The sequence below is a fragment of the Chelon labrosus genome (genome assembly GCF_963514085.1).
Source record: "Chelon labrosus genome assembly, chromosome: 24".
NCBI lineage: Eukaryota > Metazoa > Chordata > Actinopteri > Mugiliformes > Mugilidae > Chelon > Chelon labrosus.
The window spans coordinates 13740814-13791879 of NC_140357.1; the positions used below are offsets into that span (position 1 = coordinate 13740814).

The 51066-nt window shown below is 50.7% G+C and overlaps 1 protein-coding gene across 1 annotated transcript; it reads right to left on the minus strand.

Moving 5' to 3' along the window:
- Positions 1–308: 308 nt before the first annotated feature.
- LOC311509355 (zinc finger protein GLI2-like) lies at positions 309–24632 on the minus strand (the record flags this gene model as incomplete). Its single annotated transcript, XM_084574528.1, has 13 exons — positions 309–2412; positions 2494–2842; positions 3612–3890; positions 3975–4139; positions 4467–4616; positions 5180–5320; positions 6245–6355; positions 6432–6624; positions 6706–6907; positions 8690–8872; positions 9276–9478; positions 12107–12212; positions 24530–24632. 13 exons carry the CDS (start codon positions 24630–24632, stop codon positions 590–592), a joined length of 4008 nt encoding a protein of 1335 aa, XP_084430654.1. The 3' UTR covers positions 309–589.
- Between the last annotated feature and the right edge of the window lie 26434 nt (positions 24633–51066).

Below are 51066 nucleotides of genomic sequence, written 5' to 3' on the forward strand. Positions count from 1 at the left end.
TGAGTTAACATTTCATTTACACCGAGACGTGGGATCAGACCACGACCTCCGTCCTTTCATTGACAGGACGGTGTCAGGACGTCCACACCGTCGTCTGAGGGACGGACTGAGGTCGGCTAAGAACAGACACGAAGAAAGGACACCACAAACAACACGGGTTTATAAAAATCAAAGTCAATACTGTATTTGTTAAAAATGTACAAATGTTCATTTACATCCAACCAGAACAACAATGTGGTCCTGTCAGAGACGTCACAGTTAATGTCAGCAGCAGTGGTTGACAGGAGACAGGTGGACGATTCTCCTTCAGCACAAACAAGCACAAAGATAGAAACTAGCTCAAGTACGTTCCAACGTTTCACTGCAGTCATATGCACATGATCATGCACATGTCTGGTCTGAGGCAGGCACTTAGTAAACCGACGTATCTGCAGACCTGCACAACAATTTACTAGCTAAGGCAAAAAATAAAATAAAATAAACTCAGATATGGCTTCATCAGAAAGACAAAACAGTTTTAAATAAACCTGTACACGGAAACTAGAGGCGGGACGCTGCAGAGGCTTCTCACTTAAATGTTTCTTATCAGCTAAGACATCAAGTTGAGGAACTTGCTCTCCTCGGCCAGAGCGCTCAGCAGCGAGCTCATGTCCCCGACGGCCATGTTGCCCGTCCCTGCCGGCACAGAGGGCAACGTGACCGAGTTCCTGGGCGTCGTCAGGCGGGAGGAGCTCCGGGACAAACCCTGGAGCAGACCCGGGCTCAGGGTCCCCGACATGAGGCTGGAGTGGTCCCCGTCGTCCAGCATGCTATCAAAGTCTATCTGGGCGTGCTCCAGAGCGGGCGCCTGGTTGCCGTTGGGCTCAAACAGTTGAATGCGTCCTGTGTAGTACATGGCGTTGTCATCAGAGTTCTCACGGCAAGGAAGTCCTAAACCTCCACCAGAGGGTAATCTGGAGGCCACGTCTGAGTGTCTTCCTCGCTGCGTCTCCTTTGGGCGTCTGTCCAGAGACTCTGTCGGTGTCCTCGGCTGGAGGCGGCGCTCTGAGATCATCAGTGATCCGTCACAGTCCTCAGTTTTTACCTGCACCAGCTGAAATCCAGCATCAGCAAAGTGCAGGTGCAGCGTCTCCTGTCTGCAGCCGGGGCTGGTCCTGCCCCCCCTGACGGGATAAGTGGTGTTACCGTTCTTATCGTAGTGACAGATCATCTCCTCGTTGAGGTTTGACGACGGCTGGAGTCTGTGGAGGCGGTCTGCTCCTGATTCAGGATTCAGCTGGACGCGTCTCTGCTGCAGCGAGTCACAGAGGGACTGGATCACCTGCTGGTCTGGACCAACAGATCCAAAGTTCTGGTTCTGCTGGAGGACAGCAAGGTTCCCTCGCACCTGTACTTTGGAACCATGCTGGCTGGCGTCCACGAGTCCTGAAGAGCTCCAGTGAACATGTCCGCCGGCCTCGCCGTCCCTCGGTGAAGACGGACGAGCGTTCAGGTTCATTCCTCTCTGACAGCAGAGCTGCTGCTGGACGGAGACAGGTCCTGGGAAGTCTTGTAGGTTGGTTGCGTCTCTGTCGTCAGCGCTGAGGCTGGACAGAGTCAGGTCTTTGTCTGGGACGTCACCTGTCTCCATGTTCTCTGAAATGCTGGGCGGTCTCAGGCTGTGGTGGCGCCAGTGGAGACCGCCGTCTGAGCAGCTCTGCTGAGGTGGACGTCTGCGGTCCACGGCAGGAGGTGGACGTGGCTGCAGGGTCAGCGTGTCCATGCTGTTGTAGCGTAGCATCTGTAGCTGGCTGAGAGACTCCACCTGTCTCACAGGGTCGCTGGCCCGGCGGGGGACGGTGGACGGGGCCTCGTGGGGCATCAAGCTCCTCGTGGCGTAGTGGTTGTACTCCCTGGGGGGCAGGACTCTGGAGGTGGTGCAGGGGTCCAGGGAGTCCTCAAACAGACCTGCGTGGGTCCTTAGAAACATTTGGTCCATGTACGGTAGAGGTGTCGGAGGTGCCCCCCCGGTGGCAGCAGCATATTTAGCCTTGAGGCGGTAGTGCTGGGCCGGGGTCAGGCTGAGCGGGCTGAGGAAGCCTCCTCCACACCTCCCTGCCCCCCCGCTGCTCCCCCCACACTGGCTGGTCTGACTGGACCGGCGGGACATGTCGGCGGAGATGGGGTCGTAGGAGCCCGCTGAGCTGACGTTGCTGGGACGGCTGGCACCAGACTGCGAGGCCTGGCTGGAGCGCCGGCTGGAGAAGCAAGGGGAGATGCCTGAGGAGCGACGGCTGAGGGTGTAAACTGAGCTCAGGGTGCTGGAGGTGCTGTCCCGTCGCAGAGTCGATTTACCAGAGCTCAGTTCACCCCAGCCAGAACCAGGGAAGGACACCGGACCGCCACCCATACGTGGACTCTCCAGGAGGGACCCTGTGAAGGAACACATGAAAATGTTGGACGTCTGTCACCAGCTGTGTAGCATCTATGATCTCTAGTGTTTCTAGTATTTACCGTCGGCTGGTATGGGTGGGAGCTTTGTCCCGAGGACCGGGTGAGTTGGGTTGTTGGCCCAGCGACAAGAGTCCCTCACTGTCTTCAGCTTCTCCTTCTTGAGACGCTCCAGGCGCTGGCTGGTGCCGAGCTGCTTCCTGAGGTGGAGGCCCACCGCCGCGACGCCGCCGGTGGAATCGTCAAAGCCTAAGGACTCCACGAACGGCAGGTCGTCCAGGGCGCTGAGGTCCCCCGCGCTCCCCCCGCTGAGCGCCGCCATGTCTACTCCACTGTCATTGTTGGTGGCGCTGCCAAGTGGCGATGGTTCGCTGCTGCATGATGAGTGACCGCCAGGGCTGGACTGATACATCTGAGACCAGAGGGACGGACACAAACAGTTTACCCTGAAGTTTAGAGTCAAGTTTCCTCTGCCAGAATAAAAGCAGAGCAGTGGTTAACGTGGTAGCAGGACGCTTTTATCCTCCCACAGCTTCATTGTAAATAATGAGTGTTTTTTGGACTGGGGGGGGGGTGTACCACAGATTACAGAGCGTCTTAGTCTGTCTGTGAATTAGAAATGTGCAGGATGAAAGAGATGTGATCACGTTCCTTCCTCCAGACGCTCAGTGTGACAGCAGGAGGACTTCAGAGCCTTTAGGTGAGACTTTGGTTTTTACAGAAAACAAATGAATAAACAAATGAGATCCTTTAAGTAGTTCAACATTCAGAAGAAGACCAGTAATGATTTGTCTCCCTCTGAAGAGCTCTCTAACATATTCACTTGATCACAGCCTGATCCCCAGAGTCTGATATTAATCTTTCATCATGTTCAGGCTCTGCAGCTGTAACTGTGACGACCACAGCAAATATACATTTATACATTTATACATTTATACACACAGTGTGATGACATGATGAGGCTTTAAAGGAGCGTGCATGGACAACTTCCTGTCTTAAGAGATGGCGTAAAGAAAAGCTGAAGGATGGAGGCATGAGAAGCCAGAGGTGAGCTCACCTGAGCAACGTCTGTCCGTGAGAGAGTCAGAGAAGGAGAGAAATAAAACGAGTCAAGCAGCAGCAGGAAGGAGGAAGGAGGATCAGACTGGACCAGACCACATCAGCTTCTTTCAGACTCTTACCACTGAGTTTTCCGTCTTGATGGACTTGACGTGCAGATAGTCCTCCACGCCTCTGGGGGAGCTGTCCTCAGATATCTTGCCCTCGCTCTGGATTCGCTCCCGGTGGCCCGCCTCGTTCTCGCCGTTCTCCCGGGGCGCCGGCGGCCTCGGCGGCAGGTCGCCGCGCTGCTTCTTGGTGACGTGGGCCTCGGGGCCGTGGACCGTCTTGACGTGCTTCCTGAGAGAGCTGGGGTCGGTGTAGCGCTTGGTGCAGCCGGGGATCTTACAGACGTAGGGTTTCTGAGAGAGGACGGAGAGCGTGTTATCTTCCAGAGCTGCTGTCTGGCGTCACTCACCTCCGCAGGAAGGAGCCTGTAACGGTACCTCGTTGGAGTGCGTCCGGTTCTGGTGCTTGGCTCGGTCCGAGGCGTTGGAGAAGGCCTTGTTGCAGCCCTCGTGCTCGCAGACGTACGGTTTCTCTCCGGTGTGGGAGCGCAGGTGAGTCTTGAGATTCTCCAGACGGGAGTAGGCCTTGGAGCAGCCCTCGAACTGCAGAGGAAGAGGTTCAGTCTCAGCTCCTGTCACATTCACTTGGTCTTTAAACCAATCAAACCACGTCTACAGAGTCTTATATGATGGATCTTATTCTACACTGAATGAGTTCTGTGGCTGATCTCTGTCCTGATAAACAGACTGCTGTGTTCCTATCACCTGAGAGGAGGCGTCCCAGGAGTGTCAGTGAACTTGACCTCTGAAACCTTTATTTAAAAACACCGTGTACATGTGAGCGGTCGTCAGTGTTTAGAGTGTGCGAGCTGCTGCCCTCCAGGGGCCCGTCGGGGGCCCATGGGGGCGCCCAGGCCATCTATTACCCACCGTGCACTTGTGTGGTTTCTCCCCCGTGTGACGGCGCATGTGAACCACCAGCATGTACTGAGCTTTGAAGGGCTTCTGCTCCCGCGAACACTCGTCCCAGCGGCACACGAACTCCTTCTTCTCTCCGTGGATGTGGTCGTTATTGATGTGCTGTGGGACACACACTGAGACGTGAGTGGGGCTGTCCACTAAGAGGCTCTCATGTTGTCCTCAGCTCTAGAAATCCATCTTATGAGAGGAAGTCTCAGAGGACGGCTGCAGCGGAGCTAATTAGGAAGGAAAGCCAAACACACTGTTCCTCTGATTAAAGAGGAGGGTCTACAGCAGGACAGGATCTTCTTTAGGGTCTACGTCCTGTCCTGCAGAAAGACTGGCTGCAGAGACAAGATGCTCCCCAACAGTGTGCTGGAGACATGTGGTCGTAATGATGTGGAGCAGGCTGTGATGTGTTTACAGCAGCACAGCGTCACAGTGATGTGGACGATGAAAGCTTTAGAAGAGTGTAAACGCTCACAGCGCCGCTTCATGTGAAGCTGTCTGACTTTAATGAATGACGGACAGCTCCGCCTCTAATCCTCCCCCCGCCCTGTCTCTGCTTCACTGCCACTGAGGAATGCTTGAGAGACATGTTCCACCAACACGAGGACAAATGAAAAGCTCCAGACCGAGGAAGGAGTCCTGGTCTGGAGCTTGGTCTGCAGAGCCGGACTCACGTGGACCAGCTGGTCCTGGGTGTCGTACTCCTTGCTGCAGCCCTCCCAGTGGCAGTTGGTCTCGTACACGGCCTCGGGCTCCTGCTTGCACTCGTCCCGGTCCATGTCCTCCTTCAGGTCCAGCAGGCTGCCGTGATGCTTCTGCACAGAGTCCACATCCATCCATCCATCCCACCAACCAACCAACACGCCCTCTCGTTAGACACAGAGACAAAACATGTGGAAGAGTTTACGGCGTCTGTCCTCAGACGCTAAATTACAGCTGAGCTTGATGCGTTTGTTTAGAGCCTGATGTTTACGGCTCCAAGTTAACCTTTAATTTAGCACAAACAAACATCTGCTTCACAAAGAGTCCTCTCACAAACTTTAAAAACTAAAACTATTCACAATTTTTCTTTCTAAAAATGTCTGAAATTCAAATCAGACGTATGAGAGTGTGTACCCCCCCCACACACACACACACACACACACCACCGCCCCCTCCCAGCTTCTTGTACCCCTCCACACACACACACACACACACACAGAAGGTGCTGACTGCAGCATGTTTGTCTCTGCCCCACACACACACTCTCTTCATCAATTGTGGAGGCCCCAGGACGACTGCGCTGCACCGTCCCCATGCATCAAGACCAAACCTGCCTCGCTATCGGAGAGGAGCTGCAAATTTGTCAAAAGGAAGAGAAAAAGGCTCCTCAGATGACAATAAAGCCCGGCCAATATTTCATGAAAATGAAGTGCTCTGGCACAGTTTACAGCGGCCAGGGAGGGGGGAGGCACAGGGGGAGGAAGAGGGGGAGGAGGGGGAGGGAGGGAGGAGAAGGGATGCAAAGCTCTTATCATGTGGAGTTTTTCTTTATCCGAGTCGCGTTTTACAAGGAGGTCACCAGAGGCTGCATCTCTCTCTCTCTCTCTCTCTCTCCGGGGCCACGAGTCGGGACGCCCGGAGCAGGACGGGACGGGAAAGACAAACGTCCTCACTTTCCAAAGCATTTCAGACCTGTCCCGACTCCCTCTCCCTCCACGCTCTCTAGGAAATAAAAACATAAAAACATAAAAACCCACCGGTGAACACGGAGACAGCGACCTCAGGCCGTCCACCTCCGCCTTGACCTTTGACCTCTTGGTGATGATGGGGTCGACGGAGCTGCTGACGGCCGAGTCTCCTCCGTGGCGCTGAGGACAGGGACTACGTTAGAGTCTGGTCGTATTTACAGGAGGACACGTGATTGGTGACGTGTGGCGTGTCTACCTTGGACAGGTCGCTGTTGATGTGGGCGGAGCTGTGCAGCGAGGACAGACCGAGGCCTGACTGGCGGCCGGAGAAGACGGCCGGAGGCTGGATGAGGGGCGGGGTGTGGCCGAAGGCGCTGAGCCCCCGCTGCTGGGACAGGAGCTGCTGGTAAGCCATGGGGTTGATGTGGTGAGGGAAGGGGAAGGACGGGCTGCAGCGGGACAAGGGGACACGTCACGTCTCACATTCACGTCACAGCCCTAACGTCTTATCCCCTCCTCAGAGGACGTACCTGAGGCCTCCCACCGACAGGTGACCGTAGGAGCTGCCGGCGGCCGAGCTGGACCGGGAGTTGTTGATGTAGGCCACCAGGGAGTTGGGCGAGGTGCGGATCATCGTCTGCAGGTCGATGCTGGCGTCGGACAGCGGCGAGATGGACAGCGCCCTCTTCCTGCTCAGCCTGGGCGTCAGTCTGGGGCTGGAGAACCTGGACACTGAGGACACAGCAGGTGGGTCAACAACGAGGACCTTTACAGAGAGGCAACGAGGACGTTCTGCTCCGGGACCGGGACGTGATCGCTGTAAACCCAGACTGACTCAGAGGAGATCAGAGAGGAACACGTCCTACGTCTGACGTCTGTCCCACTGACACAAATCTCAGCTTCACACCAACTCATCCATCTTATTAGCTTAGCACAAACCACTCTCTATGCTAAGCTAAGCTAATCAGAGGGAACTGTTACGGCTGGTGATGAAGGGAAACCTCCCCAAAACAAACTAAATCCAGACCCACAGCAGCCGTGGCCACATGTGAGGAGCTCATTAACATTCAGACAGAACCAATCAATCCTCCCACAGTAACTCCCCCTAATCACTCCAGATAAACATCACACACTCCTGGTCTGCTTGGACTTGACGAAGCTAAATGAGGCCAATTTACTGAGGATTGATCTGAGGAGGTGTATGCAGAGCAGCACCCCCCCCCCCCACCAACCCCCCCACATCGATCCCAGGGACTCATATGGAAATTCAGACTTTAAGGACGTGTTTGTCCTCCTCTAGTAAACAGCTGGTGGCTCTGATCAGTCCAGAGGAGCTCCTTAATGAATCCCCCCCCCCCCCACTACAAATCCCCAGCATGTGTTTAGAAATGGCTGCTCTGAGTCCTGGGACGTGAGGAATTTGAAAGATGGTTCAACAAGTCAGCGGCTCCTCCTGGGACGTCTCTGCTCCGGAGGTTTATTACCGGGAGACGGGAGACGTGGGACGCTAATTTAGACATTTAAGCAGCTAAAGCTGAGCTGAGGCTGCGGCTGGGGGGGGGGGGGTGGAGAGTGGGGGGGTGTATGAGCGGGGAGGGGGGGCAGGTGTAGAGGATCAGGTGTGTTTTTTTTTGTTGTTAGCGGAGACGCCGCCGTTCAGGACTGGCAGCCGAATTCATCTCTGTTACTTCCTCTCACCTCTGGGGAGATGTGTTTATTAATGTGCCACTTCCTCTGATAAATGGACCAATGGAAAACCCCGACTGGACTCGCTCGCCGCCACTCCTCCCCCTCCTCCCCCTCCTCTCCTCCCTCCCTCCTCCTCCTCCTCCATTGTGATTTATATCACCTCCTCCTGCACCGACTTTAAAACTAGTTCCAAATCCGTTTCCTGAATCATGTCCTCATGTCTTTCGTCTCAGAGCGGGACGCTGTCAGCTGACCTCTGCCCCCTCCCCAGCTCTGAATAACTCAGCTGTGACTTGTTGGCCAGACGGAGACAAACGTTTGTTTTGGCCTCAGCGTGTGCAGACCGGGTTACGACAGCTGTGGAGAGGCCGTCCCGGCTGCTCTCCGCTGGCACCCTGCCCCGACACGGGCGATTCATTCACAGCCCTGCGCTCCCGGCCTGGCCCGGGACGGGACGGCGCTCTGCCCCGACTCACCGCCAGGCTGAGGCTGTCTGGAGTTCATCATCACCTCTCAGACGCTCCGGCCCTTTTAAGGCGCCGCTGGTTTCAGTAGCAACAATAAGTCCTGGATGTTTATGGAAGAGGAGAACTCTGTGAAGACATCTGACATGAAAAATGGAGACGGGCCTTTTTTATTCATGCGCCCCTCTCCTCTGATCTTTGATTCATCCTCCTCCTGGACCCCGCGGCCCGACAGGAAGTTCTTCTCCTGGATCAGAGTCGGGACGGCCCGGCGGCTGTGGGAGTCCTCTCCGCCAATCACCAGGAATAAACCCAACGCTCATGTTTGTGTCTGTGTGGGACGGAACAGGACGGGGCTTACCGTCAAGGGGGGTGATGTAGTCGGACAGGTGGGCCCCCGCCGTGGCCCCGGCCCCCTGCATGAGCAGCTCGCTGTAGGGGCTCCGGTGGCTGGCCATCAGGTGGTAATACTCGGCCGGACTGGCCCCCGGAGGAGGAGGAGGGAGTCCGAACAGGCCGCGCTCTTTCAAATGCTCGTGGGCCACTGGGGGGGAGGGGAGGGGGGAGACGAGGGAGGGGAGGGGAGGGGGGGAGGTTAAACACAGTAAAGGACAAGAGGGGGAGAAGGGGGAGGGTGGAGGGGTGAATGCATGGTGTGCTCATGTGTGAATGGACTGAGGGGCTGGGGGGGCGGAGTCACTGATGTGCAACGGCCCGTGGTGGGGCCGCCACCCCCTACCTCACCCCCTACCTCACCCCTAAACAGTCAGTAGCTGTGTTTGTCCCCCCCCCACAGAACATTTCTCTGTAATAATAAAAGTAAAACATGTAAACCCTGACAGCGACTACAGACGCCACAAAGCGTCAGAGAACTGCAGTAAAGCGTCGCACATGGATGCAAATGTGACGGGACGGGACGGGACGGGACGGGGGGACGGGGGGCTTACGGTCTGCAGGGCTGAGTCCTCGGGCCGCTGAGATCATGGACAGGGTGGGGCTGCCGTGCACAGAGCGCAGGTAGTGCTCCATGTGGGGGCTGACGTACGGGTGAGGCGGGCTGAAGGGGGAGTCTCCGGTCGCCACGGCAGCAGGCGAGAGGCGAATCAGGGAGATGTCTGAGATGACGGGGCCGCCGGCCAAACCTGCGGGACTGGACCGGGACAAAGAGGCGTTAAAGGTAGTCTGACCTGGAGGAGGAACGTTTGAGTCCAGTGAGGTCTGAGCAGACGTTTCATATTTACTCTGTTCTCCTTTCAGCCTACGTCAGCGCGCGCTGCATTACCACCGAGGCGAGAAGCTACAGATAACAACATAATCAGCCTCTCAGTGTGTCTGCACTATTAATGCTCTCGTCATGTCAGAGCCTGCAGGTGAGCGCTGGCTCTTTGAACCCAGGCCCAGGGTTTGTTTACCGTGATAACGAGCTCCTCCAACAATCACGCTATAAATATTTCTCTGGCTTTAGCCGCTAACCGTCCGTCCACTGACAGTCAGAGAGCTGGAGGTCCCAGCGTCCAGGGGGGAGCTGCAGCTTCATGCTCTTATCCAGGAGAATAGATGTAGACGGGCGTTTTTCTGCCCCCTAGTGGTCAGAACATGAGCTGCTGCAGCTTTAATCTAAAACACGCTGCTTTGTTTTCTGGTAAATCTACGACTTTAATCTTTAAAATCTTTGTTTATTCCAGTATTATATTTGCAAAACCTCCAGCCTGCAGTCAACTTCACTTTCTCCTTTTTAGACTTTTTGTTTTTACATTTGTCTTTTTAAATCCAGCCCTCACACAACACCAGAAAAAACACAAGTTAATTTAGTAAACATTAACTTATCTCCAGAATTAACTAACACGTCAATGTGTTTTTCTGCCCCCTAGTGGTCAGAACATGAGCTGCTGCAGCTTTAATCTCAAACACGCTGCTTTTTCTCTGGTAAATTTACGACTTTAATCTCTATAACGTTGTAATATCACCACGCTTTGTCTCCGTACGCCGTCGTGAGCTGCAGCTGGAGAGCGTTTCTTGACATCAGACTCCTGCAGCGTCTTCCAGCAGCCGATCCAGGAAGTGTTGCGGTCACATCGAATCTTTTAAAACTCTGCGTTTCCTGTGATTACAGCTGAGCTGAGATGACTGATGGCTCGGTGGTAGTTGTGTGTTTGTTTGTTTGTGGGCGCCTCCTCCTCCCTCACCCCTCCTCCCCCTCCTCCACCCTCCTCCCTCCTCCTCTCCGACACCAGAGATGAATTACAGTGTGACAGTGACTCTCGTCTCTGGTGTCGGGCTCGGGGAGCGCTCTGATTTAGATAAATCACGCCGTCCAGCGCCGCTGAATAAACTCCCACTGTAGGTTTATGAGGACCTCTCAAACTTTAACGGGCAACAAACACAAACCCCCCAACGCCCCCCCCCCCCCATCTCTCTCTCTCATGCAGAGGAAGACATGACCTAGATATGGCTGCAAATCACGGCCTCCTTAAAAACTCATCCCATCACTACGTCCTGTAGTTTGTTTCTTCCATCTCTTCTCATGAACACATTTAAGATCATTTATTAATTATCTGACCTTAAAGTGAAGTCGGCAGCTCGACGCCCCCCCCACCTTCAACAGGTTGATGGTAAACCTTGAATAATTAACCGTAGGTGTAAACTCTTTCCAGCCTGGTTCCTCCGGGCTTCCCCTTGGCTGCTTTTTCCTCTTCCTTTCTTTTTTTTTTATTTGACAGCTCTGACAAAATAAGCAGCCCTCTCATTACGCTATATGCAAACAATGATAAAGAGGACGGCGCCGGGGTGTCATGTTAGACAATCACGGAGGGGACCTCTGACACGCTGCCACCGCCGGATAACAAAGTGCCGCGCCAGGCGACAAATGACAGCGCACTTAATTTGCTGCGCAATGTTCCTGTAATTAGGTGAATTTGGCGCAGGCAGGGGGCAGCGACAGCCCGATCAAGGTCCTGATGAATTAGGGGTCCACTGTCAAGATCAAATCACATTAATCAAGGTGGCCGAGTCCGCGGACAGCCCCCCCCGCGCCCCCCCCTCCTAGCACTCTCCCCGCCGCCGTGATGAATAGCCCTGCTTCCACCAGGCGCGCCGTATGCATCACCATCAAATCTGTGAATTTAAATGTAAGAGCACTATTTGGACGACTCCTTTTTGTCTGAACTTTTTAAACTCCTCGTCGTCGTCTGCAGCCACAGCTCCTCAGTTAAACCAGCTGAACCAAAGACCGTCTGCTTTACAGTGTTGTGGTTTCTCTCAGGATAATAGATGAGGTTTGGTGGAGGTGGGACTCACCACCGGCCAACCCGTGACCTCTCTGCTCTGGGAGTTTAATTATGGCACTATTAGCTCGGGGGCAAGCCGGCCTGCACCGCACAGATTAGCTCCACCAGCACCTCCTTAATGAACATGAGGAGGTGGAGACCGTGGTCAGTGATGGATCCAGAGACCTTCCAGTCTTTTAAAACATATCTAGAACCCTGCCTAGCTCAGTGGCAGCCACTGACTTCCTGAAGCATCTCTCCCGCAGACGGGAAACTTGCAGCGAGCATCGATTATTCACTTTGGACGTCATCTGCTTTTGATACGGAGCCCGGCTCTGAACGCTCAGCTCTCATCAGAGCCTGCTAACACACACTCAGAGGCAAGTTGGAAAAACAAGCTCAGCGCTGTGCAGCAGTAAGTGGATCTGAGACGTAGATTAGCATCAAACTGATCTGACGAAGAGGAAGAGGAGGGAGGGAGGGGAGGGAAAGAGGGAGGGAGGGAGACTCACCTGTGCATGGCGTGCAGAGCGTGGGGCTCGTAGTGGTAGCGTCCCTCATGGTGGCGCATGTCAATGGGGATCGGTGTGTGGAAGGTGGGGAAGATGTGGTGGGGGGCTGCAAGAACAGAGAAGCAAAGAAGAAGAAGAAGAAGAGTCAGCCGAGAGAGGGAGGGAGAGAGGGGTGAGGGAGGGAGAGCAGACTTCAAATAAAGACAGAGATTTCAAAGCTACAATAAAGCAACATGAATTTCAGAGCAAGCTGAGCACTTTCGTGTAAAATATTGGCACTATCACACAAGAGAAGTGGAAGGATGAATAAATAATCAAAGTCGTCCTGAGGAATCCTGCATGTCCAACATAAAAGATCTGCAACCGGCTTCTGACAAAGACCTGCAGCTACACGCGCTTTGAACTAGACGCCATGACGGACGATGTGGAGGGAAGCTGTAGGCCGGGGAACACGGAGCTGAACACGGAGCTGAACACGGAGCTGAACACGCTGCTGAACACGCTGCTGAACACGCTGCTGAACCTCTCAACACGCCAGAAAACCTGCCCTTGAACGCACCACAGAGACAGCCACCGACCAGCTGCTCCATGTGTGAACTAACTCCTCATTTACCAGACAATAAGTCAACATTTCCCACAATGCAGTTCAGGACTTCATTGTAACGTTAGCTCCTTTTTCTGTTTCAGGCGTGTGCTGCTCTCCATGCTAAGCTAAGCTAAGCTAACAGGCGTAAAGCAGACCACCGCTAAGCCGGGGTTCTGCTTGTAATCTGTTTTTACGAGCGCTGCGTTTCATTCCTGGTCCCGGCTCTGTTGTTCCTCTCACGGGTTCCTCTCACGGGTTCCTCTCAGATCTGGGACGTTTACCCAGGACATCAGGACTAATTAGCGGCTACGATAACACGAAACCACAGAAGATGTTTTTATTCTCACATGAACGGAGCCTGTGACTTTATGGAGTTTGGTTTCTCGTTAACATTTTTCTCAGGTTTTAAATCTGGACCGACTCTCTCTCTCTCTCTCTCTCTCTCTCTCTCTCTCTGTCATCATCGGTGCAGTGTTCACATCCTGTTAATTGTATCCTGGTGTAGAAGACGAAGAGGAGGAGGAGGAGGAGGAGGAGGAGGTGAAGCAGCTGATCTCTGGACTGCATTAAAATTCTTCTGGTGTCACACTCGCTCTTTCGGGAATCTCGCTGGGTGACGTGGGATTTGGGGATCGGAGGGGTCAGGGCCACGGATCATTATCTGCTCCCGCCGAGCGGCAGGGGGGGATAGCGGGGGCCTCCCGGGGCTCCCAGGGGCCTCCGACCTGAGTGAGTCAGCAGTCCAGGTCCATTCCTCTCACTCTGCACCGTGACAGTCTGACGGACCGACCCGGTCCCTAAACGCCACAGAAATAGCCCTCTTTACTTCAATGCTGGAACCTGCAGAGCGGGAGCCACGGGAGGCCTGCTGGGACGGGGGCCGCATCAGTCTGGGACGGGTTTAGTTCAGAGTCAGAGGGACACGTAAGGTCTGGTTCAGGTGTTTTTCTCTGGAGATCTAGTTCTTCAGACAGGGTGACGTCTTTAGTCCTAAACTCTGCAGCATGAAAAGGTTAAAGGGGACATTTAAAGGTCCCGTCCTCGTCCTCAGTCACAGAGTAAAGACAAAAACTCAGGAAATGAGAAAGAACTAAATCTGATCTCGGGTTTCTCCTGTGACGGGACGCCTCCAGTGTGGACATGTTGGACCAGGACAAGGAAGCAGCTCAAGCTCAGGCCTCAGTTTCCTCAGCGGGCCGGCGTCCTGGCCGGGGAGTGACCAGGCAGCCTTATTCCATCACCGGGACAGCTCCATTGTTCTGCCGCCACGGGAAGAACAAAAGGCGAGCGCTCGTGAGAGTCCAAGAGGCGCATTTACCTGATTCACGGGGCCCCGGTCCCCCCAGGGCGTACGCAGCAGCGTCACAGAGCGCCGCCGTGGCCCCGCTCACACTCCAGCCATCTATTAGTCTCTGCTTCATAACATTTGTTTTAGCGCTGCTCCGCGGGCCGGCTACACTTCTTCATCGTCAGCCCCCCCCCCCCCAGCAGGAACAATGTCACAGCTTACAGATCAAACTTTTGCGTGGCGTCCTGCCTCCTCCTCGCTGCTGTTTCACATTGTTCTGACCTCTGCAGTGAAATCTGAAGCTCTCTGCAGACAGATCCACTTTTTGTCTCTTCTATGAGTAAAGTTTTCTTCCTGCTGCCGATCGATTGGCCCGGGCCACCGCTGATCCCTCCCCCCCCCTGCATCCATCCATCCCAGCTGCTGAACCCCGGTGGCAAACGGCCACGAGGTAGAGTTACTTATCAGCGTCGGACAGCTGCGCTCAGGCCGCGTGCTAATAACCTCCATGCATCACCGGGCTGAAGGTGAGGCGGCGGCGCTGACGGGCCTCCTCCGCTCGCCGTCCTCCCAGCGAGCGGCCTGTTGTTAGCACGCTGTTTGTGTAATTTAGCTGCTTAAAGGACTGCGAAGGGTTCAAAGACTGATTGCACCGTCGAGTAATCACCCACCTCCAAAGCACGCCTGATTTATCGCCCCCTCGCTTAATAGCACTGCTTAACACACAGGTTTGTCCAGATTAAGTAATTACCTTAAAGCAAAAGTTTATTATCTGGTGAGACGGGACGGTGATAAAGAGGAGCAGGAGGAAGGGGCTCCGAGCCGCTGAACGAGAGCGATAATTAAAATACAATGAATTAAATCGTGGCTTCTGGGGCTGTCACCGTGCTCCCCAGCTAACATCCATATTACCCCGCTGGCACCCTCGCTAGGAGGGCGCCTGGGATTACGCCTGGGCCCCGGACCGGCCCGGCAGCTGAGCGCCAAATTACTCCAACGGGCCGGGGGTAAATTAAACACAGACCTAGATGTGGAGGATGAGGAAGGAGGGTGAAGAGAGGGGAGAAACCTGAGCTAAGAATAAAACACCTGCTAACACCTCAGTCAGCCTGCTGATGTCTTAATGAGGAGGAGGAGGAGGAGCAGGAGGAGGTGGAGGAGGTGGAGGAGGAGGAGGAGGAGCAGGAGGAGCAGGAGGAGGAGCAGGAGGAGGTGGAGGAGGAGGAGGAGGAGGATGAGGAGCAGGAGGAGCAGGAGGAAGAGGAAGAGGAGGAGGAGCAGGAGGAGCAGGAGGAAGAGGAAGAGGAAGAGGAGGAGGAGCAGGAGGAGCAGGAGGAAGAGGAGGAGGAGGAGGATGAGGAGCAGGAGGAGCAGGAGGAAGAGGAAGAGGAGGAGGAGCAGGAGGAGCAGGAGGAAGAGGAAGAGGAAGAGGAGGAGGAGCAGGAGGAGCAGGAGGAAGAGGAAGAGCAGGAGGAGGAGGAGCAGGAGGAGGAGGAGGAGGAGGAGGAGGATGAGGAGGAGCAGGAGGAGGAGCAGGAGGAGGAGGAGGAAGAGCAGGAGGAGGCCTCTGCAGGTACCAACACACAGGGTGCTTCTTCTTCTTCTTCTTCTTTTTCCTGGTTGCCGTGGTGATGAAAGTGTTTCAGGACTTTTCCCGCTTCAATCTCCTGTCGGTGTATTTCAGAATAGATGGAGGTCCCATCCTGTCCCGTCCCATCTTGTCCCGTCCCGTCAGCACTCCATAAACGCTCCGCTGCACGCCCGACTCAAGCCGCTGAAGCAGGACGGGCTGTTTTCTGACCCCGCTGCTCCTGCAGGACGACTCCCTGCTACACAGACACAGAGGAGCAGCTCCAGAGGAGGAAGAGGAGGAGGAAGATGAAATGAGGGGGAGTCTGGAGCTGAAATGAAAAGCTGGGCTCTGGTGTGTTTGGACGTGGTCGATGACACGTTCCACAAAGCGTCCCGTAAACAGGGGGTCAGTTCAGAGGAGCTGCTCAGCTTCTAATCCAGACTGAACCTGAAGCTTCTCATCAACACAAACACAGAGAGACGAGATTATACCCTGACCAGACATGATGGGACGGCTGCCTCCATCACCCTGACACACCACCACCAGACATGATGGGACGGCTGCCTCCATCACCCTCCACCCTGACCAGACATGATGGGACGGCTGCCTCCATCACCCTCCACCCTGACACACCACCACCAGACATGATGGGACGGCTGCCTCCATCACCCTAAACCCTGACACACCACCACCAGACATGATGGGACGGCTGCCTCCATCACCCTCCACCCTGACACACCACCACCAGACATGATGGGACGGCTGCCTCCATCACCCTAAACCCTGACACACCACCACCAGACATGATGGGACGGCTGCCTCCATCACCCTCCACCCTGACACACCACCACCAGACATGATGGGACGGCTGCCTCCATCACCCTACACCCTGACACACCACCACCAGACATGATGGGACGGCTGCCTCCATCACCCTACACCCTGACACACCACCACCAGACATGATGGGACGGCTGCCTCCATCACCCTCCACCCTGACACACCACCACCAGACATGATGGGACGGCTGCCTCCATCACCCTCCACCCTGACACACCACCACCAGACATGATGGGACGGCTGCCTCCATCACCCTACACCCTGACACACCACCACCAGACATGATGGGACGGCTGCCTCCATCACCCTCCACCCTGACACACCACCACCAGACATGATGGGACGGCTGCCTCCATCACCCTCCACCCTGACACACCACCACCAGACATGATGGGACGGCTGCCTCCATCACCCTCCACCCTGACACACCACAACCAGACATGATGGGACGGCTGCCTCCATCACCCTACACCCTGACACACCACCACCAGACATGATGGGACGGCTGCCTCCATCACCCTACACCCTGACACACCACCACCAGACATGATGGGACGGCTGCCTCCATCACCCTCCACCCTGACACACCACCACCAGACATGATGGGACGGCTGCCTCCATCACCCTCCACCCTGACACACCACCACCAGACATGATGGGACGGCTGCCTCCATCACCCTACACCCTGACACACCACCACCAGACATGATGGGACGGCTGCCTCCATCACCCTCCACCCTGACACACCACCACCAGACATGATGGGACGGCTGCCTCCATCACCCTCCACCCTGACACACCACCACCAGACATGATGGGACGGCTGCCTCCATCACCCTCCACCCTGACACACCACAACCAGACATGATGGCTGCCTCCATCACCCTCCACCCCACACCCTCCATGGACAGGTTCTGATCCAGACCTGCTCTCAACGCTCTCACATCTGTTCTAGTTAGAACTCACACAGCTGTGTTCTGGAAGGATGGGGGGAGGAAGAAGGAGGGGAGGGAGGAGGGAAGGAAGGAGGAAGGAAGGAGGGGAGGAAGGAGGGAGGTACGGAGGAAGGATTGAAGGATTGAAGGGAGGAAGGAGGGGAGGAAGTAAGGGAGGGAGGGAGGCGGAAGAAGGAAGGAAGGGAGGGAGGGAGGGAGGGGGAAGGATTGAGGATGGAAGGAAGGAGGGAGGGAGGGGGAAGGAAGGAGGGAGGGAGGGGGAAGGAAGGAGGGAGGAAGGGAGGATGGAAGGGAGGAGGGAGGCAGGGAGGAAGTAAGGGAGGGAGGCAGGGGGAAGGAGGAAGGAAGGAAGGAAGGGAGGATGGAAGGAAGGAGGAAGACTGGGAAGAAGCAGGGGAAGGAGGAAGGATGGAAGTAAGGAAGGAGGGGAGGGAGGTGGAAAGAAAAGAGGGAAGGTCAGGGTGCAGGAGGAGGTTGGGGTGGATGGAGGCTCCTGGATCTCACCCCCAGCAGGGTCACCTCTGACCCGGGACAATTCAGCCTCTGAATAGAGACGATGAGGACCATGAAGCCTGACCAGCTCTCTGTGTCATGATGAAGTGCTCCTCTAAGAGAAGAAGAGGAGGAGGAGGAGGAGGAGGAGGCCGCCTCCATTAAACGCTGACTCTCTCCTCACCTCGTCCCGTCTCAGCAAATCGTAGCGGGACAAAAGAGACACGAAGACAAGACGTGTTTTAAATCTAAAGGAGGAGAACTAGACGTAAAGATTAAACATGAGCTTTAACTGGTTCTCAACGTAACGCTGAGCAGAAAGAAAGAAAGAAAGAGTGAGGCATCCTCCCTCCATTCATCTTGTAATGAGTTTCTGCTGAAAGGACTCATTAAGACACCGTCCTGACCTGGTTCCTGTCCTGGCTCGGCCTGGTTCTGGTTAATTAGCTCCTACTAACAAACCAGCAAAGCTCCAAGACAAAGCACATCAGGACAACAATTAGTCTAACTCAGCTATTAGCTGCTCACCTGCTCCTCATGACTCCTCACTGCAATTACACAGACCCAGGGAGGCCCCTTGATTAGGAAACCAGAGCTGGGGCCTCCTTCCTGGGACGGGGGCAGGAGTCGGCTCGTGTTACCCCCGGAGCTGGGCGTCAGCTGTGATGGAGCTTCCCCCCGCCGCTGAGAAATGTGTGATTACGCCCACGCCGGGACGGTTTACAAGCGTTAACCTGCTGCTCCGCCACGCTGGAGGTGGAGGCGGCCTGACTGCAGCGACTCTGACGGAGCCGGCGGACGCCATTTTGGGTCCTGGATTCCACCAGAATCAGCTCAGACCCTTCAGGGGACACTTTCCCAGAATCCTCTCCCTTCTTTTCTTTCGGGGGGGGGGGGGGGGGGCGAACAGACTGAGAGAACATTAAGAGGAAGATGCAGTGAGACGCTCACACCCCCTTTTGTCCCGGGACAAAGACGGAGTCGTTCAGTCAGGCCGAGAGGGAGGAGGAGGCGTCCTGGAGTGGACACAAAGAATGAAGTGATGCGTCCAGAGGTGGCGTCCCGTTGGAGCTGATTCAGCTTCAGGACGTTTGACTTTGACCCCTTCCTCAGCTGATCTGGGTCTTAACGTGTCGGGACGCCGACAAAAGAGCTCCTAATGAGGCTCTAATCACCGTCATGGTCTGAGGGAACCACTTACTCCGCCGTGTTTATGAGCGTTGGTGAGTCAAGAAAGGCGGCGGCGGCGTTTTAACGGTCGCTACGGGCCGGCCCAGACCAGACCGGAGCTCTTAAAAGCCACCAATGTGACAAAGCGGCGCTTCATAAAGATTTCCAGTCAGCAGACAAACACCAGACTGTGTTTACCCTCATGTGTGAGCTTTGATTTCCAGCGTAGCCGTGCTAATTAGCTCTTATTGCTAATCTCCAGCTGCTTTCCGTGATACTTACAAGGCAATTAGCGTGCCTCTTCTCATTTCACTGTGAGTTTGTGAGGAGCGCTGCAGCTGCAGGACGTCACTCCCTCGGCCTGCGGGACACGTTTGGCCTCCACTAATACAGGAGGCGTCCTGAGCTGCATCAGCCAGGGGATAGCTGCAGAACGTCCTGAAGCCATGAGCAGATACAAACACACACCCCTAACGTGTCCTGGTCTGAAATAATGTCACACACGCCTCCAGGTACACGCATTTAAAGCTCTGACAGGACGTCCTCAAACCTTCAAGTCACCACATGAGGCGGCAGAGGCGCCCTCAGAGGTCAGGCTGCTTCTCTGCACTGGGACTGAGGTGTAGTTTAGGGATGTAATGGAGGACTTGAGTCACATCCTTGTCCCGTCTGCAGAGACCTCGTCCCGTCTACAGCGGCCTCGTCCCGTCTGCAGAGACCTCATCCTGCATGTAGAGGCCTCGTCCCGTCTGCAGCGGCCTCGTCCTGCACGTAGAGGCCTTGTCCTGCATGTAGAGGCCTTTTCCTGCATGTAGAGGCCTTGACACGTCTGCAGTGCCGTTGTCCCGTCTGCAGAGACCTCGTCCTGCATATAGAGACCTCGTCGCATCTGTAGAGGCCTTGTCCTGCATGTAGAGGCTTCGTCCTGCATATACAGGCCTCGTCCCGTCTGCAGCGGCCTCGTCCTGCATGTAGAGGCCTCGTCCCGTCTGCAGAGACCTCATCCCGTCTGCAGCGGCCTCGTCCTGCATGTAGAGGCCTCGTCCCGTCCGCAACGGGCTCGTCTTGCATGGAGAGGCCTCGTCCCGTCTGCAACGGGCTCGTCCTGCATGTAGAGGCCTTGTCCTGCATGTAGAGGCCTTGTCCCATCTGCAGAGACCTCATCCCGTCTGCAGCGGCCTCGTCCTGCATGGAGAGGCCTCGTCCCGTCTGCAACGGGCTCGTCCTGCATGTAGAGGCCTTGTCCTGCATGTAGAGGCCTTGTCCTGCACGTAGAGGCCTCGTCCCGTCTGCAGCGGCCTCGTCCCGTCTGCCTGCAGCGGCCTCGGCCACTCACACACACTGATCCCTGTGTTTGCTCAGCGGGTCAGATGTGTCTGGGCCGGGCCGTCTTCTCTTCACATGGGGGACACAGATTAAAGACACGATGCGTCCTGGTCCCGTGTTCAGTCTTCATGATGAACCCAGACAAACCTGGGACCTGGCCCTGAAACCTCAGAGGGGGACGAAGAGGAAGGAGGAGGAGGAGGAGGAGGAGGAGGAGGGGGGAGTTCTGGTTTAATCCTCTAAAACATCCATACATTGCTCCCTAGCCCCCCCCCCCCCCCCCCCCAGCTGTAAATCTCCAGGAATGTGGTCTGTTGTTTTTGGAATCAGTGCCAGTGAACCTTAATGGCTCACAGAGATTCATGTCTCCAGACGTCGCCTCAAGCTCACGCTCACATATTTCAGCGCTGGGACGGCCTGAGTGGACCAGCAGAGAGACCACGGTTAGGGCCCGGTGAGAACCAGGAGTCACTACGGTCCCCGACCCAAACCCTCCGTCCTCCGTCCCCTGTCCTCCGTCCTCCGTCCTCCGTCCCCTGTCCTCCGTCCTCCGTCCTGATCTCACAGAGCTCCACCAGCCCCTGTGAGGTGTTTATTTCCTCCTGAAATATCTAGGCCATATTTTTACAAGTTCCCTTAATGACTCTGAGAACAGTCATCTAGCAGCCGCCTATAAATAGAGAGCCCCCCCACCCCCCCACCGTCACACCCCCACAAATAAAAGAGTCAAACTGGAGATGAAACGCACCGAGGGAGAGAAAGTCATCAAGCTAAATGTTTACAAAGAGCCACAGAAATGAGTTGGATGTGATCACTGCTGGGGGCGCCACGACTGTAGGGCCACGACTGTAGGGGCCACGGCTGCAGGGGCCAGGCCTCATTTAAACAGAGCGCCACGGCCCCCACCTCTCTTCTTCTTAGTGTCTCCTCTCAGAGTGGGAGGTGGGCACCGAGGCCTTTTTTCTGTCTCATTTTTCTTTTGCCAGCGACCCGCCCCCCCCCCCCCCGTCCCGAGCACTCCCCGTGGCGGGGTCCTGCGCATCCAGCCACCATCGATTACTCACCGTCCCAATAAAGACATCTCTCCTTATCACATATCCATCCATCCATCCAGCCCCCCCCATCCTAAGAGCTGAGACACTCCTCCTCTGATCAACCTCCTCATCTACATGTGATTCACTCTGGACTAAAACATGATTCATCCTTTGACTCCAGCAGCTTGTTTAGGTCTGCCACCCCGTCTGCCCCCCACCCACAGTGTCCTGGGGCAGCCTAGGAGGTGCTAAGTACTGACGCTCCTTCCCTGCAGACCGGCCAGACTCAGCAGAAAGGACCTGGGAGGGAGGAGGGGAGGGAGGGACATCAATCTCCCTCTGGAATGACAAACTCACTTCTCAGTGAGATGAATGTCATGAGCCACTGAAGCCAGTTAATCAAATCATTAGCGCCCCCCCCCCCCCCCAGACGCTCTAACATCCCACCTTCTATCATCCTGCTCCACAGAGGAAGGAGAGCTCACAGCTCAGCTGATCACAGCTGCTTCTGTGACGGGACGGGACGGGACGGGATGGGACGGGAGGTTGATTCAGAGTCTGGATCAGTTCACAGCAGCCAATCAGGATCAAGTTTACCACTAATGTATTTCCTGGTCGGCCTGAAGAAAGAGGCAATAAGTCTGAATTTATCAGAAATCACATTTCATGAAACACACACACAACGTATATATATATATTATATATTATATTTATTATATATTATATATACGTGTGTGTGTGTGTAAAGGCGATCTTCTTTAATCCTCCAACACATTCATCAACTCCATAGCTGTGGGACTCTTTGTCGTTCCTCAATAATAATATTTTCCCTCTAAATATTTTCAGTTATTACGATCGGGGGGTGGAGGGGGAGGCGGGGCGGGGGGGGCAGAGCGGCGAGGCCCGGCCCCCGTCAGCAGACAGATGCAATGCTGTCAGAGGAAATACAAGCGCTCATTTGAATCTATTAACCGGGCAGCAGAGCCGGGGGCTCAGCCAGGGAGGGGGTGGTGGTGGGGGGGGGGGATCCAGAAGTCACCGTGCCAGAGTTTTATTCCACGTTTCCTTCACTCTCCAAAATAAATAAAGGTCCTGTAGGGGGGGGTGGGCCGCTGGGCCGGTCAGGAAGCAGCAGATAGGAGTGTCTGGAGCACCTGGGTTCATCCTAATTGACTGGGGGGGTGGGGTGGGGGGGGCAGCATCCGCTCCTTAAACAAACTGACTCTTCACACTTGAGCTTCATTATATGCACACCCCATTTCCATAGGCCTCTGGGAACGGGACCTGGGCCGCTCGCACAGAATAAATGACCGCTCCATGATAAATGGTTCTATTAGCAATCCAGATTGTTAAAGTGTGATATAACAGATCGGAGAGGGGCGCCGGGGCCCATTCATTTCCCTCCCTTCTGCTGTAAATAGCTTGTTTTTATGTGTAAATAACATATTAAAAGTCGGCATTAGCCCTGTCCTTTGATAGAGAGGAAATTGTTCTAAATAAATAACGCGGGACGGGAATATAAAACAGGGGGGCTGGCGTACATATGCTCAGAGGTGGGCATGACTTAGGTGACAGGAATTCTGCAGCCGACAGTAAAGCATGGCTGACACTATAAGAGGCCTGAGCAGCAGCAGCAGTATATTACGGAGACGTCCCACAGACCTGCTCCTCTCTCTGCTGCACACTGACTTATCAGGAGCCCACAACAGGAATAATAATGCATATTACCGCCGTAAGTAATTGCTGTGTCTGGACGCGTCGGCACGCCGTATCTGATTGGTGGAGAGGGCGGCGAGCGGCGGCCCTGAACGGAAGCCTCTCGTTTGTTCCAGATTAAAATACGGCGAGGAGCTGTGATAGGAGGAAGAGTTATGGAGAGAGTTTGTGTTTCACAGATTAAAAGCTGATAGAGAGAACGGCCACGCGTTAACATTAACACGCTCTGGTCCTGCACAGCAGCTGCAACACACATCACGACTCTAAGGGCTGCTGGTGCCTTGCTCTAGAACATATGGAAGCCAGAGGAGGGAATCTTTGCAGCTTTGTTCAAATATTGAAGAGGCCGTGTCGAGAAGTGGAGCGGCGGCGACGGCGGCAGAGCGAGCCCGCCGTCCCACAGCCAACAGTTCATTCTGGCTCCTCTCTTCATCGGGGCAGGCCACCACCAAGTGTCACTACATCACCAGCTCTATTTACATTTCAAAAGTGGCATCCATCCATCCATCCATCCATCCATCCATCCATCCATCCATCCATCCAGGCCTGATTCATCCCTTTATCCTCTGGAGGTCTTTTAACCTCATTATAGGCAGCTTTCATCACTCGCTCTCTGACATCTTTAAAAAATACCTCAGCGGCTCCTACTGTAAATGTGGGTCAGGGAGTATTCTGCATGTGTACATATTTCATGACGTGGCTCCCGTTAGTCTGCGCTCAAGCTGAAAACGATGCAAAATCACAATCCGACAGTCGGGAGCTCTAGAAAATGCTGATAAATAAGAAAGGAAGGCGCTGATAGATGATCTGGAGGAATCGTTCCTGAGCCTCGGACACGTGTTAAAGTCCCACGACAGAACCTACCAACCCACCGCGCTGGACTCCGTGAGCCGCCGAGTCCTTCATCAGCCAGTGAAGCTGTCACTAAATCACACGTTTAATTTGCATTTCAGAGGCGACCCATCAGCTTCCATCTCTGTCGCCCTGTGAAGCTGCAGCAGCCCCGGCCCTTTTTATTCTTATTTTATTCTAATACTCTGGAGGTAAGAAGCAGGTCTTTGAGCCTCATTAAAGGCAGCTTTCATCACACGCTCCCTGGCATCTTTTAGAACATGTCTCCTCTCTCTTTCTCCGCGGGACAGGACAGGACAGGACAGGACAGGACCGCTGCTACTCTTCATTTAGTTCAACAACACAAACACTGGCTCACGTCTTGTCATAGAGTTTAGGATTCCTCTCAGACATCTACTGTAAGTCTCCTCTGGCTCCTACATCTTTTAAATGTATATTTCATGGCGTTCGCTCCCCCTCCTTTGCCCCCGGGACGACACCTTGAAGACCTCCACTCGTTCCCAGCATGCACCGACACACACCGGACGGACACCCAGCACAGGTCCACAAAAAAAAAAAAATAATTAAAAGAATAAAAACTTTTAAAGTACCTCTCGTCTCTGAGGAGGGGGACGGTTTCCTCGGGAGGTCGGCGAAGCTGCTGCCGTCCATTTTGTCTTTTTTATCTGCGGCTCTCGGCGGTGAAGTCTCCATGACCGACGGCGGGCTCTGAGGAAGAGGAAGGACACAAAAGAAATTAAGAGAGAGATTAAACACCTGAGGAGACGAGCAGGCCGTGCTGCAGGTGCAGGAACACACACCTCTCTGAGCCGTGCATGGGTGTGTTCATCCAAAAACAAAATGTTCAGGGCTGAGTCCCTTCCTCTCTGCATGGACTCATAATACCTGCTGTCTGATTGGCTTGGTTATTGTCTTCACACCGCTCTGAGCAGAATGGGGGGGATTTAGGGGTTAAAGGGGACTGGGGATAAGGAGGTGGGGGTCTTAGCTAGCATGTCATCAAAGTTTATCTGACTATTGACCTGTCCTCCAGCAGCATTCAGTCAGAACAATAGCACTTTATCTTCAAACACTCTTCATAGTCCTGCATCTGGAAACCTCAGCCCCTCAGTCTGTTCTTTTATACTCAGACCATTGAAGACATTTATGAAGCAAACATTTGATATTCAGACGCTCAGATGTAGGAACCACGGAGGGCTGGGTGGACTTTTTACATTTCCAGGCAAAGCCGAAGGAACTCCGACCCGTGACCTTTTGGTTACGGGACGGCTCCGGGTGTAGGTCACACACTCTGACGGTTCATTGAGTTTGTTAAAAAACCCTAAAACAACAGAGTTTACTGGCTCTGACTGACAGTTGTGTCTGGTGTCTTTATTGCTGTGGATGAATCAGAGTAACAGGTGTGAGAGGACAGGAGTGAAGCCTCCTGGGAACCTCCTCCACCTCCTCCACCTCCACACACAGAAGCCCCTTTAGTGGAGGTGATATATGAGGCACATAATGGCCGTCTTTCACGCTCGCGGTCCTCTGATCTGTCCTCGCAAATCATCATTAGTCAGGCTTAACATTTGCTGTTCGCACATTTAGCAGAACAGTGAGAGGTGGTGCACTGCAGCCTGAAATAACACTGGAGCTACGGCATGATGTGTCAGTGGGGGATCTGTTTTCTTTTAAAACAAATACAAACCTTTTTAAATAATATATATAGAAATGTCAGACATTAGCCCTAATTACATAGAATGAAGTCTGCTGTTAGTTTTTCCTTCTTTAATTAACCTTCTCTTAATTAAATTAATTAACTGAACTGGTTGCAGGCTTTGTAATCTGACTGAGCTGAAGCTGCAAACATTTAGCTTCTCATTTTACAAATACTGCAGTATTATAATAAGGTATTCCTACCACATTTAATAAGAAAATATCTTTTTTGAAGCTAACAAGAGTCTAGAAACGCGTAGTGTACTGTAAAGCCTTGCTAGCTTGGTGCTAGCTTATTTGGGCTGAACGTTAGCATTGACTGGAGTTAACTTGCTAGCCTAGCAAACGACAGTGTACTATCGGTTGTTGCTAGCTTGGTGCTAGGCCGTTAGCAAGCTAGTCTCTCGCCTAGTGGTTTTATTACAAAAAAAAAATACAAACAGCACTTAAATAAATACATACTTGAGTCTACTGGTCATATTTTCACCGAAAACATCAAAATTAAACCATAGCGGTTATGCTAGGTTTACTTGCTAGCCTAGCAATCGATAGTGTATTGTAAGCTGTTGCTAGCTGATTGCTCGGCACTTAGCAAGCTAGCTTATTTGGGTTGAACGTTAGCATTTACTCGAGTTAAATCAGTTAACACGCTTACTTGCTAGCCTAGCAAACGACAGCGTAGCGTAGCTTGGTGCTAGCTTGGTGCTAGGACGTTAGCTAGCTAGCCTCTCGCCTGATGGTTTCATTACAAAGAAATGTAAGTTTGACAGTTAGCCTGCTAGCTTTGTGATGTTTTGATAAATCAGGTGTAAAAAGCATAAACAGGTATCAGCGTCAGCGCTCAAAGCTGCCTTTAATTTTATGCAAACTGTCACATTTAACAGTGTGAAAATTAAATCTGTTTTAATATGTTTTATTTTTTATTTTAGCATAAAATTAAACCAAAGGGAAATTAATTTCACACCAGAGGAGCCCGTGGCCGTGGTGTAACAGAGAGCGCCTGTTTAAACAGCCGTGAGTTTACTCTAGGAGTCTCTAACAGGCAGGTTAGCCGGTCAGTAGCTCGGTAATTAACCGCGGCCTCCCACCGCCGACTGTCGGCTCCTTTTAAAAGGCACACAATGATTCATTTGAGCATAATGGCCGACAAAGAGAGCTTCACAGTGAGGGTTATTTAAGGGGACAACAAGTCGAGAGCAACCCTCCCCCCTTTACTGCGGACTCATTGTGCTCAGATCAATGACTGTTTGTTCTGTCAATTCATCCTCAAGTCAACACTTTCAGGACTTTAAATCCTTCACCTGACTGATTCCACTCTGAATATTTGAGTTTTAATCTGAATGAATCATTAAACGATGCTCATCCTAAATCATTTTCTGTTTGCAGACGCTGCAGGGAGGACGCTGATGAACCGCGCACCCCAAAAATATCAAAGTAAGTCACCCCTAAATAACACACGGGATACGTGGAGGATGTGCCACGACTTCCAGAAATCAGAGGAAGAGGGTATCCCCTGCCTGGAGGAAACAAATGCCTCTGCTTTCTAGGTGTACAGCAGAACAGTTTGGTCGGTCGCGTCCCCCTGAATTATTAGAGCAGCTCTTGTCAAGCAAACAAACGACTCTGTCTCGACTCAAAAGGTCACGGCAGAGTAGCAGAGTAAAATCACGGAGCACGCAGTCAATTCCTCGCTGCACTGCTCCTTTCCAGCAGCGGCCACTTGCTGGAATTTATGGTCGGGCCCTGCACCTATTCTCCTTTGAATAATAGCTATCCCGTAAAAGAGGCCCAGGTCGGTGGCGAGTCTAAAATAGACTCCCGAACCGGAGAGGGGGGTTGTTTATTGCGTGAGCCGCGAAGGCACAAATAGAGGCTAACGGTGACATTTTGAATTTATACCGACGTCTAAACTTCAAGAGAAGTGAAGGAGGACGCGTCCCCCTGAGGACAAACAAGCCTCTTTAGTCCATGATGAAGTGGTTGAGGAGGGGTCCAGGAATATTTCTGCGGGACATTCTCAGCCTGGATGTTCAATATCCTGTGGCTGATCTCCCTCCTCCGCCCTCACCAACAGCAAACAGATGTGGCGGCTGAGTTCAGAGGACGGTTCAGCTCGGCTCCAGGACCGGCCTGGATGAATGAACGCCTCCCACCTGGGCGCCGCCGCTCACCCCGACCTCCCTCTTCCTTCCTTTCTTTCCTCTTTCTTTTAAGGTGGCTTAAAGCTCCCCGAGAGGTGTGCATCAATGCAGGGAGGAATGCCATGAATTCAAACGTTAGAGTTATTATTTTAGTTTTTCTGGCTGCAGCTGAATTTGTTCTGAACATATTTATATTTATATTTATTCTAATTAACCACATTTGGGTCATTTCTTACAAGAACACACACATTAATGACGGTAAATAAGAACATGAAATATTTAAAACATTAAAATAAAAATGTGTGTATGCATTTTTAATTATTTTTTCTGCTTTTAGACAGATTTAATTTAATTTAATTTAAAGCGTCCCAGGTTAGATTCCCTGCCGTCCCTCGGGGCCCTAGGAGCTGACCGTGTCCGTGTCTCTTTCAGACCGCTGCAGCTTTGATCCCTGACCCTCGGCCAAATGCTCCTCGCTGTTTTACAGCCTCGCTCCGGACCGCGGCTTCCTGTCGGCTGCCGGCGTGGACCCTTTCATTAACGACACCTACCGTGAGTCTCAAAACGCTCCTCCAACAATTTAAACTGATTGTAGATTTTTAGCAGATCTAAAATATAAAATAATGTCGGCCGGGTTTTTAAAATCAATTCCCACTATAATATAATTTAAGACGCTCAGTGTTTAATTACTGTAAAAACATCAAGACTCTTAGATAATAAAACAATGAACCTATAAATTATAGGAACATAATTTAATTCAAACATGCTCAAATAATATAAATAAACCTTGAGACTACAAACATAATTAAATGAAGCTATTATTTAGTATTATTAGTAGTATTTTATCTCAGGATATTTAATCAGATATTTCTAAAACTAATTCAGCTGAAAGCGTCCGAGGCCCCGGCACTGACAGTGTGTCACACACCGTCCACGGGCCCCTGAAAAGAAGAGTCAGGGGCCGTCGGGGGGGCCGGGCAGATTCCTCCAGACCCCAGGGTGTGATAGAGGCGGAGGAGGAGGGGGGGGTTTGATTGCTTAAAGAATCCCACATGGCCCCGTGGGGACGCCGCTGCCTCCTCCGCCGCCGTGACCACATGTTAGAGGACGGGAGTCGCTCAACGCTGGGTTTCACTTTCTCTGGAAATGTTTTCATATCTGGCCTGGGACCAGCAGAGAGCTAATTAACAGACCCATCAAAGCTGGTCCCAAAACAGGAGGAACTACAGGCCCCTGGAGGCCCCGGGCCGGCCCCCGGCGGGACCCAGACCTTTGATTCCTGAGCATGTTTCTGTGTTTTCATCATGTGTAATAACTCACTAAATAAATAAAGCGATCTGGACGCCTCTGCTCCTGCTTATTGGTGCACCACGTCCTCCTCCTCTGTCCTCCTCTGTCCTCCTCTGTCCTCCTGTGTCTCAACGTGTCCTCCAGTGCTTAGCCGAGTGGCAGAGTAAAGCAGACTCTCTAATCCACACCGGTCCAGAGCCTCCTGTTCTTTAATTCCTAATAAAGGGGAACTAGAAGCTGAGCTAAATGTGTGGTTTTATTTCTTTTCTCTACTAAAACCCACAAGGAACAACGGGGCCCGGGGCCACGCGGGGCCACTCGGGGCCACACGGGGTAATTGCCTGTGGACTTGTTGTTTTGTGGGATAAGAGACTTTTGAGTCGGCACAGCGGGACGCTTTCCATTGACCCCCGTCCTGAGACCGCCTGCGTGCCAGACTCCTTTCTTTGCCTCGACTCTCCTCCCGTCACTAAAGTCTCCCCAGAACCAGAACCAGGACCAGGACCAGGGCCAGGAGGAGCCGGGGCCGGGGACGGAGCCGGGGCCGTGGGCGTAGGAGATGTGTGAAAATGACAGCAGCGCGGGATAACAGTGACATCCCCATCACAGGTTTGGGACGCCCCCCTCCCTCCTTTCAGCCCTCATGTCATCCTGAATAATGTGAAGGGCCCCATTATTTCCTCCTCACATCTCTGCAGCCCCCCCTGCCCCCTGACTGCTGGAACTCTTCATCCTGCACAATAGCAAATGCACTAAAACTTTTCTTCTGATGCAAATGAATGCGAGCAGCGGCCTCTCAGTGTTGAGGAGGAGCTGAGGGACGGAGCCGTCTCTGCCTCCTCACACGTTAAAAATCATTCCTAGACAAATGAAAGCTTCTCTGGAGCTCTGCTCTGCTCCGCTCTGCTCTGCTCTGCATCTTAAAGATCAGGTTGCAGATTCCTGAGATTCCACAACCTGAAATAATTCACTCCACTGCGCGTAAAAGGCCCAAAACGTGACCGCGTGGACGAGAGGGATAAAAAGCAGAGGAGATGTGTTTAGAAGAGGAGGGAGGTCATTCAGAAATAATCCTCCTGATGTGAAGTGAAATGAATCCCGAGCACATGGCCACTCACCGTCTCTGCGCGTCCTCTGCTCCCGGACTCCTCTCCTCTCCAGACTCGCCGTTTTCCTCCCCCTTCCTCTCCCTCTCTTTCTCTTTTCCTCTCCTTCTCTCCTGTTCAAGTCAAACTTTTTCTCTCAGCGAAGAGAAGACAACCAAACAAGTCAGAGCAGAGCAGAGCGGTGGGATCCCATCAGCTCCAGGACGCACGGAGCTCAACTTATTCCCAAACTGAGGAAAAGTTCCTCGGCGCGTCACGGCTCCATCCAGCAGCAGCAGCAGGAACTCAGCTCCCAGATGAAGAACTTTTTCTTTTACTTTGCTCTTCTTTTACTGGACTTCTTCTTTCTTTGCCCGGATGTTTGACCGGGATGCTGCGGAGCTTTGGAGACTCCGGGATGCGCCGTTTTTCACCGCCCCTCTCCACACTCCCCCTCCTCTCTCTCTCTCTCTCTCTCTCTCTCTCCCTCCCACTTTCTCTCCCATTTTTTCTCTCATTTCTCCTCCTCTCTCTCTCTCTCTCTCTCTCTCTCTCTCTCTCTCATGTCGTCCACAGATTGTCAGTAAAGTTTAAAAATCCAATCCGTTTCTAGGTGTGTGTTCTTTTATCTTTTATTTCTCATTGAATAATAATAATAATAATAATAATCACCAGATAATTATTATCTTATTTTCCCTCCTCATCTAATTCATTTCCTCCAACCTTTTTAATTAATACTAGTTTATTTATTTGAGGATTCTCTCAGATGAGGTCGTTTCTGGTGTTCTGCTCCGTTTGGTGACATTTTAACGTAAATAACAAATAACCAGGATATTAACTAAAAATATAAAATAAGACGTCCACGCCTGTTAAACTGATTTATCTTTAATTAAAGCGTTAAAATCTATTTTCTTTACAGTTTATCTTCAGCTGAGCGGCGTGTGGCGTCATGTAGTGTGACACTGACACCTGGCGGCGGCTCGGTGGTACTGCACCCACGGCTCACATTAATTAAAAAATACATCAAAGTCAATAAAATGAGATTATTTCCTCCTGAGAAGTAGAAACCAGGGTTTTACTCCTGCTTCTTCTCTTTATCTTCCACAATAAAACCATAAACAGATGAACTCATAAAGCTCTGAGGCGTTCACATGATCCACGTCAACCACATCCACTCTGCAGCTCAACTGAGAAAGAAGAGGTTTATGTGCAGGTTGTGAAGGAGCTAGTGTTCCTAATGTTCTGGCCAAGTGTGTGTGTGTATTTATCTATTGCTTCCAGATTACAGCAGCTGATTCACCAGTCTGTAAATATAAGATATAATCACTAAAAGCTCCAGATAAATATTAGAACACGTGCCCCTAGTGTACCTAATAAACTGGCCAATGTAGCCTCTCAATCGTGTTTTAAAATAAATGATAAATAAATGAAACATAATAAAACATAAATACTACACGTTAATGGTTTTTAGTTCCAGCTTCAATTTCTGTTTTCAGGTGAAACGGCGCCATCTAGTGGACAAACAGCAGAACAACATCAAACTGTCTGTCTCCATATCAGCCAACAAATATTATATTTATATGTATTTATATGTATTTATATATATTTATATGTATTTATTTATATGTTTTTATATGTTTTTATATATATTTATATGTATTTATATATATGTATATGTATTTATATGTATTTATATGTATTTATATGTTTTTATATATATTTATATGTATTTATATATATGTATATGTATTTATATGTATTTATATGTATTTATATGTATTTATATATATTTATATGTATTTATATATATTTATATATATTTATTTATGTATCAGAATGACTGCTCTGTGTTCCAGCTGTGAATGTTTGACTCTTCCATTATCTCCTGACATGCTAAGCTTGTAGTCCTGGCGCTGCGGAGGCGTTTCAGGCCTCATATTATTACTAATATTATTTTATGAAGGTGTAAGCCCTCGTCCGGCTCTGGGACGTCCCGATAAACCGTCTTATCATCAGTAGAAAGCTCCAGACTAATCTCAAAGAGCTGCGTCCAGCTGGAAAAACACTTCTCTTCACGGCGAGCGCTCTGCTGAACTCAAAGGAGAAGAGTCTGTGTTCTAGATGAATTAAAGCTCACAGCGTAGAACCACAGCTTTATTCTGGAGGCTGCACCTTCAGCGCCACCTGCTGGTCCACTAGGAGAATCTAAAGTTCTGCTGCTGATCATTTATGCCGTGAGGGAAACGTAACGCTGAGACGTGACCGTGACATTAACATGAAGCATCTCCTAACACTGATGACTTCCACAGAGCTCAGCGTCCTGCAGCCTCTGAGCAAGGCAGCACGTCTGCTTTCGTCTTCAGCAGCAAACACATGTGAGACGACCTCTGACCTTTAATATCCGCTCACTTTATTTGCCGGCAGCCCCCCTCCTCCCTCCTCTGCCCCCCCACTCCAATGCGTATTAAATCAGATATGCTGAATAGAGGTGTAGCCCCCCCCCCCCCGTCCCCCCCCGCCCCGTCCCCCCCCGTCCCGTCCCGTCCCCCTCCACCTCCTACTTGACCCAGTGACCTCAGCTCTTTCCCAGTAAGTTGATTCAGGCTCCTCTGTGTTTGCTCTGACGGACCGGGCGGCTCTATTGACCCTAATAGAGGGCAGCAGATTAACACACGGGGTCGTTTCACCCGGGTGGGGTCTTATTCTGACTGTAGCGCCACCAGGTTTCAGGATGTATCCTCTGGGGACCAGTGATTTCCACCAATCTACAAACAAGATGTGAAAACGCTGAGCTCCAGGCCTGGCTGTATAAACAGTAAAGGGATCCTCCAGAGTTATTTAAGGTCTTCTTGGGACCTTAAAAGGTTGCACCACAGTTTATAGTAATCTGTCTTCTGGGGACCATGAACGTCTGGACTGCGATCTACAAACAAGATGTTTCTCTGGAGAAGTGAGAGCTCAGAAAGTCAGAAATCCACCGACGTTATCATAGTGTATCCTCTGGGAACCTTAAATGGCTTCACTAAAGTTCACAGCAGCCTGTCCTCTGGGGACCACGAATGTCTGGACAAGGATTTTTAATAATCTAGGAACAACATATTTCTCTGGAGAAGTAAAAAAGATCCGAACGGCTGTAATCAAGACATCGACCTGCTGGAGGAGAAGCCATTGGAAGCCATCAGGACGTATCCTCTGGGGACCATGAACCTATGGACAAGATGTGAAGATTTTTGACCTGCAGGTTTTATGAAATGAAAAATCAGATATCCACCAAAGGTTTTACGGCATTTCCTCTTGGGACATTAAATGGCTGCACTTAAGTTCATAGCAATCTGTCCTCTGGGGACCACGAATGTCTGGACTATGATTTTTAATAATCAAGGAATAAAAAAACACCTGAACTGCTGTAATCAAGACATCAACCTGCTGGTGGCGCTGGAGGAAAAGCCAATGGATGTGTCCTCTGGGGACTATGAACCTATGGATGAGATGTTTTTCTGGAGAAGTAAAGGTTTGACCTGCAGGTTTTACTAGATGGAAAAGTGAGATATCCACCAAATTTATCTCAGTGTATCCTCTCAGGACCTTAAATGGTTGCACCAAAGGTTTTAGAAAGCTGTCTTCCAGGGACCATGAACCATGACGCCAATCTACAAACAAGATGTTTCTCTGGAGGTTCTGTTACATGAAAAGTCTGATTCCAACCAAATTTATCGAGGTGTATCCTCTGGGAACCTTAAATGCTTGCACCAAAGTTCATAGTGATCTTCTGGGGACCATGAATGTTTGGACAATGATGTTTTGTTGCCAATCTACAAACAAGATGTGCAGAAGTTGTCAGAGGGTCCACCAAAGTTTTAAGGTTTCATCCTCTGGGGACTCTAAATATTTCACCAGATTTCACGCCAATCTGTCCAACAGTGCGACTAATCCTGCTGCTTCAGATGTGTCCGGTCTCGTAGTCGTCCTGACGAGGAGCGCCTGAACGCACCATTAGTCTCGTGTGTTCAGATCCTCCAGAGGACACGCCATCACTCTTTTTCAATTAAAAATAAATGATTGCAGTGTTTGTTTCTCCATTAACTGGCGGGAGACCAGATCCTGACACTAATAGTTTGACGGTCTGTCCTCCGCCTCCGTCGTCCATTCATCCCGACCGGCAGCCCCTGAGCGTTCCCATGCTGTGTCGGGTTTGTCTGCTGGCTCCGGGCCAACAGAAATCTGTCAGCCTTTTGGAGACCCGTGAGCCTCTGTCCAACGGGACAATGAAGCCGACCCTGCCGTCTCCGCCCGTCTCCATGTCTAACTGATGACTCGTTCTCACCCAGCAGGTCCCGGGTCGTTTATCACCCTCCGCAGGACGCTGAAGCTCCTCCCTGCTGCACATCAGGACCTTTGTTCTTTAAATCAGAGAAACTCAGGGACAGGTTGCTGCTTCTCAGAAAACTTTATTAACAACAACAGACATTCATTCAGAGTCATCACGATGTAACCTCTGGGGAGCACGAGGCAACGATTTACCGTCAATGTACAAGCAAGAAACTTTTCAGGTATCCATGAAGAAAGATCACTAATGAGGATACACCATGATACATTTGGTATCATGGTGTATCCTCATTAGTGAACTTTCTTCTGGGGACCATGAATCTCTTGACAAGATAGTCAAGAAACAAAAACTGTGACATGTTTTTTGCACTAAATGAAAACAAACACCACATTTATCAGGGTGTGTGCTCTCAGGACCTTAAATGGTTCAAAGTTCATAGTGATGTGTCTTCTGGGGAACACGAATGTCTGGACTATGATTTGTGCCAACCTACAAACAAGATGTGAAGATATTTTTCTGGAGAGCTGAAACTTTGACCTGCAGGTTTTACTAAATGAAAAGTCAGATTCCCACCAAATTTATCAAGGTTTATCCTCTCAGGACCTTAAGTGATTGCACCAAATCTCATAGCAGTATGTCCTCTGGGGATCATGAATATCAGGACAATGATGTGCACCAAGATGTTTCTCTGGAAAAGCAAAAACTGTTTTTTGCACTAAATGAAAAGTCTCATGGTGATCCACCACAGTTATTAGGGTGTATCCTCTTGGGACCGTAAATGGCTGCACCAAATGTCATTGCAATATTTCCTCTGGGGACCATGAACTTATGGACAATGATTTGTGCTGACCTGCAAACAAGATGTGAAGATATGTTTCTGAAGTAGTGAAACTTTGACCTGCAGGTTCTACAAATAAAAAGTCAGATATCCACCAAATTCATCAGGGTGTATCCTCTCAGGACCTTAAATGGTTGCACCAAAGTTCATAGTGATGTGTCTTTTGGGGACCATGAATGTCTGGACAAGGCTTTGAGCCAGCCTCGGGACAAGTGAAAGCATGTGAAGCACATTGATGATCGAGCTGCTGGAGGGAAATAAATAAAAACACTAAAAGACACGATGTTCCTGGTCCTGTTTCCATCAACACGTCCCGGGACCACAGACACGAGGTTCAGTCGAGTGAAACGCTTCCTGTCTCTGCTCTGGTGATGTTTTATGATGCTGTTGGGAGATTATCCTGCGCTGAAAAGAGTTGTTGAGAGCGTCGCCCACGTACACCAGCACAAATGTAAATTCCTCAGAGAACACCAAGACGTCATTCTCTGCACAAAGCCTCCAAGCGGGACGGCTCCAACGGCCCCCGATCCCATCCTCCGATCCGTCCCTTTGTGCCGACGGCAGCGTGTTGTCCTCCGGAGACACGGTGTATGGGAGCACTTGTCTCGGGCGACTGGGCTGCACGTGGCCCTCTCCAAAAACCAGTGACACGCCGACAATGCTCGTCAGCGCCGTGGTGGAGGAGCGGCGGGCTCCACGCTGGGCCGAGGCGAGGGGAACGTCACACTCAAGTGATCTGAGAGGAGATGAATGTCAAGAGCGGAGCGGGGTCCCCTGGTGGAGGTCCGTCACATCCGAGCGGTCCCGGGATGCCGGTCGTCCAAACTTGTGCACCAGGAGTCCATGCTTGTCTCCTCTCGTCCCGCAGAGAGCTGCAGTAATTGGCGCCTTGTGTTTTAATTAGATGTGTGTACAGAGCCTTCAATCAGCGGCCATGTTGGACAGGAGACGGAGGACTTGTTAGCGCCATTGTGCCGACGTGCCGCATGGTGGGCTGTCATTCGTCCGGACAGAGGGGCCTGAATGGGGGGACGGAGGGAGGGGAGGGAGGGGATTACAGTCCAGGGATGAGGGCAGGTTTGGCCCCATTGTGCCGTGGCGTTGGGAATCACTGGGTCGGCAGCAGCAGGGCGGCTTCCTCCCAGCCTTTGTGACCCGGTGGTGGTGGTGGGGGTGGGGGTACGGGGGTACGGGGGGTACGGGGGCGTCCCCTTCTTCATTTCACTGCTGTAAAAAGAGTTTAACGTCACATAGAGCAGATTATTTCTTCTCTGTACGTCCTGCTCCCAGATTAAGAGCTAACTCCTCTCCTGGCTGCCACCACCAGAGGTCAGTGAGCCCCCGTGGCTCCGTCTCCGTGGGAAGACGTTGAACCTGAGTCTGGAAATCAAATAAATCCACCGAGGAGCTGAGACGATAAAAAGATGCGTCTGCACGGAGAAGAGGGAGGTTAACGTCACGCTCGCTTCTTCCTCCAAACAAACGGAGCAGGTCTCAGGTAACTAATAGCAGAGAGGTGAAAGGTGAAGAGGTGTAATGGAATATCCCTGTGAGCCCGCCAACGTATGATGCTCACATCACATGAGGTGAGGAAAGAGGAGGAGGAGGAGGAGGAGGAGGAGGTGCTGGATCCACTCATGATTCTTTCATGACATAAATTTCAGGTTTGATCTGGTCACTGCTTGGCGCCACGGCCTCAATCATTCATGAGTCCTCATCAGAGTTTAAATATTCATCAGCTCTGACCCCCCCCCCTTCATTTATTAACTTTTCACCAACATTAATGTGGTCTCCAGACGTCTTCACCTGCCTTTAAATAAACTAAACATGATTATATCTGCTGCTCTCACTCACAAATGATCTAATCCAACATCTTTTAAACCCATCACCCCTCTCTCTGTAATCTCTACATGAAGGAGTTTAAAGCGTCTTATTAAAACTTTTATTTAACTCCAGACGCTCTGGGTTCTTCTTTCACGTCCTAATCAGCCTTTAAATTAACTAAACATCTTTTAAAAGCATCTGAATCTAAAGGAGGGTAGATTTAAACGTGAGCCAGCCTCCAGGATGAACCGCCGTCCCGCTGCATTGCCCCGGAGGAAGACACCCGACCGAAGGCACCAGGACTGGAGGAAGGCTCTGCAGCAGAGTGAGTGAAAGTCGAAGCTGGACGCGTGAACGCGTAACGAGCCGGAGATGAGGTGATTTATTGCAGCGCGTCTGTCACGACTGGTCAGAAAAGAGGAAGCGTTTGATTTCTCGTGAAGAAACTTCTCTCGAGTGTTTCCAATAAAGCGGGCCGGCTGCTGAGTCATGTGTCCTCATCTTTACATAAATATATCCCGGGCCGTCATCACAAGCTCCGGCTCCGTTTTATTTGCCTCAGTAAAGATCATGTGCACTTCATCTGGGACTCTTGACCCTGCAGCTGTCCCGTTAGCGGCTCTGTCTGGCTCATTTTGGTGGAAGCATGCGATGAGCTTCCTGTGCATTCCAGCCCGCGAGAGGAATCTCTGTCTGAAAAATGTCATCCAATAAAGTGGAGCGCACATGTTTGTGTAAGGAGAGAGGAGCCGGCATGGCCGTCATCCATCCACCTGGACGTCTGCTCGAGTTGGGCTCCAGATGAGCCCATAATTCAGCACAGCCCTCCCAGATCAAGGCATTTCCTCTGAGCCCCCTCTGACAACCGTCCCAACTTTCATTAAACCCTCAAACAGCCCAAAGCTCGGACGGGACAGGACGGGACGGGACGCTCGTTCGCGCCCGCGGCTGATCTCCGAGCCGCTCCACGGCAACGCTTGTGGTTTGACATGTGCGTGCGTCTGCGGGGCGAGGCTGGAATTCCTCCCCATCTGGGCTCGAGGAAATGAGGCTGAGAGCTGAGGAGAGATTGTTATAAGTATGAAGGCCATACACATTCCTCTCTCGAGAGCGGCCCTGCCTGCAGGACGGCCCGAGGATGATGGGACGCAGTGCAAACAATAAACACCGTTACAAAATATAAACCTGCAGATTCCTGATGCTCACATTCCTGCTCCCCAGAGGATGGTGGTTGGTGTAGGTGTGTTTGTGTGTGGAGGGAAAGGTCAGCAGGCTTCCTCTTCCTCTTCCCACGCCGTGCCTCACCTCGCCTCGCCTCGCCTCGCCTCGCCTGGCCTGGCCTGGCCGTCCCGCTGATGAATCACCGTCACACGGGAGGTGACTTTGAAGTCCGGTGCCAGGCGACCGGCTCTCTCTGACAGATGCATTTGATGACAAGAGGTGCTTCGGAGCGTCTGCAACACGCCGCTCTGACATGTCATCGACGTCTCTCTGCTCGGCCGCGCGCCCTTCCACCGGGCACGGAGCGCCCTGATTGGTGGCTGAAAGGTCACAGGTTGACCTTAGACTCAGGGATGAAAGAGTGTGTGGACGCCACCGTCAGCTGAGGATCAATACCTCAGGAAGTCAGGAGGTGTTAGCATGCTACGTGGCTAACGGCTACACCAGAGCTTTGTGCTAAGTTTGAGAAAGTCCCTGATACTGGATCTTGAGGCTTGGTCTACACGTTGTATTGTTTCCCCTCGGCTGCGGTGCAGGGTCACCTCGACCTCGTCAGAGGAGGAAGTGTATAAACCGAAAGCCTTGGACCTTCTGCTAATATTAAAAACAACAAAGCCCTTCTCCGTCTCTGGCGGAGTGGATCCTGCAGCCCGACACCTGCGCCGTTATCACGAGTCACTGAGCGGCGGTTCAGGCCAGTGGGACCTTGAAATAACCAGATAAAGAAGGAAGGACTGGGACCCGTCCTGCAGCAGCCTCCTGCTAAAAACTGAGGCCTGCAAAACTGTTTTATAAAAAAATAACGACAGGGCATGTAAAATGTTAAATATGTGCAAAGATATTTAACTGAAAATAAAAGAACGCAGCTTAAGAAGGTCATAAGGTCAGAGGTCAGTGGAGAAGCAGTGACCGCCTCCTCCTGCATCTGCTCCATCCTTCACGTCTCAAGTCCACGTCCAAGGCTAAGTGTAGCTGGGGGTGGGGGGGTGGGGGTGTCCAAACAAGTCTGAGCGAGTAACCTGAGAGTGTTGACCTCGACGGCGTATCGGGGGGGGGGGGGGGGGGTGTCAGCGTTATCGCTCCTGATCTCTGGACCTTTTCCAGCCCACTCCACCTCTGCTTGACCCCGTGACCTCCACCTCACTGCTGCTCTTCATGTGCCGCCGCCGTGTTTATTTCTTCCTGTGTGTGTTTGCTGAGCGCCTCAGAGGTGTGTGCACATCGGATAAGAGAGTGTGTGTGTGTGTGTGTGTGTGTGTGTGTGCGCAGATGTTACAGAGAACAAAAAAAGTCCTAAAACGATAAAACCAGACTTAGCTTTGAGCTGAATGCTAATATTAGCATGCTAGCATGGCAAATCAGTCTAACTGAAGCCTAAAGTACTAGTATGCTAATGCTAACATGCTAGCATGTGCACAATGACAAAAGCATTAGCATTATGGAAATGTAATTAGCTTTGTATTTATCTGGATGTGCTGATGTTTGCCTAATTTAAACCCAAAATACTAGCATGCTAGTGTTAGCCTACTAGCATATATTAACTAGCATCCTAGCATTAGGTATGGTTATTTATTTGGACATGAAATAAAGTTGATGGTGGTGCTATATGTCAGAGATAATAAATGTTAAAATCAATCTAATCTAAAACTGAAGTACTAGCATGCTAATGTTAGCATATAGTCACTAGCATCCTAGCTTTAGCTATGGGAACGCCATTAGCTAATCTATTTATTTGGACATGACGTAAAGATGCTGGTGTTGTCATACGTCGAAGATAATAAATACAATATCAGTCTAATCTAAACCTTAAGTACTAGCATGCTAATGTTAGCATTTTAGCATACCACAATGAAAAAGGTCACTAGCATCCAAGTGTTTGCCGCGGAAACGCTTATAGCAAGCTCAGTGAAGGAGCTAACACAATGCTAACTGATCATGACATGCTATATTAAGCTAATGGAGTGCTATGAGAAACTGTTTCAGGAAGTAGTGGAGCGAATAGGAGGAGCCACAGTCAGCTGTTAGAGGAGGAGCTTCTCAGGCTGGAAACCAGAATTTACCATTTTTTAAATGAGTTACTGCAGACATCAATAAATCAGCTGATCCCAAACGTCTTCACTCCAGATGGGCGTAGATTTTACTTTGAGGTCAGTTAATGGAGTTTAACTGAGCTGAGCTCCCTCCAGCTCTGTTTACTCTGCCTTTTTATGTGTTCTTATTCGCTCTTTATGATCATTTTTACGGGAACACAAACCTCTCCATGTGCTTATTTTACCCACGACCCTCTGCGACCTCTAGTCCTGGAGCCGGAGTTGGCCGGCGTTGGGCTGCCGGCGCTTCCACTGCACCTCCCAGGAGGGCTGGCAGAGATTCACAGAGCAGCCTGTCAAAATGTTGATGCTAAACGTACAAATGTTCCACCGCCAAGTGGCTTTAAAAGGGAAACATGTGTTTGGGCCCAGGCTGAAATGATGAGGTGGCGTGGACATGCAGATGCACTCAGCCCCCTCCACGCCGGGACACCATTTTGGATGTTGTAAACAGAACGAGGCGGGTGGATGCCCGGGAGTCCAGTTGTGGTCGGCGCTCTGCATTTAGAGCGTTTTAACCGATGCTTGTTGTTGGATCGAGTCCCATCTGCAGGAGGAGTTATGACGAGCAAGCGACGAGTTCAGAGTCGGTGTATCAGAGACAGGTTGACATAACCTTTAATCACAAGATGTGTCCTCTTCACGTCCATTTAAAGTCCTACTCTGGAGACAGATCACATTAGCGTGCTAACATTTAGCCCAGTGAGCACGGGGACAGACCAGCAGCCATGTTTTGACACTAGCGAGACGGTTACCTAGGCAACCACTAGAGACCAGCTGTCAGCTACGGAGCAATGGACGACGCGGATGTGGACTAATCTGGACCACAAATGTCCACCTGAGGGATAACACCGTCCGCCATTTTGGCTCCTGCCACGTCACAATGGACGAGCAGCTCGCTCAAGTCAAAGGGGTTACCTAGGCAACGAGGGCCTGGACCGTGAGACTGTTGGCTCCAAAGCGATGGGCGAATAGATTTATATGTGGGCGGGGCTTTAGGTGTCACGCCAAAATGCACTCTGGGAAGTGTAGTTTGTTTCTTATCCTGGTGGTACCTATATGAAGTGGAATAATCAGAGGAGGAGCTGGGAGGCTCACTGGGGGCCGAGGAGAACCTGAGAAGGGCCGAGGAGAACCTGATGGGGTCCGAGGAGAACCTGAGAGGGGCCGAGGAGAACCTGATGGGGGCCGAGGAGAACCTGAGAGAGCCCGGGTCCCTGCAGCATTCCTCCTGTTACAGCCCGTCATCCAGCACCTCCTAAAACTGGACGGGCCGACGGAGAACAGTGAGGAGGGAGGAGGGAGGAGCGAGGAGCGAGGAGCGAGCCTTGAGAGGAGGGAGGACCGGCTTCTACCTCCATCACCCCATGGATCACTTTAACGACGCCGCTGACACCTCCTCCTCCTCATCCTCCTCCTCAGCCATTCATCTCCTCCTCCTCAGCCCCTCTCTTCCTCATCATCAGCTCTTCACCTCCTCCTCCTTCTTCTCCTCCTCTTCCTCCTTGTCCCTTTCTTATTGTCCCCCCTCCTCTCCTCATCATCTTCCTCTTCTCCACTCTTCTCCTTCCTCTCCTCCATCTTCCTCTTCCTCCTTGTCCCTGTCGCGTCATTTCTCTCCTCCTGTTCCTCTTCTTCTTTATCTCCTCCATTGCCTCCTTCCTCTCTCCTTCATCTTCCTCTTCCTCCTTCTGTCTGTCTTATCCTCCTCCTCCACCATCTCTTCCTCCTCCTTCCTACTGCCCCTTAACACCACATCCTTTATCGCCTCCTCTTCCTCCCCTCCTCATTCTTGCGGGGGTCAAGTTCACGCTTATCTCCAACCATGGAGGAGGAGGAGGAGGAGGAGGAGGAGGAGGAAACACCGTCAGTCACTTTAGAACTTTACTGATGAAAAGGAGCATCACATCTACTGGAAATAGAAAAGAAGAAGAAGAAGAAGGAAGAAGGAGGAGCTGTCAGTGATTCCCTTCTAGAAACTCCTCACCTGAGGTTACCATGGTTACCAGTAGCGGAAGAGGAAGCTCAGTCAGCATGGAAAACTCCGTCAGCGTGTTGAGTGGTGTGTTTGTGTCCGTGTTACGTGACCAATGACGTAGCAGCTCTGTCCTGGTTTCCTCTTACACCATGTTTCAGTAAATGTGTCGGGACGTTGCTCAACCTCTGGTTATTCCTCGGTGCGTCACAGCTGTGTCGTAAACGTTGCACAAACCTCCTGCTGACGAGGCGGAGAGAGATTACATAACCTGTCAACAGCTCTGCTAGCAGCACCTAGCTGCACCGCTACATACCGTCTCTGAAACACTTCTGAAGCTCAGGAGAGCACCTCCGGCAGCCATCTTGGAAGAGTCTGACTCCAATCTAAACTAAGCTAACAGAATGAGGCTAAAGCTAACAGACTGAGGCTAAAGCTAACAGACTGAGACTAAAGCTAACAGAGACTAAAGTTAACAGACTGAGACTAAAGCTAACAGAGTGAGGCTAAAGCTAAACGATTGAAACCAGTGCTTAAAGACTGAGGCTAAAGCTTAAAGACTGAGGCTAAAGCTTAAAGACTGAGGCTAAAGCTAACAGAGACTAAAGTTAACAGACTGCGGCTAAAGCTATCAAACTGACACTGAAGCTAACAGACTGAGGCTAAAGCTAACAGAGTGAGGGTAAAGCTAACAGAGTGAGGGTAAAACTAACAGACTGAGGCTAAAGCTAAACGATTGAAACCAGTGCTTAAAGACTAAGGCTAAAGCTAACAGAGTGAGGGTAAAGCTAATAGACTAAGGCTAAAGCTAACAGAGTGAGGGTAAAGCTAATAGACTGAGGCTAAAGCTAACACACTGAATCCAAAAGTAATAGACTGAGGCTAAAGCTAACAGACTTAAGCTAAAGTTGACAGACTGAGACTAAAGATAACAGTCTGTGGCTAAAGCTAACAGACTGAAACTAAAGCTAACAGACTGATGCTAACGCTGACAGACTGAGACTAAAGCTAACAGTCTGTGGCTAAAGCTAACAGACTTAAGCTAAAGCTAACAGACTGAAACTAAAGCTGACAGACTGAGGCTAACAGTGTGGCTAAAGCTAACAGACTTAAGCTAAAGCTAACAGACTGAAACTAAAGCTGACAGACTGAGGCTAACAGTCTGTGGCTAAAGCTAACAGACTGAGGCTAACAGACTGAGGCTAAAGCTAACAGCCTGAGGCTACTGAGATTAGTTTTAGATGCGATGGCGGTCACTCAGCAATCACCTACCATTACCAACATGCTAACGACGGAGCTAGCTACATTGACGGCTTGCTAGCTCTCAGAGCTCCTCACACTGATCGGTTGAAGACGATCCGTCCAATCACGGGTCAGTAAGGTTTTCCAGGTGAGCGGTGGGTCAGGTCGTCTCACGTATCACCTCGTCCTCTCGCCCGTCGCTCTCAGGAAATAGTTTGTTTTACAGGCAGCTTGAATTATGGCCGAGGAAGTGGCACCAAATCACATCTCATTGAGGCTGTAGAGGACAGGCTGAGGCTGGTGGAGGCTCTGGAGGACTCTACTGTCGGTAGAAACATGAACTCTATCGGCCCAGATGTCAACGGGTCCAGGGTTTAAGAATATTTAAGGGTTTCTGCAGAGAAATGCTTAAAAAAGGCTCTTTCTATTTGGAGAGAGGTCTGAGCTGGAGCTCCACACCGGCAGGACGTTTGATGAGGGGGTGATGGTTTTCAGCGTGCCTCCAACATGTGGCCTGAACTCCGTCTGAACCCAGCCCGCCACCGCCGCCCTGCATGGGAGTCATTAGAGGCGGCGAGAGGGTGTTTACGTGGCTGGCGTGTGGTTATGAGCCGCGGCGTTGACTGAAGCCTCGTCTGAACACGGACAGAACATGAGGCTTTTGGCTCCATCAAAGACGAGACCCAAAAAAAACCTTGTTTTCCTGTCGCTCTGAGGATGATGGGACGTCCTGCGGCCGCGGTGGCTGCAGCTGCAACGCTAAAGATTTGTCTTGGTTTCTGTTCGGATAAAAAATGAAAGAACTGTCTGACTAAACCGAATCTCTAAACTGATTAAACTGATCTCAACTCATCACGGCCTCCAGCTGGAGGTTAGACTGTTTTACTGCTGGATCATAATCCACAATGCTCAGATTAATAGTCTTCATCTCGTCACGTTAACGGAAATCGCTTGCTCACAGCAGCTCAGCATAAGAAACTCTCAAGAGAACCACAAGTAAAAATATAGTAAAATCAAATAATATTAAAGAAAAATCTAAGTTAAATAAATAAAACATAAGTAAAATAAGCAAAGTAAGTAAAAAAGTAAAAATCTAGTAAAATAAAATAAATATAAGTAAAGATCTAGTTAAATGAAATGTCATAAAATAGAAATATACGTGAAAATCTCGTAAAATAAAATAAAATAAAAATCTAAGAAAAAATCTCTTAAAATATAAAATATAACTGAAATAAGTAAAATAAAATATAAGTAAAAATCTAGTAAAATAAACTAAAATAACATTAAATAAAAATATACGTGAAAATCTAGTAAAATAAAATAAAATAACAAAATAAAAATCTAAGTAAGAATCTCGTAAAATAAAATAAAATATAAGTAAAATGCTTGTACAATAAAATAAGTAAAGATCTAGCAAATTAAAATAAAATATATGTAAAAATCCAGTAAAATAAAATAGTATAAGCACAAATGTACAAAATTAGCATATGAACAAACAGGAAATAGAGACAGAAGTAAATAGTAACTCTATATTATATCCACAGGAATGATTAATAAGGTGCATTAATAACATGGAGTTATCACCGTCTTGCATGAGGCTGTAAATCTGTATCGCCCCCCCCCCCCCCCCCCCCAAAGAAAACCACAAACATTTCTAGTTCCTCATTTAATCCAATTTCCCCAAATTCTAGGATTCATTTCTCTGAACCACCCTCTCTCTCTCTCTCTCTCTCTTTCTCTATTTCTTTCTGAACCTTCAGTCTGACTCAGATCTTGACGAAGCAGATTCTACGTCGAGCTCAAACTCGACCCCGAGCCGTTCAACGTCCTCCCCCCGACGAGCTCCCTTTTGTTTTCATTTGCGCTGCTAATCGATTTAAGATAATCAGCTAATGAATCGTTTAATCCACCAACAGATTACAGGAGCTGGAGGAGGAGGCGGCAGCAGCTCCGTCACAATCCTTCAACTCTTCTCAGAGTAATCAGAGTACGACCCAGGACGCTGCTCTCCGTCGCTGGCTGCTCTGATTCAGATGAAATGATTCATCGTTAGAGGACTCATAACTCCTGGCTGAGCCGCAATCGTCCGTAGTGCAGACTAGCTGGCACGTCTGATCCCCACAGATTGGTTTTAGTGGCCCAGATGAAGCTGATTAGCAGCGCGGCGTAAGTCCTGCTAACCTGTCACAGACACCCGCTGCCCTCGGGGACGCTGTGCACATACGTCTGGATCACCTCCCTCATGTGATGCCTGTAATTAGTTCTAGAGGACGGGATGCAGCTGGATGGGAGGACCGGGACATGGTCTCTGACTTGAATCAAACTGTTGCAGAAGCGTCAGAATCCGTGTTAGCACTATTATTATGTAGTTAGCTTAGTTAGCGTAGCATTCAGTGACTGGTTGGGATGGGAACGGCTGCTAAAGGTCGCTAACACCCACTCAGAGCTGAGTTTAGATCTACCTGCTTTAGTTTCAGAGGTCTATATGTGCAGAAAACACCATTAGCATCACCGTTAGCATCTCCATTAGCATGCCAGCGGTAGCTTCCAGGCTCTGACCACCAACCAGCAGTCAGACTAAACTCACTGATGCTGCAATGTCGTTGCTTTGAGGTTGGATCATCTCTTAAAGGTTTTATTTAAAGTGCTTGGATCAGATACTTCCTGATGCATCAATTAATCTTTAATCGTCTTTCTTTTTTTACTTGCAAGACAAAGACTGGAAGCTGTTTAACCGATGAGCTCTGCCGTGCTTGGTTCTAACCTGTGAAAACAAACATCTGTGCGTCTCGGCCTCTTTTCGTCACACGGAGCGTCTCGTGGTAGAAAATCCCAGTTTGACGGATGTGCGGGACTCTGCTGTGTGCTTATTATAAGGGATTTGGAGAAAGAGGGGAGGGCTGATGAAGAGCAGAGGAGGTCTTTGAAGGTGCTGCTGACGTTTATGGACGCATCACTTATGTCCTCTGGTTTTTAAGACCTTGCAGAGGAGGCGCAGGGGTCACGCCGGGAGACTCTTTTAATGGAACAGGATGAAATGTTGTGGTTTGACTCAAACTTCCTCTTTCTGTCCGGAAGCAGAAGACTCAGATTATTTCAGAGGGAGGTTTTAATCTCGTGGCCTTCTGCTGCTGCATCCAAACCACATCTGAGCCTCCGCCGCCGCCGTCACCGTCACCACCGCCGTGTCTTCAGGCCGATCAAATTACAGGGCTGGCCGTGTTTTTCAGAGATCTCGTGGGGCGCGACGTACACATCGTCTAATCCGCTCTTTAAAGAAACACTCCTCAGACAGACGTGATGCTGCCTTTAGGAACTCTGCAGAGATATTCTGGAGCTGTGGCTGGAGAGCGCTGGCTGACCCGTGTCATGTTTCGGGCTTTGCTCGTGTTCAAAAAGGCCTCGAGAAAGAAAGTTTGTCCTCAAACTAAACACAGAGAAAAGGCAGGTATCTGGTGTCCTCACTTAAAAGGTGAAAATCAACCTCTGTGCCTTCAACAGAGCTCCCCATTGTCTGACGGTTTACAAAAGCCACCTCGCCGAAGATAGAGTTTAAAGCAGCCAGTCCAGATTGACGTCTACTATATATCTGCCGCGTCGTTGCCAACTTTTCAATTGTGTTTCACGTCGGTTTAAGAACGAACAAAGCCGGCTACGGTTGAACTGTAGGTTAAGAAGAGAACGGAAGGGAACTGCAGAGATGTACACTGAGATATTTTTGTTGTGCCTCCTCCAAGACTATGAAAGTAATCTCAGATCAAAGCCACACAAAAGTGACTGTAAGGTGTGTTTCACCGCCGCCCACTGCCCCCCCTTGATCACTAGTGATGTGGAACCTGGACTTCTTCAGGACTTCAACCAGATCAGAGGCTTTCTGCAGCTTTGTGTCGTTAAATGAATCAACCCGTGCAGGACATCTCTCTTATTATGTAGTTAGCTTAGTTAGCGTAGCATTCAGTCACTGGTTGGGATGGAAACGGCTGCTAATGGTTGCAAACACCCACTCAAAGCTGAGTTTAGATCTACCTGCTTTAGTTTCAGAGGTCTATATGTGCAGAAACGCCATTAGCATCACCGTTAGCATCTCCATTAGCATCCCAGCGGTAGCTTTCAGGCTCTGACCAACCAAGCCAGCAGTCAGACTAAACTCACTGATGCTGCATCTCGTTGGTTTGAGGTCGGATCTTCGTCGGCGCGGTGATGCTCTTATATTAATCTTTGATCATCTTTTTTATTGTAGTTAAAGATTGTAAACTATTTAAGCTCTGCCGTGTTTGGATGAACTCTGGTCTCAGTATTTGTCGTTGAGTCCTCCAACTTGTAGTCCTGAACACTTTAAATCCCTGCAACACCAAATAAAGAAGAAGACTGTGGATTTGTTGTGGACAGACTGTGACTGACAGCAGACTGCTAATGCTAATCAGGACTTTGCTGCTCTTGATGAATGAATGAATTCTTTGATAGATGATTACTCTGTGATAAGATCCTAATGGCTTAATGTCGCAGCTATTAATCTGCTAAGAAGCGTCTTTGTGCTGATTTGATCAGCGGGGGCCGCCTCTGGGAGGTTTAATTAATCCCCCGGGTGTTGTCCTGTAGACATAAGGCGTCACGCCGCCGCCGCCCCTGCCACTGATGGCGCCGTCAGTCCATCACTCGAGTTCAGAGGATTCAGGTCTGAAATGGTAGAAAGACCTACAAAGACTCAGCATTTAGCAGAGCACAGAGGAGGTTTGGGTGGATGTTGGGTGTGCAACACTTCTGCATATATATCAGTCAAACTCAGTCAATACACACCGGGAGGCTAGCAAGAGCTACTGTTAGCTGAGAGGCTAGTGAAGAGCTACTGCTAGCTGAGAGGCTAGGAAGAGCTACTGCTAGCAAAGACGCTAGGAAGAGCTACTGTTAGCTAGAAGGCTAGGAAGATCTACTGTTAGCTAGGAGGCTAGGAAGACCTACTGCTAGCTAAGAGGCTAGGAAGAGCTACTGTTATCTGGTAAGCTAGGTAGCTAGGACTAGCAGCTATTTGCTGGATTATCTTGTAATGTGAGATGGTCACACATCTGAAGACTCATCGCCCAGATGTCAAACATTTAGAATTTTAAAATCTGGATGATCACATCGGTTCTTAAGCAATAGCACACACATGCTAGCCCCTCTCAGCTAACGCTAGCAGATGGATATTAAAACTGACAGCTAAAATGTCATCATCCGCACCCATTTCTGATTTTTTGAAGTTACACCAACTTCTTCTTCGTTGGTTTGATTAGCAAACCAGCTTTTAGTTGCAATAGCACCTCCTGGTGGTCTGGAGGGTGGATCATCACGGCCTCTGATTTAGTAACCCCCCCCCCCCCCCCCCCCCCCCATGAGATCATGAGACGTGGTGCATTCAATGCTCCCATTCAAGACAATCTAAAAAATATCCTGTTGTGTGTGCACGCTTAAGATTATCTGGGACATTTCAACATTAAAATCTGCAGGAGTTTAAGTCTTTATTTATTTAAACTAAACCTAAGGACCGACAGAGGAGAGCGCAGTGACCCGTTTTGAGTCGGGCGCCGTGGTTTGAGAACCTGATCTGATCTATTATCTGGGCCACGGCATTAACCATCGGAGGGATTATCCACATCCATCGACCCAAACAAACAAACATCTAGAGGATCTGAAAGTCACAAACCGTCGTAGACTCTGGACTGAAGTCACGTTTTAGAGTTGAAATCTTTGAATCAGAGTCATACATGTTTTTAGGAGATAAATTAGTTTGACTTCAGACTGTTTCTAGACATCATCACCTTCATTAACAGACGATATCGACTTGATGTGAAGATGCATCCTAGAGGCCGAGCCGGCGCTGACATTGCGTTGACTTTGTGTTAAGCTTTGAAATGTGGGGAGGGAGCGTGGTCCGCCTCCTCTCCGGGCCCAGATAAAGACCCCTTCGTGCGGAGCGACTCGCCTCAGACGCCAACAAAAGCCTCTAATGCAGATTTAGATTTTCAATCCTGTGCCACAGTTCTGTTCGCTTTGACAGGTCAACAAGCATCCAGCAATCTGTTCGCCCTGCCTACGTTTGTTTTTTCCACCTTGGATGGAAGGGAGGGTGAATAAAGGGATAAGGAGAGGAAGGAAGGAAGGAAGGAAGGAAGGAAGGAAGGAAGGAAGAGAGAATCAGCAGAGACGAGGTGGAGGCCATGATAATTACAGGTTGGAAAAGTCTGGGAGCAGAAAAGTGGCCGGCTTAGAGGCCTGTTGTTTGTTGTGGTAATTATTGCAGCCTGCAGACTGTAACTAATCCATAATGCTCCTAACGGTGGACAAGCTGCTTTTTAGGAGGTCTTTAACAGCCATGTTGGGACGCCCCGACTCTCAAGAGTTTGAGGAAAGTTTAAGACTCATGGCTGAAAACGCGCCCCGAGCTTTTCCACAATAAAAAAAAAAACGAGCATCTGTCACAATTTAGATGTCTGGACCTCTCTGCACAAGATACTGTTAGCTTGGAGGCTAAGAGGAGCTACTGTTAGCTGGGAGGCTAGGCTACGAAGAGCTACTGTTAGCTGGGAGGCTAGGCTAGGAAGAGCTACTGTTAGCTGGGAGGCTAGGCTAGAAAGAGCTACTGTTAGCTGGGCGGCTAAGAGGAGCTACTGTTAGCTGGGAGGCTAGGAAGAGCTACTGTTAGCTAGGAGGCTAGGATGATAGGAAGAGCTACTGTTAGCTGGGAGGCTAGGAAGAGCTACTGTTAGCTAGGAGGCTAGCAAGAGCTACTGTTAGCTAGGAGGCTAGGAAGAGCTACTGTTGGCTGGGAGGCTAGGAAGAGCTACTGTTAGCTAAGAGGCTAGGACAAGCTACTATTAGCTGCGAGGCTAAGAAGAGCTACTATTAGCTAGGAAGAGCTACTGTTAGGGTTAGATTTCCTTGAAGATGCTCTGACAGAGGTCATCATGTGGTTTGTTTGACTCCATGCTTCATCAGGTGAATCTTCATCTTCCTCAGGTGAATCTTCATCTTCATCAGGTGGAGGTCCAGGTAGAGCAGCAGGGTCCCTGATGTCAGATGGGTTTATAGAAGTCTGGTCCAGTCTCCAGCTCTTTTCCCTCTAACCTGAAACGCCCCGGCGTTATGAATGAAAATGAGATTACGGCGCCCGCTAAGCTCCCCGTTTCCCTCCCTTTTCTTGCTGGGACCCGAGGGGCCCCGCAGAGTCCCTGCCATTCCCACCTGGGGAGAACAATATCCTCAGATCATCTTAGTGTGCTTCCCAAAGCTTTGGTTAACAGATGGTTCCTCAAATCCCCTGGTTTCCTCCCAGCTTGAACATGTGTTCCAGTGATGGTGGCCTAAAAAATACTCTGCTGGAGGACTCCCTGACACTTACAGTCACATCTCCTCCTCCTCCTCC